General features: G+C 35.7%; 2 protein-coding genes across 3 annotated transcripts; both read left to right on the top strand.

Moving 5' to 3' along the window:
- The first annotated feature begins 8,212 nt into the window (after window positions 1–8,212).
- Window positions 8,213–11,758, top strand: LOC131164988 (uncharacterized). Of its 2 annotated transcripts, none has more exons than XM_058122568.1 (2): window positions 8,213–8,474; window positions 10,683–11,758. In XM_058122568.1, the coding sequence occupies exon 2, from the start codon at window positions 10,716–10,718 to the stop codon at window positions 11,631–11,633; it is 918 nt and encodes a 305-aa protein (XP_057978551.1). In that variant the 5' UTR covers window positions 8,213–8,474; window positions 10,683–10,715; the 3' UTR covers window positions 11,634–11,758. The 2 variants fall into 2 exon arrangements, with proteins under 2 accessions (XP_057978551.1, XP_057978552.1); XM_058122569.1 differs by having other exon boundaries at window positions 8,215–8,474; window positions 10,694–11,758.
- Window positions 11,759–41,615: 29,857 nt separating this feature from the next.
- Window positions 41,616–56,818, top strand: LOC131164987 (vacuolar-processing enzyme). Its single transcript, XM_058122567.1, has 9 exons — window positions 41,616–41,927; window positions 54,191–54,355; window positions 54,493–54,649; window positions 54,968–55,053; window positions 55,139–55,338; window positions 55,560–55,608; window positions 55,740–55,949; window positions 56,057–56,263; window positions 56,376–56,818. Exons 1-9 carry the CDS (start codon window positions 41,721–41,723, stop codon window positions 56,556–56,558), a joined length of 1,464 nt encoding a protein of 487 aa, XP_057978550.1. The 5' UTR covers window positions 41,616–41,720; the 3' UTR covers window positions 56,559–56,818.
- Window positions 56,819–72,089: the final 15,271 nt, after the last annotated feature.

Genomic DNA, 72,089 nt, shown 5'->3' with positions numbered 1-72,089 from the left:
TTGTATATAAACACAGATATTTGGGAATGTAGCTAACTTTGGTGTTTGGATTTTATGGTTATGAAAATGTGATTTAAATTTACTGCTGCTTAGGTTTCCGCTGTATTTGACAATTGTCCCTGATACCCACGGGTTCGAGTTGACCATTTCATTTATTATGTTTCATTTTATATTAAAATAAGCAGGTTGTTACATGCATCAAATAAACGACAAGAAATAATCCAAGCTTCAAATATTCAAATAACGAACCAAAATGAAAATTCCATTAATCTAATGCAAGCATTCAACAAATAAAATAAACTCAAACAATAATACCTTAAACAAACATAAATTTAACCCAACATTAACTTTAAATTAAGGAAAGTAAACTTAGCAATAAGGTACTCAAAACACATATTAAATTGACACAAGATAAAAAAGAGAGAGAGAATAAAAAAATAAAAATAAATTAAACATACCAATGAAACGAACTTAGCGTTAACTTAACTGCAATTAAAATTAATCCACCAATGTTTTTAAACATGAATAAGTCCAATATTAACTCTAAGTAAGAATATTCACTGCAATAATCAACTGAAATTAAATATTTAAACATGTATTAAAATGACAAAATAAAACAAATAACAATAAACAACTAATTAATAAAAAAGACTAGGAAGAGAGAGAGAGAGAGTGAAATAATGGAGAGGCCATGAGGAGAGCTGGAGGCTTGGGTCTCCACAGCAAATTGTAGCTGTGCAACTCCCCAAATTCACTCCTAAAAGCCTCCCACACACCACCCCTTACTCTTGCAAAAACCCTAGCCTTTTTCTCCCTTTTCTCCTTTACTTTTCCTAGCTTTTTCTTTTCCTTTCCTACCCTCTTGCCACACTCTCCGCATGCCTTAAGAGACACACACGCACACACACACACACACACATGGGCTTCCATGGCCAGGTCACATCAAGACCTAACCCACTTTATTTTTATTTATTTATTTTGTTTTCTTGTTTCTTCTTTTTTTCTTTTTTTTTTTTATTTCCCAACGTACAAACCCAATTTTGACATTTCTACAGCCTGTAACTCTCAAAATTTCAAACACAAAAGTTGTAGAGCTCTTTCTTGGCGTTCCACAATATTTTGAATCGTCTCGATCAGAGTTCGAATGAGAAAGTTACACCCAGAATACGAAGTACAATCGGTTTTTAGCTTCTAATAATTGTCCTGCAATAAAAAATACCAAAAATTCATAAATTACTCAATAAAATCTAAATATTATAAATAGAACACAATGTTAAAATATTGAAAGTAATTAGGCATTTGATTAAAAATATAATCCTTAATACATAAATTAAAACACCTAATTACGCATCTTTGACGCGTAATCAATTAGCAAGAAATTTCTCTCAAAATATTTTCTGCATTTATTTCTCCTACTCTCACATATACAAGAAAATTTCATTCTCTTTCTCATATTCTTTTGCAAAATCATTTTACAAAGAGAGTATTAAATTCATCGTCTTCATTTGCAAATTTACTACAACTTGAAGATTGTTGAATATTCATTTGTGAGGGCATTGTAACCTTCATTTAAAAGCTTACACTCTCACTCATTCGTTTGTGTTTTGAAAATCATTTTTGAGAGTAAGCTTTGAGTTCTTCCTGTTGACTTTTTGAGTTCGATCCTTGTTTTGATAATGACAAATCGTATGAATCTTATTCGTGTGCTAAGTTTTTGAACAGATTTACTATGTCAGAAAGCACATATCGTTGAGGAAATATGGAGGTCATGAGGAACTTAAAGCGTATATGGCTTGGCCCATTCCATGAGGATTAAAGAGCAAAGGGATGAAGATACATAAAATTTTCAATTATATTGTTTTAGATATATGCATGTCTCACATGATTTGATGTGAACCTCTCATATGACCTTATATTGACCTTAGGCACTCTATATTTCAGGGAAAATCATTTTACATATGTGCAAAATTTATTTCAAGTGAAAAACTCCAAAACAAGTTTTAAAAAAAAATCCCTTTCATGTTTCTGCCGTCACATTGATGAGAAATTTTCTCAATCAATAAGTTCTCATTTTAAAATTTGTTCAACATGAAAATTGTGGGATTTTTCTTAACTTTCTTTTGATACCAATAACGTCCCATTTGGAGTTTTCTAGAAAACGTAATGCCCAAAATACTGAAAAGTGTCTGCAATAAAAAAATTCCCTTCATATTTCTTCTGTCTCATTGATGAGTGATTTTATCAATCAATTACTCCTTATCTTAAAACGTGTTCAACATAAACGTTGTGGTATTTTCTCTTATCTTTCTATTGATACCAAGGACGTCCAATTTGGAGCTACATAGTAAAACTTATGTTTGAAAAACTAAAGAGTGTCTGCGTAGAAAGCACTCCAACGACCGAAAAACGGTTAGTTTTCAAATTAAATCATATTTTAAAACCCCCAATGGCCATAAAATGGCTATATCTCCTATTTTCCTATAAATCCCATGCCCACAAGACTTAAAAACTACTTTTGAGCATATTGATTCACACTCTCTTACATTTGGTCATTTTTACATTCTTACTCTCATTCTCTCAAAATCAAAGAAGCTTGTCTACTCTCTTCTCCTCTTCATTGTTGAAAAATTATTTTGAGAGAGAGTATTCACTCTCATCAACTCTCTTCATTTGCAAAACATTCATTGCTCTTGAGGGTCGTTGAAGAGGCATTCATTTGAGCATTTTTTTTTTATTATTTTGCAAAAGTTATTTTTGAGAACAAAAACCCTAACTTCTCCTTTATTCATTTTTGCAAATCATCTTTGGAGAAAACTTTTATTGGGTTTTGAATCTTTGAAGCTTTCATATACATATTTATACTCAAATATTATTTACTCTCTTTTTGCAAGAAAAATCTTATTGAGAAATTCCCTAAACTCTATTGAGCTTTAAATCAAATCTTGTGATAGTGTTTAAGGTTTTCACTTGTACAACTAGTTTTAAAGAAGCATTTATTGTACTCAAATTTATTACGTCATTTGTATTTTCGGTTCAGATTGTGAACCATGGAGAGGTAGTTATGCTTTGTGTGGAAGCAACAGATTGTAAAGGGAAGTTTTGCCCTGTGAAGAAGTGGATTGTAATGGGAAGCTTTGCCCAATTTTAAGGAGCGGAATAGTACTAGAATCCTTAAACGATTTGTCTTAAGGCGAGGACGTAGGCTGAGTTGGCCGAACCTCGTAAAAACCTGAGTTTGCTTCTCTTTCCTTTATCTTTATTTATTTCTACTTGTGTTTGTTTATAGTTATTTCATATTTGTTTATTTTGAATGCCTTAAATATTTATTGCACTTGAGATTGATTGTGTAATATTGATTGTTTGAGAAATAAATAGCTTAAATTTGTTAGGTTGTGTAATACTAAAATTTTTATATCTCCAAGCTTGTGTTTGTGTGGTTGTGTTTTCAAAATTAGGGATTAAGAGACCTAGTTCTTTAAAATACCTAATTCACCTAAAATCACACTTCTTATATTATTTTATTGTTAAATATTTTTTTTTGGGTACCAAAAGTAGTCATTTGAATGTTTATTGTAGGTGTGCTTGAGCTCTTCATCCTCTAAGGACAAATGGTACATCGACAGCGGCTGCTCAAGGCATACGACAGGCGATAAGGCCAAGTTTGCGTCTGTCACACCAAAGGATGAAGGATTCATGACCTTCGGGGACAATGCAAAAGACAAGATCATTGGAGTGGGTAAGGTCGGTAAAGAACCCTCTCTAGTCATACATAATACATTACTAGTAGATGATTCAAAGTATAATCTGTTGAGCATAAGTTAGTTATGTGATAGAGGGTATAGGGTGTCCTTTGAACATGATAAATGCACTATAGAGAATATATCTAAGACCAAAATACTCTTTTCTGTTGACCGAAATGAAAACACATATACTACTAATTTTGATAACTTAGTCTCTCAACATGTAAAATGCTTTTTTGCTTTAAATGAGACTAGTTGGCTTTGACATAGGAGATTAGGACACGCTAGCATGAATTTATTGTCAAAAGTTAACAGTGAATTAGTAAAAAACTTACCAAAGACACAATTTGTGAAAGATAAAATATGTTATGCATGTCAATTGGGTAAGCAAACCAAATCTAGCTTTAAGAAGAAGAAAATTATCTCCACCACTAGGTTATTTCAGATGCTTCACTTATATTTATTTGGTCGAACTCAAGTTCAGAGTCTAGGAGGTATGTAGTATGCCTTTGTTATAGTTGATGATTATTCTAAATTCACATGGGTACTATTTCTTTCACATAAAAATGAAGCATGTGAACAATTTACCAGACTATTTAGAAAAATTCAGAATGAAAAAGGGTATAAAGTAACACATATCTAAAGTGATAGGGGTAGAGAATTTAAAAACAAGGATATGGAAGACTTCTGTGATTCTCATGGTATATATCATAATTTTTCTACACCTAGGACTCCAAAAAAGAATGGTGTAGTTGAAATAAAGAATAAGTCTTTATAGGAAATGACTAGAATGATGCTTAATGAACATAAATTACCTAAATATTTTGGGGTTGAAGCAGTGAGCGTTGCTTGCTACGTAATGAACAGAGTTTTGATCAGGCCCACTCTCAACAAAACCCCTTATGAATTGTGAAATTGCCATAGACCTAATATTTCCTACTTCCTCGTTTTTGGGTGTAAATGTTTTGTTCTTAGAGATAAAGATCACCTTAGAAAGTTTGATGCAAAATCTGATGAGAGAACCTTTCTAGGTTATTCGGTAGATAGTAAAGCCTACAGAGTGTTTAATAAAAGAACATTGATTGTTATAGAGTCCATCTATGTAGTGTTTGATGAGTCCAATCCCTTCTCTAAAAAGATTGATGAGGATGACATTGAATTAAGAAAGGGATTACAAAAATTATCCATTGAAAATAATGTTGAAAAGAGTACAAATATTAAAGAATTAGCTACTGAGGATAATCAAGTAGAGAGTGAGGTACATGAACTACCTAGAGAGTCGAAATTTGTGAAGAGTCACGCCAAAGATCAAATCATAGGTGAACCATCGCGAGGTGTAGCTACCTAATGATCCCTTAGAAACTTGTGTAGCCACTTTGCATTCTTTTTTTAGGAGGAGCCTAAGAATGTGAATAAGGCAATTTAAAAGGATTTTGTTGAATTTATGCATTGGACTAATCAAATGCAAGCCTTACTACTTTAATATCTAATTAAAATCAAACACAAAATACACAAAAATATATACAAGCATGCAACCAAAGAGATAATGAGAGAGGAATTTCAGTTTTTTGTTTGATATGACTGAATCTACAAAGAGATTGCCTACATATCCTCGAAAAAGGAATCAAACCATCTGTAGTTCAAAAAAACATTTTCAAAACAACTTTGAAAAAATCCATTTAAGTGATCTTTTGTAAAATCATCATTCCAAAAAAAAAAAAAAAAAAACTTGAAAAACTTGGTATATCTTGAAATCTTTATTAGACAACATGTTATTCTTTATTAAGAAATAGATTTTTTGATGACTTCTCTATAAAATAGAGATTGAAAGCAAGTTTGTACATTTTAAAAAACCATCTTTTCCACCCTTAAACCGCTTCATAGCTGGTCATCTTGAAATGATTTTTACTTTATAAAATGCAAGGTGAACTACAAACCTGACTTGAAATCTCAAAAGTTGCATCATAGGTGTATGACCCCAAGGTTTTGAGAAAGCTTAAAAAAACCTTTGAATACTTTGAAGAAACATGGATAAAACATGTTTAAAATTCATGGAAACTTGACTTTTATGAAAAACAAAAATCTTGAAAACCCTTGCAAATCCAGTATAAGATCGACCAAATGCACTCAAGCGAGTGTAGAAATCCAAAACAAGGCCAAATCTTGGAGAAAAGTACAGGAAAGGTGAAAAATTGCACCTCTTGGGATTTGGTGATGGATTGCCTACTAAAAAGTTTGGAATCTGGCAATCAACTACCTATTGAAAAGTTTAGAGGGCCAGTCGATGATCTGTAGCCCCAACGGCTACAATTTCAAAATTGTGAAGGCTAGTCAACTGTTTGCATAGGCCGGTCGACTGCTTACACTGTAATTATGTAATTCTGTGTTAATTTTGGCACTTTTCTTATGCATGATTGTAACATCTTAAAGAAAAATGAACGCACTACAACATGACATAAAATAGCAATGTGGAATATGGAGAAAATGAAGTAGATTGCATAAAAATTCTAAAACATGCTTCTAGGGAACATGCATGTCATACTTATAAAAAATGGACAAATCACATAGAAGAAAGGATTTATGGAAAAATCACATAGAAGAAAGGATTAGAGATTGACCTTAGAATGTTCTCTCACTTTGTATGTCAAGTAAGGGTCTCTCTTTTGCAGATCACTCCCCAAACATCCATTGCAAACTTGAAGGAATCACATTTTTCTTCTATCTTCTTTAAAACAAAACACTTTTTTTGAACTCCTTTCTTCACAAAAATCCTCACATTACCCTCACTTGGATGTGACCTAATCTCTCTCTGAGAGGGTCCTTTTATAAACCTCTTATGGAGTGGAGGGAAACTCATTTTGAATTTGAATTTTGACAAAAATCCTCATCTTACCCTCATCTAAATGTGCCCTAACTCTTCCCAAAAGAGTCTTTTTACAAACCTCTTGTGGGATGGAGGTAAACCCCTTTTGAATTTGAAATTTGAAATTTTAATTTCAAAAGTTAACCACAAATAACTACTAATAATTAAGTGTTATTGTTAGCAATTGGCATGTGACATCAAAGGGGAATGTGACATGCCTAAAACCTCCAGCCAATCAGGCTTTTACAATTTAAAAATTCAAATATGAGGTAAACTGGTTGACCTTCTATAGAGGTCCGTGGATCGCTTGTAGGATAGTGCTAATGGCTAGTTGGAGGGAAGGCCAATCGATTGCCCCAAACTTAATTTCTTCTTCATTTCTTATTTGCTTCAATATTTCATTTACTCAAAAGGACCTTTGTTTTGAGAGGTAAAAAATTATTATCAACAAAGTGTACAGAGATGTGATAAATGATTTCATAGCATAATATCTAGTTATATAAAGAAATTGCATTAACTTCTTTGATAAGTTAATATGTATTGTCAAGTTAAGAAATATTACATTTTAACGAATTGTATTGTAATTGACATGCCAATTGTAGTTTGTGTGCATGAACTAAGTATCAAATCTAAGAAACACTCAAACTCCAAACATGGTTTTAATTAGCAATAATAGGCAGCATAACGCAGCAGTAATGAGTGTCATGAGTGTAACGATTGAATTTTTCCAAGTTCGCACTATCTCATATACATTGGTATATTTACATGTGTTACACGTGGATATCCAGTGTGTAACCCAAAAAAAAAAAAAAAAAAAAAGAGTTAATGGTGCATTTTGGATACTTATGTTCAATTTATTAACATTGTTTAATAAGAATAATAAATTTTACATTTGTTTTAAACTATATTAACATACTTTTTCATTAATCATATGTTTGATAAATTAATTAATAAAATTAAATTCATTATACAATCCAATAACTTATTAAACACATAAGGCATACAAATAATACAACCAATTAAACAAATTTTATAATTTTATTTGTTAAAGCAGTAAAAATCTAATAATTTTCGACTAAAAAGTTATGTTATATAACTATAACTTAAGCTTTAAAACTATAATATATGATTATAAAATTTATTATTAAATAAATAAAGTACTAATGATTTGAATAAGAAAAAAAATCAGAAAAGAAAAAAGAAGCTGAAATTGAAAAATAAAAAAATTATTTATATGTTGAAATAAATTAAAGCGGACAATACGTTACTAAAATTAGACCCAGGACTGTTATATTTTAATATTAGAGTCAAATGATGTTATTGGATATTACGAGATTTAGATATAAGAGAATATTATAATCCTACATAAAGAGAGAGTGCTACCATTACATCAAATATTCATAAAGACAATCTTCAACTTATAAGAATAATTTAAATAAGGGGATATGCTTTTTGTGTAATAAATTTATTAAATTAGTGAATAAAAGTGAGCAATACATTATCAGGGTTGGGCTTAAAATACGAGGAATTAATTTTTTCCCCACAAATTTAACGGGATACAATGACGTTGGGGAAATCCAAAAAAAGGCCAAAAAATGGTTGCGTAATAGTCGCGACCAATACAAAGGAGCTGTCTTGTTTGCGCCTTACGCCGCTTCATACAAAACCCCAAAAATGGCAGATAAAGCGGAGAAGTGATGAGCAACTCCTGCTCCTTCATCGAAGGATTCGAACTCTGGCACTAGCGATCCCGTCTTCCCAGTCTTTGAACCTGTGTCACTGCCTCCTAGCCTTCTTCGCCGGGCATCTCAGCCATCATCGACAGCGATCTTGGCTTCTGTCGAAGGGTCGAGGGCTCTTCTTTGCTCAACGTTAGTCCCTTCCTCTCCTCCATCTTCTTACCCGTTTTTAAATTACACTAGTTCGGAGCTATTGAAGTGCCCGAGCACAAAATTGAAGTTTCAGTGTTGAATGGTTCAATTCAAGATTGAGGTTAATGTTTCATCAATTTAAAAAGGGGGGCTGCCCAAACGCAAAATATGCATCTTCGCAGTTTACTTGCAGTCAGTCCCATCCTTCCCCACTTGCCCCCTGCCTATTTTTTGTATGTATATATATATGTATAAATTGATGGATTATGATATTGATATATAGGTACCAATATTTTTGTTTGAATATCAAATTATCAGTATTAATATTGTTATTATGTAATGGAACTATGAAATTTGGAATGCTGTCACTGCTTTCTTGCTTAGTTCTACAATTCTACTTGCTTAATCTAGTTAATTTGATAAATGGATCATAATATGCCTATTACCTTTTTTTTTTTTTTTTCATTTAAAATAAAAAGCATGCCTATATATATATATATATATATGTAATATTAATTAACTAAGGTATCCCGGCTGTGTTATATCCATGTTTTTACAAAATCATCATATGTCGTATCTGTGCGCCTGGTGTTGTTGTTGGTGCTTCCTAGGTCTACGAGGTTTCATTGTAGAGTTATTAGAATGTGTGAGCGAATTTTTTTTGCAGCTAGCAAGGGAGTTGCGTTAATTTCTTTGAACAGTTCATTTATATTGGTTTGCTTCTGTCTCATTTTATTGGATCCAAGCTGGGGCTTTAAATGGTTTTTTTATGTTTTTCCTTGCATTAGACAATAAATCTATGATATTTTATTAGGTTGAGGTTAGAAGTTTAATTGTATGTTAACTTGAAAGTGTTGGGCTTGACGGTTCAAATTATATTTTGATTCAGTTGAATTCCCACCTTGTTTCTCCTTTCTTTGAGGGGACCTCATTTTACTTCTATCTTTTCCCTTGAGAGTGTTTTTTTGGATGCAGCAGAGATAGAGACTAGTGAGTCAGAGTGAGTAGCTGGGGTTCAATTGACTGATGAAATTTCAATGGGATTATGTAGAAAAATTGATGAATAGTGAAGGAATTTTACAGGATGGCCTATTCATCAAAGTTACCCCCTATTGAATTTACTGTTGTTCTGAAGTTTGGTGAAGTTATTATTAGTTTTATATGGGAGTGTCTTAAACTCTGTACGAGAGCATCTAAATCACTTAAGGTAATTAATTTCACACACTTGGAGTGTTCACTCGTGGCAATTACCCTGACTTAATGACAATTGACTATTGTTGGGGCCACTTACAGTTATGTTTTAGCCCAGATGGGCAGGCTCATTAGGGAAGCCTTTAACTGCAAAGGTTACTGGTTCAGGTTTGGCTTGCTCTATTGCACGCTTGTTAAGTGGCTGCTGTCTCAAGCATAAAAGTAAGATACTGCCATTCTGTACTGTGTTCACTGACTCAGAAGCATTGCCTTGTGCGAGGAGGTTATATGTCCAGTTTTTTCTGGATGAGGCTGACAATTATGTTAAATTTTTCTCGAAAACAGTCACTCTTGTGGTTGTAGTGTTTCTGTAATATGGCTTTCACTAGAAATCAATCAGGCACCTGTGTTCTAGCCAAGATAAATGCTAGCAGTCACTTTAGTGATTGTTTTTAAAAAGATCATGTTATTACATCTGGCTGATGCCAAGGAAACTTAATGTTATGACACTCATATTGACGAATTCTTGTTGATTCATTGCTTAGAATCTGAAGGGTTATGATATTATAACTGCCCAATATCTGCATTCTATTGGTCTATTCTTGTCAGATCTTGCTTGATGATATCTAGAGAATCCATCCACCACCCCCTCCCCCATGGCGGCGCGCCAATACAAACTTTTTTCTTTTAATAAGATCATGCTTTAAAATGGTTGGGAGTTTCTGACTTGTTTGTGAATACATGTTTTTGCATTCTTCCATTGCATCTAGGTCTCTCTATGCATATATGTAGTTCTGTCTTTTATCAGGAAATGAAAACAATGTCACAATATCTAAGCTAACAAATCCAGACGAATTTCTAAGTGACTTTCTCAAGTGCATTCATGCAGGTCTTTCCCCTTCAATTTTATCCTTGAATATGTTACCTATGGGAGTGCACATGATTCTATTAAATGAGGCTTTGGCTGTTAGTTTTCATTGTATTCCTTTTCACATTTTGTACTTCCATATTGTTTAGAGTTTTTGCAGGAGAAACCACGGCAGGGATTTAATGAATGGTGCTTTCTCATCAAGTAGCATACGTGCCGCCTTCTCCTACTGTGTACAGCAAGTACGAAATTATGATTACCATCACTACCTTTGCCTCATCGAATTGCCCCCTAACATGCGGAAGGCTGCATTTGCACTTCGTGCTTTCAATGTTGAAACAGCCAGAGCTATGGATGTTGCTTCTGATCCTAGGATTGGTCTTATGCGCCTGCTCTGGTGGCAAGAAGCTATAGACAAAATTTTTGCTAACAAGTTAATTGAGCATCCAGCAGCGCAGGCCCTGGCATCAGTTATATCTGAACATAAAATTAGCAAGGGCTGGCTGAAACGATCCGTTGAAGCTCGAATTAATGATGCAAAAAGAGAGGTCGGTGACATCCCAGAAAAGATTGAAGAGTTGGAGCAATATGCAGAAGACACTGTATCTACAATCCTGTACATGACACTTCAAGCAGGTGGTATCAGGTCTACTGCAGCTGATCATGCTGCATCGCATATTGGAAAGGCAAGTGGCCTTCTCGTGCTTCTTAGATCACTGCCATACCATGCCTCACGCAATCGTCATTTTGCCTACATACCATCTACGGTGGCAGCCAATCATGGTTTGCTGGTTAAGCAGGGAGGTCAATCAGAGATCCAAATTGAGTCTCACTCTCGCCAGAACCTATGTGATTCTGTTTATGAGATGGCATCAGTAGCTTGTGTCCATCTGCAGAAAGCTCGGGACTTGGCTGGTACGGTGCCTGCTGAGGCTCTTCCAGTGCTGCTGCCAGCAGTGCCTGCTGAGGTTCTCTTAGATTCTTTGAAGAAGGTACAGTTTGATGTGTTTGATCCAAGGTTGGCACAAGGAGTTCTAGGTATTCCTCCTCTGTGGTTTCAATTGAAACTGAAGTGGTACTCATGGCGAAGGAAATACTGAAAAAATTTATTTTTATTCATTTATTTATTCTTGACTGACATGTATTGCCAAAATATTGTGTAGTTTGTGAATTGCAAATCATACTAGAGAATGAAAAACGCAGTTCTTTGATTTGATGATAAAAAGCTGCAGGGTAAACATGGGGAATTCTGAGAAACACAGGTTTCAGAGCCTCTGTTGGTACACTTAAAAAATAAGTACTTATAATTAGTTTGGCTTAATGAGTAATTGTGGTAAGAATAAGTAGTGTTTGGATTTTAAAAGAAAAAATTATATCGAAAGTGATTATTTATTTTGCCACTTAATAAGACAATAAGTAGAAGTCAAGATTTTGACTTGTAACTTTCTTAAAATATAAACATTTTTTCCCAGCTTAATCACTTAATTTTTCCATCTCTCCTGACATTTTTGGTTTCTCTCTTGAATCCTCGAAACTTCTCAATCCCACCCATGGCACATAGCGTCCATCATTGAATTGATCAACTCTCCTACCTTCCAGCCATTACAAATCCAGTTCACCATTCATGAGCATCATATATAATCTAGCCTTATCTTGATCTGCATATCTGATCTCTACTAGAAGCTTGGATAAATTTGATTCCTACTTGATCTACATCTCTGAATTCTCAAATAGTAAGTGAATCAATTCGATTTTTTTCTAATTCAATCTGTTCTAAATTATACTTGTTCTGAATTTGATCTCAAGTGTCTCTCTTAGGTCTGATTCAATTTTGAGATCAATACTCCTATTTGTTCTTTGAAGCTTCTAATCTCAGGTATGATTCATTTTGAATTTCTTCCAAACTAATGCTTATTTAAGATATGTTTTGAATTAGTAGTGCAGTGTGTATGAGTTGAAGTTTGTGTAGTTCTTGTTGCACATATGGTGTTTGTCAAAATGCCAAAATTTTTATAAGGTTTTGGTCTATAGATTATGATGCAAATATACCTTTGTTTACTAGTAGGTGTCATACCTTTCAATTTACTAGACTTGTGCAATTTGTATTTGTTTGGAGACAAATTGTGTTATGAGCACCTGATTGTTTTATACACAATTAGTTGTTGGATGCTATAGAATTTTAAATGAGTGAAATGGGTCAGATCATTAGTTTCAGAGTAACACTATTATAATAGGAAGACAATTTTTAAATAATCAGTTTACTCTGTAGCACAAAAAAATATTGATTTTAAGAATAGAATTTGTCATGAGATTTCGCCATTTTGGTGAAATGCATGATGTGTTTGCAAAGCATTAAAATGTGAAAATCTGTGAAACTTTTTGTCTTGTTTTGTTTTGTTTTCCAGTTGTTTGAGTTTGGGTGATTGGTTTCCATGTGAAAAGCTGAAGGCCTTAGTTCTGTGAGGCCCAATAAATGAAAACAAATGGAATAGGATTCTCATGGATGAGAAGGCCAGGGAAATTGCAATCCTGATATATGTGAGAATAAACAATATGAGTTCATCTTCACAAAATTCCAACTGCTGGACAGGAATCTAGGCCAGAATTTTGATTCTATTTTGGCCATAGTTTCTGTAAACTAGATACCAGTCATTTGATCTCCTAAGATAGAAAAGATTGTTGGCAGATAAGAATTCAGTATGGTGGATAAGAAGTAGATAAATATGCAAACTATGAAGTAAATCTATTTGGTTCTTATTGTTAGGTATCATGTTTCACAAATCACTATGTTAAGTGGCATAAAAATGTAAAATGACTACCTTATCTAATTAATAAATTTATCCAGGTAATGGATTTTTGGTGGTAGTGTGTCGTGCTTTGGAGCGGTTTTGTTGGTTCTCTTATGCACTTGAACTTCAGTTTTGATCGGCTTCACAGATTGCTCTTTGTTCTTGATAGTAATAGGCTAGTTTTACATCTTGGAGTGTGAATTTCGAATTTTAAATTTGGATTTGAGTGGATTTGAACAAAACTTAATATAGTTTCGTATTACATTTTGTCCAAATCAACATAAATCTAAATTCAAGGTCCTTCCATACATAGGATAAGAGCATTAAATAATTTAGATAAGATAAAGCTCATTCCATTAAACCATAGAGTTCCTTTTTCTATACAAAGTAAATTTGCAATTACAAGACTGCTGAACGTTATTTGCTCTCCTAACTTTTTATTTCTTTCTTTCAACCATATACCCAGTGTTCAAAAATATTTCTGGTTTATCCATTCCACACTTCTACACCAGCAAGCTTAAGGAAAAAGTTGTTTTCAAGGATGTGTATACACACACACACACACACACACCTCCCCGCTTTGCGAGGGTAAGGGGAGGGTCGTCACAGTGTATGCAGCCTTAAAAATAGGAAGATTGTTTCCTTGAACTCAAATCCATGATCAAACTGGTCACAAAGGAGCAATCTAACTGTTGATCCAAGGCTTGCTCGCCTTCACAAACACACACACACACACACACACACACACAGATATATAGCAGTCTGTGTACTAATAATGCAGGTCAGATCAAGATGAATACATGTGTAATATAATTTAGTACACACATGTATTCATCTTGGTATGACCTGCATTGTTAGATATTCTGACTGATATATTACAAGCCTACTGTAAAACTGTGTTACATACCATTAAAATCATAAAAAAGCAGATAACTACCAAAACAAATCTATACTTAAAACTGTGTTACAATCTCATACATGACTACACTTCTTGGTAAACAAACCACAAAAAATCAGAAAAAAAAAAAAAAAAAAAGATATCCTGAAAAATACAGAAATGAATCTGGAATTCTAAAAACAGAAACTTGTTTCGAACAAACCTGAATCAGAGATCCTCACCAGACTCACTAATTTTACTGTTATTACCCATCAATTATAATTTTAATTATAATTTCATGGCTTGCTTCGTTTGGGAAACATCTATTTCTTGGAATAAAAAGAAATATTGTGAAACTTTTGAGAATATAGATAATAACTATTTCTTGTATGTTGTTTATTATTTCGTTAAACATGTAATAAGAAAGGAAAGCATTTATATGGTGAAGTTCAGGAATAATTATTTCTTATTAATTTCTTATTATGTACTCAAAAAGTTTCACATTGTTATTTATTTATAATATCAATATAATTTTTTTATAAAACTAATTGTAACAAATTTATAATAATTAATTTATTGTCTCCCGAACCTATTATTATGATGACAGTTTGCCATTGATTTGCTATACATTTATATGTTTGTAGAGGTCTTGGATTTAAATTTGTATTGAATTTGAATAAAATGTAATATAAAATCGTATTTAAATTTATCTAAATTCAGCAAAATTCAAATCCAAAACCTAAAATTCACACGGTCAAACATAGGATTATTAGGTTTTCCTTCTAATCATGCATTTTGATCTTTACAACTGAGAAAGCAACGCTTTATATCCAACAAGAACCCAATCTATTCACTCTTTTTGAGTCTGGCTTAAATATATATATAAAATTAAGTTCTTTTTAATGGGAATTTTTGGACCTACTAGGAAAACTCATCTCCAAGACAGCAGTACTAATCAAAAGTTCAGAAATTTCATTATTAAAACTGCATTTTACAGTAAGGAGTTTGAGATTTTTTTTAAAAAATACACCGATTTAATATAATATATAATTATATTGATTATTAAATTATGTCTACTCTGACATAATTTTAAATTCAAGATTCAAATTTCTTTCTTTGAAAGTGAAAATTTCTCTGTGAAAGCAATTCATGTACTTCAATGGGGTTGGACAGTGTCCCAATCATCAAATTTTGCTGCCTGATACGATCACTATAAGCGTACCAATTCTCTATGTTTTCTAAGGCACAGCTAGCCCATGGACATATATTCCTATACCTAGGCTTCATTTGTTCCCCCGTTGCATGCAATTGGTACGTTCAATGGTTTTTGAAGCATTCAAGGGCACTTTTCAAGAGGTGCCCATAATTCATTTTCGAAGATTCTTTGCATGTAAAGGGAGCCACTTAATTGGAGGAGGAAACTATAACTAGAGAGCAAATTGCCACTAATGGTGACTATTGGGGGTGGCAAAATGGTTTGATGGGTTGGAAACGAGTTTGGATTTGAGTTGTCCTATTTATTAATAGGTAAATAATATATAAATTCAAGTCTATCTATCTAATGAACAAGTTATAAATGAGTACGAGTGTTACACTCGTTTAAAAATATAAATTTTTTAATATTATATCAAAATTTACTTAATACATCTTTCAAAAAAATAGTACTTATCTAGTCATTTATTTTATTTATTAATATCTTAACAAAAAATTAAAAAAAAAAAAAATGTACATCTCTTTAATTTTTTTTATAAAAGAAAATACATGATTTAAATTTTAAAAAAAACATCAATATAAATATAATCTATATTACTTGTGTTGCGTATCATTTTTTACTCTTCAAATTTTCAACAAATCTAGTTATATAACTTGTAATTATAAAATATTATTTATTTAAAAGTACAAAATCAAAAATAAAAATTATAAAATATGTATTTTAATTGAAACAGGTGACCTGACGGGTACTCGACCCAAACCTGTCTAACTTGTTTGTTAAACGGGTTGGGTTGAGGTTGACTCGTTTATAACTATGTTAACTCATTTCAAACACAAACCCAATCTAAATTAGCGGGTAATGGATCATCTGTTGGGTCTTGGTTTGTTTTGCAACCCCTAGTAACTATGCAAGAGTATAGAGTGTCCACTCAAATTGTCAAGAAAGGATAGAACAAATTGGTATCTTCTTCATCTTCTTCTCCTTTGTGTGTGTGTGTGTGGGTGTGGGTGGGATGGGGCCTAGTGGGAGGAAGTGTAAAAGAGAAGCGCCACATACCGAGTTGAGAGTATCCACTATTTGGGAAATGTACGATGTTTTCCACATTACTCTATAGTCAACTTCCTACACATTATGAGATTGCATCATGTTGGCTTTTCTAGGTTTCATGCTGTTTTGATAATGACAAACGAAAACATTTAATTGTACAACTAAGTATGTACACATGTGTTAAAGTATTAAACACAATAACAGATGCAAATTGGAAAGACATGAAACATACAAGACAATGTTATTTGGCTATGAACATGGAGCTTATAAAGACCAAACTTGAAGACTATGGTTATGATTATGGAGCTCATGAAGTCCAAGCTTGATAAATTAAAAGAATTTATTTCATGTATATTGCAAATAGGACCTATGTGAGTACACTATCATTGATTATGTGAAGGAACTCATAGGTGACCTTAGTTGGACCATAGGCATTCTATATTTCATTGAAAATCATTTTATAAATATGCAAATATTATTTCAAAGTGTTAAAAAATCATTTTTGAAATGAAAAACCCCAAAACAAGATTCTCCAAATCCCTTTCTTTTTTCTGCGGCCGTTTTGATGTGTGATTTTCTCTATATATTTCTTCCTATCGTCAAAAATTTTCAACAAAAAAGTTGTGGGATCTTTTCTTAACTTTTTATTGATACGTAGATTGCCCTTTTTGGAGTTCTATAGCAAAAGTTATGCTCCAAAATTTTCCAGAAAATCGGGCAATCGAACTAGGTAATTCTGGTGATTAAACTAGGCAATTTGGGTGATCGAGTTACTACTGACTTGCACAAATTCTATCTCTAGGCCATTCGGGAGATCGAGTCTCAATTCGGTTGACCGAATCTTGCGGCAAAAAGCCGTAACGGCTAGAAAAGGGTTAGTTTCCAAAATGATTACTTATTTTCAAAACCCGATGACCATAAAATGGCTAGTAGACCATCTTGCCTATAAATATAATGACTCTAACTTGTTTTTAAAGACAAGAGAAAAGAGAGATATATATATTTATCAAACTAATCCAAGCTTTTGATATTTGTTGAAAATATTTTTCAAGCACTTTGCAATTTCTTTGTTTATCTTTCAAGTGCTCACCATCTAGTTACTCCTTGAGTTTCATTCATAGTCTTTTGAGAGTATATTGGTGTGGTATTCTTATTGTACTTATTTGCTCAATTAAGGAGCTCTCTTTGTACATTATCTTCATTGATTCTACTTGTAAAGACTTCTTTGCCTATTGAAGGAGAGAGACATCTCCGCCTATTAAATGAGAGAGGCGACTCTGACTGGTGAAGGATAGAGATGACTCCACCTATTGAAGGAGAGAGGCAACTCCGCCTAAGTAAAGGAGAGAGGCATCTTTTAGTGAAGGAGAGAGGTCACTCCGTCTATTGAAGGATGGATTGTAAATGCTTCTCCACCTATTGGAAGACGGAGGTTTTGTACACCTATTGAAGGAGTGCATAGTGGAATCCTCAAGTGGGTTGCTTGAGGTAAGGACATTGGCAAGGATTGCCAAACTTTGTAAAAATATGAGTTTTATTCTCTTTCCTAATCTCTTTAAATTAAGCACACTTATATTTATTTATATTTGTTGTGGTTGTTAGTTGCATTTGCTCATTTAGATCACATGCCTAAGTTGTGGTTAAAATTGTTAAAACATTATATTAAAATTTAAAATACCTAATTCACCCCCCTCTTGAGACTACATCTTTTCTAACAAATGGTATCAGAGCTTGGTTACAATAAGTTTAATCATTTTTTGTATAAAAATCATATGCAACATATTGGTGTATCCCCGTTTTGTAAGGGACAAATCTCTAAAAGGCCTCCAATGTTTTGTGGTGTAAATTACACCTCCTAGAAACAAAGAATGAGCATTTTTATCCAAACAATGGATTAGAGAGCTTGGAGAGTAATTGTTCAAGGGAATTTTGTGCCAATGAAAATTATTAATAATAGTGAAATTACCAAACTAGAAAATGAAATGGATGATAATGAAATTAAATTAATAAAATTCAATTTTAGTGTCATGAATATTTGATACTGTACTTTAGATACTAATGAATTTAATAGAATCATGACACGTCAAAGTGTTAAGGAAATTTGGGCAGAACTATAATTATGACATTAAATAAACATTCATATACATGCTGAAATTAAAGTGCAGGAATTTAAATAAGAGAGAGAGAGAGAGAGAGAGAGAGAGAGAGAGAGAGAGAGAGAGAGAGAGAGAGAGATAGATAGATAGATAGATAGATTTGTTAACGAGGTTCGACCAAACTGCCTATGTAGTAACCCGAGAAATTTTTCAACATCTCGTCGACAAACATAGGGGTTTCGTTGACGAGGGTTCTTGAGTGTCTCGTTGACAAATGCACGTCTCATCGACGAGAGGATACCGAGAGAGGGTTTTTGGAAGTCTAAAATTCGTCGACGAGGGTGCACGTTCGTCGAGGAATTTTCTTTAGGACTCGTCGACGAGGTGACATGTTTCGTCGATGAATCCGGAGTTATAAATAGTGAAAACCCGAATTTTTCAGCAGAAAACTGGCGCAAAAACTTCCTCTCTCTCTCTCTCTCTAAAACGTCTCCCACTCCTTCTCTCTTTGATTTCGGGTCCATTACTTGCCGGATTGAAGATCTGAGGCCACCACAACGCTTCTGACGAAGTTCTCTACAAGTCTGTTGGAGCTGATTGTCTGTGGAGTTGGTTTGGAATTCATCCCAAATTTAGGGTAAGGTGTTTATTTAGAATACACTTTCCCTACAGTTATAGGAAGTGTTATATGCAGGAAAATACTGATGTTTTGTTTTGGAGGATATAGTTTTCAGGGTGTTGAGTGGAGAACCCTGTGGATATAGGACTATAGTTCAGTGAAGGCTTTTTAGAAACTAGGTAAGGGAAATATGTTATGCTAGGAGATTTGATTATATTAATGGAAATTTTACAAATGTGCACGTATACCAGTTATTATGTAGTTTTTACGGAATATGCATTTTTAAAGTATGTGTGGCCTAAGTAGAAAATTATTTAATGTATAATTCTATACAGTTTTTCTCAGTATATGAAGTTATATAGATCATACAGATATGGTCAGATATTCACAAATGTTATATAGATATGAAATTAGGATAGCTGCCCAAGAGGGGAGGTGAATTGGAATTTTGAAGATTAATTCAATTTTAATTATTTGTTTAATATCAACAATCACAATAAGTAAATATAAAACAATTTAATCACAACTAATCAAGATAATCAAGAATTCTATTTTTGTCTCAATAGCCCTGTAATGAATTGTAAATCAAGTTGAATTTATGTAAGCCCTATATTTATTTCAAACTCACAAGTCTTCTTTATGTTTAGCTTTTAAACAAACTTTCAATTTAATAAGTTTAGGTTGATCAACCAACGTAGTCCCTTTCGGTTTCCGCAATCAATGCTGATCAAACCAAAAACAAATTATCCTCCGGTCTATTTAACAACTAAACACTCAGAATTAACAATTTAAAACATACGCGCATGTTATAAGTCTTTGCAGAAAAAGTAAAGACTAAGGAAGAAGAGAAACACAAGATTTTACGAGGTTCGGCTTATACCCAGCCTACGTCCTTGCCTTTGGCAAACCACCAAAGGATTCACTAGTTTAGTTCCGTTGACAGGTGGAACAATATCGATTATAAACACTCCTTCCGTTAGGCTAGAGCCCGCCTCTCCAAACGATATTCCCTCGTTTGGTCCAACGATTCTACAACCTTGAATCGTCTATGAATAAGAATCAAGATAAAGAAATTTTGTGTACAAGAAAATACTCTCACAGTAGAGTAGGTTGGTACAACATTCAACACAATAATACTTCAAAGTAATTTAGATATAAAAGAATTTGAAACTCAATACTTAATATGAATCACCAAATATCTTCCAAAATATGAAAGATTCTGACTTTGAAAGTTTTACTTTGGAGTTTGAATCATTAGCAATTTAGTAGTTGAACACAAGAAAGTTTGAGAGCCTTTGAGAACTTGATTGCTTGAAAATTGCTTTGGTGTCTCAAACCTTAGAAGATTGGGGCTATTTATAGATGTTTAGAAGCAATTCCTTACCCCTAAAGTTTCCTTAAAATAGTTTCCAAGTTTTTTAAAATAATAGTGTTCAAAAACTTTGTTTTAAAAATCTTCTCGTTGAGAGTTTTTAAGCTAACGTTCGAGTGACAATTTCCTGTCATAGAACAAACTCACAACATAGAACATTGGCAGTCGCTTGACATGCTCACTCAGGCGCCTGACATGTTCAGGAAGTCGCCTGTCTTGCTACTGTCTCTTTGAAAAAACCTTTACTTAATTTGGCAGTCGCCCACCATATCATGACAGTCGCCTGGCCCTTGTTTAATTCAAAAGTTTTTCTTTTTCAAAAACCCTTTCTTTGTATTGATTAAAAAAAATTATTCTTTAGAGTATAGAAATATATTTCTGAATATTTTGAGAGCTTTAAATCAATTTATATTTGAAATTAACTTGAAGTACTTACATTTAGAACATCAAAAAAAAAAAAAAAAAAATCCTTTGATCTTCAATCATGTTCTTCCATCATCTTTGAGTTTTCAATCTTCTCTTTGAACTTTCATCAGTATATCTTTAATCCTTATGCTCTTTAAAATCTCTTTGTAATCCTTAAGCTTTCTCATGCTCTTGAGCTTTGTCACTTCCTTTAAGCTTTGCCTTATTCCTAAAAATATTTCACTTGAACCACATTAAACACATCATGATTTGTTGTCATCAAAGTAAGAATTGTAAGCCTTATTAGGCCAATAATCTCTCCCTTTTTGATGATGACAAATCGAGAGCAAAAATAATAAGAAGTAATACTCATGGCTCCCCCTATCAATAAGCATGATATATTTTTATAATCTATGCATATAAGTAATGATCCATCCATTCCATCCATTCATAAATAACAAGATATGATCCATATAAGTACAACAAGGCATAACATATAAGTACAACAAGGTACAACATATTTTTGCACTTACTTCTCTTAAACATCTCCCCCTTTGCACATCAATAAGAAAGGAGAAGAATATTACAAAAATAGAGAAGTGCTGCAATACAAAGTACTACATAAAGAACATACTATTCGATAAAGCTTTAATACATAAAAGTGATAAATAACTCATAGATGAAAACATATCAATTAGAAGCTTCCATAGATCCACTTTCATCATCTCCTTCTTCTTGTTCACCCGATTCATCATCACTTGATGTAGCAGAGCTAATATTCATTGGAGATTTGCCTCTAGAGGAACTGGCCAACTGTTGTTCAATCTTATCAACTCACTTATCAATACTTAAACAATGAGTTTCTATAGTAGAAACCTTCTCTTGCAGAGTACCAAGTCTAGATTTCATTCCATCATTGAAAGTCATATAATGATTAAAAAATGGAACGAACCATGAAGGAGTTTCTGGATCAAGTTGAACTGAAGATGCTGGTATGGAAGATGGAGGTGGTGGTGCAAATGATACATGACGATGTCCCTTATGAATCCATCCTTGAGGAGAGTTCTTATATCCCATATGTTTAAGAATAGTATCAGAAAAAATATCGTAATTGGTTTTGCTAGTGAAGTTAAATGATGGTGTAAGAATATTAAAATGAGTAAAAACCATATTTAACATCCCAGCATATGGTAGAACAATACGAGAGGCATCAACTTTCATAATAATCCACTAGATAATTAGGCTTGGAAGATCTATCTTTTTCCCTTTGAGAATACACCACATTACAAAACAATCTAGGAATGAAATATGATCATGAGAACCAGAACGTGGTAAGATGTTGTTTGTAATGAGTTTGTGCAGAATTAGAGCTTTCAGATTAAGCTATTTGTAAAGAGGTGGATGTCCAAAATTAATAGGAGTTTCAGTCATGACTAGAGGCAAAAAATCTTGTGGAGTAAAACCCTGGGACAAAATCCATTGTTTCTCAACAATGTGAACCTCAAAATCTTTTGGCTTGATTCGAAGAATTTTTCCCAAAGATATGGGAGTTAGATGAATATTTTGTCCAAGAAGATTGGTTTTGATCCCATTATCACATCGTTCCATATTTGATATGTAATAAACCTATCCCATCCAATATCCTTAAAGAGTTCCATGATTTTAGGAAAATCCATATTGAAGAACGTTACATCAAGAACTTTACCTAAAATAGGTTTAGCTGAAGCAATCTGATTCTAATAAAGTTGCTTAGCATGTGGAGTCACTAACCATTTCTCCACCTCATCATTATTGATTCTTTTTGAAGACAAAGATTCCTTAATACGAACTGATTTGGATCGTGGCATATTTGTATGGAGGAGAAGAACAGAGAAACCCTAGGTTAGGTTCGTGATTTGGTGAGTAGGAAGGATTAGAACCTTTGTTTCAAGCTGATTTGAACGAGATACTTGCATGGAAAAAATAGAGAAGAGAAACTTCATAAAGAAAAAATGAATGAGTAGGCGCCTGATGGAAGTTAAAATGACTTAAGAAGGGTTTTAAACCCTACCCATCGTGAGGCAGTCGCCTGCCAAGAAGAACAGAGTCTAGTTGACTTCTCGATTATGTAACATGCCCAATTTTCTTCTTATAAATATAAATCGCTCTTCAGATAGAGGTTTTGTAAATATATATTCTAATTGGTCATTTAAATTTACAAATTCTAGCATTATATCTTCGTTTTGCACATGATCTCTCAAGAAATGATGTCTTATGTCAATGTGTTTTGTTTTTGAGTGACTTACTAGATTTTTTGAAATATTAATGACACTTGTGTTGTCACATTTTATGAGAATAGTTTGATATTGTATTTTGAAATCTTTTAGTTGCTGTTTCATATACAATGTTTGGGCACAACAACTTCCTGCAGCTATGTATTCTGCTTCTGCTATGGATAATGCTACAGAATTTTGTTTCTCTAAAGACCATGAAACTAAAGAGTGTCCTAGAAAATGACACGTTCCGCTTGTGTTTTTTCTATCTATTTTACATCCAGCAAAGTCTGCATTTGAATAACTAATCATTTCAAATTCAGTTTCCTTTGGATACCATAAACCTAGTTCAAGTGTGCCTACTAGATATCTAAGGATTCTTTTAACCGCTGTTTGGTGTGATTCCTTAGGAGCTGATTGAAACCTAGCACACATACATACACTAAATATAATATCCGATCTACTTGCTGTTAAATAAAGTAAGCTTCATATCATTCTTCGGTAATGCTTAGTATCTACTTGTTTTCCTTTTTCATCTTTGTCAAGACTAGTTGAAGTGCTCATAGGAGTTCCTATAGGTTTACTTTCTTCTATATCAAACTTTTTTAACATATATTTAATATATTTGGTTTGATTTATGAAAGTTCCATTTTTTGGCTTATTTGATTTGTAAACCTAGAAAGTAATTTAATTCTCCCATCATACTTATCTCAAACTCTTCTTGCATGGATTTAGAAAATTCATTACATAAATCCTCATTGGTTGTCCCAAAAATAATATCATCAACATAAATTTGTACTATAAGCATGTCTTTGTTTTTGGTTTTTATAAACAGTGTACTATTTATCTTTTCTCTAGAGAAATTATTTTGGATTAGGAATTTGCTTAGTCTTTCATACCAAACTCTAGGAGCTTGCTTTAATCCATATAGAACTTTAGTTAACTTAAATACACAATCTGAATTTTTTGAATTTTCAAAACTTGGAGGTTGTTTTACATATACTTCTTCATTGATATATCCATTTAAGAAAGCACTTTTTACATCCATTTGATATAATTTGAAATCCCTATAGGCTACATAAGCTAAGAGCATCCTAATTGCTTCCATTCTTGTTACGGGGGCAAAAGTTTCATCGTAATCAATACCTTCTTCTTGATTATATCCTTGAGCTACTAGCCTAACTTTATTTCTTACGACAACTCCATTTTCATCCTTTTTTATTTATGAACACCCATTGAGTTCCTATGATTGATTTATCTTTAGTTTTCTGTATAAGTTCCCATACTTGACTTCTTTCAAATTGATTTAGTTCCTCTTGCATAGCTATAATCCAAGAGTCATCTTTTAAAGCTTCATCAATATTTTTGGGTTCTTCTTGAGATAAAAAGACATAATGATTACAAATATTTTTCAAAGAAGCTCGAGTGGTTATACCTTTTGAAGTTTCTCCACGTATTTGTTCTTTTGGATGAATTTTAGAATATTTCCATTCTCTAGGTAGTTCTAGACTTTCTACAATGTTTTCATTTGAGGTCTCTTTAATATTTTCTTCCTTTATTTTAAGATCTTTTTCTTTTTGTGGAACATCTTCCTTTTCATCATTCTGAATTTTATTTTCATAAATATTGGATTCATCAAATGTTATGTGTATTGATTCATTGATAGTAAGAGTTCAACTATTATAGACCCTATAGACTTTGCTATTTGTAGAGTAGCCTAAAAAGATACCTTCATCAGATTTTGCATCAAACTTTCCTAAATCATCTTTAGTGTTAAGAATGAAGCATTTGCACCCAAAAACATGAAAGTAAGAAATATTAGGTTTTCTTCCTTTCCATAATTCATATGGTGTTTTATCTATACTTGATCTTATAGATACCCTATTTATAATATAGCATGCTGTGTTTACAACTTTAGCCCAAACGTATTTAGGTAAATTATTCTCATTAAGCATAGTTCTTGCCATTTCTTGTAGAGTTCTATTTTTTCTTTCTACAACTCCATTTTGTTGTGGAGTTCCAGGTGTTGAAAAATTATGAGATATTCCATGTTCATTACAAAATTTATCGACTTCCTTGTTCTTAAACTCTTTTCCTTGGTCACTTATAAAACTTGTTACATTATAGCCCTTCTCATTTTGTAATTTCTTACATAAGAAAATTAACATATTACAAGCTTCATCTTTATTAAATAGAAATAATACCCAAGTAAATCTTGAATAATCATCCACTATTACAAAAGCATATTGTTTTCCTTCCAGGCTTAAGGTTCTAGTTTGACCAAATAGATCTAGATGTAAAGGTTGTAGGGGTCTTTTAGTAGATATATACTTTTTCTTTTTAAAGCTGGTTTTAACTTACTTTCCTTTTTGGCATGCGTCACATATCTTGTCTTTTATGAATTCGGTATTTGGTAATCCCTTAACAAGATTTTTCTTTGATAATTTGGATAATAAGTCCATGCTAGCATGTCCTAACTTCCTATGCCATGGCCAACTTATATCATTCATGATTGCCAAACAAGTTACGTTTTGATTTGTTAGATTTTCAAGATTTATACAATAAACATTATTTATTCTAAGAGCTATAAATAAAATTTTATTTTCTTTGGGATTTCGAATAACACATTTTTCTTTCTTAAAGATTATTTCAAACCCTTTGTCACTCAATTGGTTTATGCTTAAAAGATTGTGTTTTAAACCTTCTACCAATAATATATTATCAATAGTAATAGAAGGTTCTTTACCTATTCTCCCGATACCAATGATCTTACCTTTGGCATTGTCGCCGAATGTGACATATCCTCTATCCTTTTGTTTTAATGATGTAAACTTGGTTCTATTGCCGGTTATGTTTCTTGAACATTCACTGTCCAAGTACCACTTGTCCGTTGATGATGTTGTCCTAAAACATACCTACAATGGAGGATTCATTTGGTTAGTTTTAGGAATCCAAATCCTTTTAACTTTCTTTATTTTGTTGTTAGATCCATTTTTGACTTTCCATTCTCCTTGTATTTTCACATACTTCCTTTTTAGTGGGCAATCAAACATTACATGACCTTTGGTCTTGCACATATGGCAAGTAGTATGTTCATGTTTGTTGTGTGAGGAAGTGCTAGCATAGTGCTTGGCTTCCTTAACAAAATATCTCATGTATAATTTCTTATTCTTTTTGTTTGGTTTACCATTGTAACCTATTCCTTCTTTATTCCCATGTAGCCTTTGTTGTCCGATCATTTTTTCAAAATTATCTTTCCCTTTAGTAAAATTATATATAATTTGTTCTTTATCTTTTACTAATTTCTTTAGTTCATTTATTTCTTCATCTTTTTTATTCAAGTTTTCTTTATGAGTTTGGGCTAATTCTTGAGTTATTTTACTTACTTCTTCCTTTAATTTCTTCATACAAGAATCTTTTTCTTCTTCAATAGTTTTAAATGATTAAAGTTGCTTCATAATTTCTTTAGTTTGATCTTTCAAGGTTATATTTCTTTTGGAAATTTTTATAAATCTTTTATGTAAAGAAAATAATTTAGCTTGTAATTCTTTGTATGAGGGCATACTATCACATGACTCATCATAAGGGTCATTGCTAGATTCAGTAGAAGAGTAGTAGTAATTTACCTCTTCATCATTTGCCATGAAGCATACGTTTGCCATCTCTTGTCCATTTGATTTGTTTTCAGTTTCGCTGGAGCTTGAGTCATCCCAAGTAGCCTTCATAGCTTCCTTCTTTTTCTTCTTGTCTTTCTTGAGCAAAGGGCAGTCCGGTTTGATATGTCCTGGTTTCTTACAATGATAGCATATAGGAGATTCATTTTTACTTTTATTTTCTTTTCTACTTGATTCTACCTTTTTAGTTTTTCTTTTGTTGAACTTCTTAGGAAATCTTTTATTCCTTCTATAAAACTTTCCTAGCCTCTTAGTGATGAATGCTAATTCATCTTGATCTAAGTCACTTGATTCACTTTCTTCTTTGCTTGAGCTGTGGCTTGATGCTTTTAATGCAATAGATTTCTTATGCTTTGGTTCAAGATTTCTTTCTTTTAGAGCCATTTCATAAGTAAGAAGTGATCCTATGAGTTCATCTAAGGAGGTGGTCTTAAGGTTTTTTCCTTCGATAATTGCTGTAGCCTTAGGTTCCCATATTGAGGGAAGACCTCTCAAAATTTTCCTAATCATTTAGTAGGTGGTATACGTTTTTCCTAAGGCACTTAAGGAGTCAATTATGTGAGTGAATCTTGTGTACATACTTGATATGGATTCATTTGAATTCATTTTGAATGTTCATATTCGCTAGTTAACATGTCTATTCTATTGTCCCTAAAATCTATAGTTCCTTCATATGTGACTTGTAATTTGTCCCATATTTCTTTAGTTGTTTTACAAGCCATTACCCTATTAAATTTGTTAGCTTCTAAAGCACAATATAAAACGTTTATAGCACTTGAGTTTATTTGAAACATCTTATAATTTGAATCAATCATATCCTTTTTCTCTTTTGGAATATGTTTTCCCTCTATTATTTTGGTGGGAATAAGGTCTCCATCCACAACTACTTCCCATGCTTTCCAATCCATGTGTTGGAGGTAGATTTGCATTCTCTTTTTCCAAAAGGTGTAGTTGTGTCCATAAAAGATTGGTGGACGAGTTGAGGATTGGCCCTCTCCAAAAGGAGCTACTCCTATGTTAGCCATTTATATTTTTTTTATAACTTCTTGTTAAGAATTTGCTATAACTAGGCTCTGATACCAATTGAAATTAGGATAGCTTCCCGAGAGAGGGTGGGGGTGAATTGGAATTTTTAAGATTAATTCAATTTTAATCATTTTTTTTTTAATATCAACAACCACAATAAGTAAATATAAAACAATTTAATCACAACTAATCAAGATAATCAAGAATTCTATCTTTGTCTCAATAGCCCTGTAATGAATTGTAAATCAAGCTAAATTTATGTAAGCCTTGTGTTTATTCCAAACTCACAAGTCTTCTTTATGTTTAACTTTTAAACAAACTTTCAGATTAATAAGTTAGGTTGATCAACCAACGTAGTTCCTTTCAGTTTCCGTAATTGATGCTGATCAAACCAAAAAGAAATTATCCTCCAGTCTATTTAACAACTAAACACTCAGAATTAACAATTTAAAACATACAAGCAAGTTATAAGTCTTTGCTGAAAAAGTAAAGAGTAAGGAAGAAGAGAAACACAAGATTTTACGAGGTTCGGCTTATACCCAGCCTACGTCCTCGCCTTTGGCAAATCAACAAAGGATTCACTAGTTTAGTTTCGTTGACGGGTGGAATAATACCAATTACAAACACTCCTTCCGTTAGGCTAGAGCCCTCCTCTCCAAACGATATTCCCTCGTTTGGTCCAATGATTCTACAACCTTGAATCGTCTATGAATAAGAATCAAGATAAAGAGATTTTGTGTACAAGAAAATACTCTCACAGCAGAGTAGGTTAGTACAACATTCAGCAAAATAATACTTCAAAGTAATTTAGATATAAAAGAATTTGAAGCTCAATACATGATATGAATCACCAAATATCTTCCAAAATATGAAAGATTCTGACTTTGAAAGCTTTACTTTGGAGTTTGAATCAGTAGCAATTCAGTAGTTGAACACAAGAAAGTTTGAGAGCCTTTGAGAACTTGATTGCTTAAAAATTGCTTGGGTGTCTCAAACCTTTGAAGATTAGGGCTATTTATAGATGTTTAGAAGCAATTCCTTACCCCCAAAGTTTCCTTAAGTTTTCAAGTTTTTTAAAATAATAATGTCCAAAAACTTTGTTTAAAAAATCTTCCCGTTGAGAGTTTTTAAGCCAACGTTCGAGTGGCAGTCGCTTGACACAACTTGGCAGTCGCCTGACATGCTCACTCAGGCGCCTGACATGTTTAGGCAGTCGCTTGTCTTGCTACTATCTCTTTGAAAAAACCTTTACTTAATTTGGCAGTCGCCTGCCATATCATGACAGTTGCCTGACCCTTCTATAATTCAAAAGTTTTTCTTTTTCAAAAACCCTTTCTTTGTATTGATTAAAAAAAATTATTCTTTAGAGTGTAGAAATATATTTCTGAATATTTTGAGAGCTTTAAATCAATTTATATTTGAAATTAACTTGAAGTACTTGCATTTAGAACATCCAGAAAAAAAAAAAAAAATGATCCTTTGATCTTCAATCATGTTCTTCCATCATCTTTGAGTTTTCAATCTTCTTTTTGAGGTTTCATCGATATATCTTTAATCCTTTTGCTCTTTAAGATCTCTTTGTAATCCATAAGCTTTCTCATGCTCTTGAGCTTTGTCACTTTCTTTAAGCTTTGCCTTATTCCTGAAAATCTTTCTCTTGAACCACATTAAACACATCATGATTTGTTGTCATCAAAATAAGAATTTTAAGCCTTATTAGGCCAACAAGACAGATATACGTACATATACAGTTTTATTCAGATAATTTCACAGATATATATATATATATATATATATATATATGTATACAGATGTATATTCAGATAAGTATGTATAGTATTTACAGAATGCCATGTTTTCCTAAATGCCATAACACTTAGAGTATATAGACAGAGTATACAGACATATTATATAGACAGATTATACAGTATAACATCAAGATGCTACAGTTATTCAGATATATAGTATTTACAGTACATAATTATAGTGTTATGATTATTTTGGAAACATAATAAAAATAGTAAAAGAGTATATATGTAAATATATAGTATCAGATCCCTGTGAAAAAATTATAGACAGATACAGATACAGAATATAAAGCACGGTACTGTTGCTAATACAGATTGCAACGATATATCTTAGATAGTGTGTGGGTTCTGTCAATTGTGCTTGGAGAGGATGCAACTCCCCAGTTCGCTGGGTTAAGGGGGCTAGTTTGACAAGGTAGCAGCCAGTCCCGCGCCAAGGAGAGTATGTAGTTTGGTTGGACTAAGGTATAGTAGACTATAGTGACTTATCTGGAAGGCTGACCAGATTAAGTCCCGGCAACGGGCCGCACAACCCTGTCATGAGGGGTTAAATCATGACATTCAGAGTTCCAGGGATAAAAGCACTGTTAAGTATATGTATACAGTTTTACAGTATTTGATGAATATAATATGATATTAGCCATATGAAAAGTAGAAAGACACAGATGATATAGTTATGTTTTAAACTGAGGAAAAATGTAAGAATACTTTACAGATTTATCATTTTGTTACAGCTTAGATGTTATATTAAAGTATATGTAACTTAGTCGCCACACACTAGTAATAGCATATTTCCACTTACTGAGCGTCGACTCACCCTATTATTCTAACATTTTTCAGGTGAGCTAGTTAGGTGAGCAGATCAGGCTCAGGGATAGAGATTTCTTGATTACCCTGGTTGTAGGGTGAGTTGTGACAGAGTTTTGTATTTTTGGGGTAGATGATACTGGAAGGAATGTTTTATGACTATAGTCTGTATGTACTAAGTTCTGGTATTGTACAGTAAATATGGTTGTCTTACTTATGTTTTCGCTACATAGGTATGACTATATATAATGATGTAAATGTTGATGACGTTACATTTTGGTATCAGAGCATAGGTTGCTAGGTTCTGTAGACTTTAGAGTGCAGCAGGAAACAATACTGGAATATAGGAAAAAGAATTTGAGGTTTTGTTCTGTGATCCGAATACAGGATTTCGTGGTGGTTTCTGTGTTTTTTCTGGGGTGATGATTTCAAGAAAACCATAGTAAGCTATCAACAAGTCGTGTGTTTGGGTTGCAGGATTAGATTTTGGGATTAGGATCAAGAGGGATGGTTAATAAAAGATTTGAAGTTTTAGTTGAATAAGTTAGGCCTGTATGGGGAATAAGATTATGAAACGGTGTTATACATATTTGCAGGATGGACTCAGGAGGCAGTAGTGCTCACGCCAGTGGTGATGATGGAGCGGGTCCTTCTGGCTCAGGAGGTGGAGATTCAGACGCTGTGCTACGGAGTGTGGCTCAGCAAGTTATGACTGAAATAGTGCGGAGCTCTAGGGAGCAAGGAGGTCCATCTCCAGTTTAGGGATGCACCATAGAGAAATTCATGAAGATGAATTCGCAGCCTTTTTTGGAGAAGCTGATCTTGTAGTTGCAGAGAATTGGATATAGGAAGTGGAGAAAATCTTGATAGTACTTCATTGTACGGACGAGCAGAGAGTGTTGTATGCTACATATAAGCTGGTAGGGGAGGCTAAGAGATGGTGGACAACTACCAGGCTATTGGAGGAGCAGAGAGCGATTCTAGTGCCGATGACCTGGGCCCGATTTAGGGATGTGTTCTTTGATAGATATTATCCTGCTTCAGTTAGAGATGCTCTAGTACAGGAGTTTATGAGTTTGTCCCAGGGATCATAGACTGTCCAGCAGTACGCTGCGAGATTTATCGAGTTGTCGCGTTTCTACCCTTATATTGTTCCAGATGAAGTGAAGAAGACCAGAATGTTCGAGAGAAATCTGAGGCGAGATATTTTCAGGCAAGTAGTAATTATTGAGGATCTAGGATTTTGCAGAATTAGTTGATAGGACTATTATAGCAGAGGAGAGTCTACTGAGAGAGACTGAGATTCAGAGTCAGAAGAAGAGGACCACACCCTCGAGTTTTCAAGCGGGTCCTAGCCGAGGCCCTTGGAGAGCAGGTAGATCTGGTAGCGGCCAAAGACAGGTGGTAGAGTATAATGGATTTTCGGGTGGACAGCTTCCTGCCATTTTTCCTAGATGCGGATGGAGACACTCGTGTGTGTGTCGGTTGGGGGAAAATGCTTGTTATCATTGCAGGAGGCCTGGCCATATGGCTTGATCGTGTAAGATGCCGTCGAATTATGCACCGGCTCCTAGGCCATTTCGAGGTGGATATCAGGCATCCCGCGGAGGCAAACAGAGGAATACTGCACCGGTGAAGGTCTATGCGTTGACGTCGGGTGACAATATGACTGCAAGAGACGTGGTCACAGGTACCCTTACTGCTTTACCATATAAAATTGTTGTTTTGTTTGATACAGGTGTCACTCACTCCTTTATATCAGCGGGGTATGTAAAAATGACTGGAGTAGAGACCCAGCCATTTGATGTAGAATTATCTGTGGGTACGCCGTTGGGATCGGTGGTAAAATGCAGGAAGATGTTTCAGAGTTTTCCAGTAAGTATTCAGGAGAGAGTATTGTTAGCTGATCTTGTGGTCTTAGATATGTAGGGGTTTGATGTGATACTGGATATGGATCGACTAGCTATTATCACGCTAGCAAAGATTGCCATAAAAAAGAAGTAATTTTTAGACCCCCAGATGAACAAGAGTATAGATTTGTGGGGTCACGTGTACGTGCCACGCCATGGTTGGTGTCGACCATTTAGGCGAGGAGACTGCTGCAGGGTGGTTGCTAAGGGTATGTCGCATACATAAAAGAATTGCCAAAAGAAGAGTTGAAACAAGCTGACATACTAGTAGTGAGGGATTTCCCAGATGTCTTCCCAAAAGAATTGCTTGGTTTGCCACCTAACCATAAGATTAAGTTTACTATAGATCTGTTGCCGAGGTCTGCACCGATATCTAAAATACCATATCGTATGGCTCCGGTTGAACTGAGAGAATTGAAAGATCAGTTATAGGAGTCGCTGGATAAAGGGTTTATCAGGCTCAGTGTGTCGCCTTAGAGAGCGCCAGTTTTGTTCGTGAAAAAGAAAGATGGAATCATGAGATTGTGCATCGATTATAGAGAGATAAACAAACTGACAGTCAAGAATAAATATCCTCTCCCTAGGATCGACGATTTATTTGATCTACTCCAGGGGACCCGGGTTTATTCTAAAATTGTCTTACAATCGGGTTACCATCAGGTGAAGGTTAGAGCAGAAGATATATCGAAGATTGCATTCTGTACTAGATATGGGCATTACGAGTTTTTAGTGATGTCATTTGGATTGACTAATGCACCAGCGGTATTCATGGATTTAATGAATCGAGTGTTTCATCCATATTTGGACCCGTTTGTAGTTGTTTTTATTGATGATATACTGGTCTACTCGAGAAGTCTTGAGGAGCACGAGCATCATTTGAGGCTAGTACTACAAACATTGAGAGAGAGAAAATTATATCCAAAATTCAAGAAATGTGAGTTTTGGTTAAGGCATATTACTTTTTTTGGCCATGTGATATCTGAGATGGGTATATTAATTGATCCAAGTAAAATAGAAGCAATATTGAATTGGGAAAGGCCGGGAAGTGTTCAGGAAGTTAGAAGTTTTCTGGGATTGGCAGGCTATTACCGGTGCTTCGTAGATGACTTCTCTAGGCTATCAGGTCTATTAACACGGCTTACGAGGAAAAATATAAAGTTTGATTGGACCGATGACTACGAGCAAAGTTTTCAAGAATTAAAGCAACGGTTAGTTTCAGCTCCGATATTAGCTGTTCTATCAGGGGAGGATGGCTTTGTAATATACAATGATGCCTCTTTGAAGGATCTTGGATGCGTGTTGATACAGCACGACATGGTTATTGCGTATGCGTCTAGACAACTTAAAGAATATGAGAGAAATTATCCAATCCATGATTTAGAGTTAGCTGTAGTGGTGTATGCTCACAAGATCTAGAGGCATTACCTATATGGTGGAAAGTAAAAGATTTTCACATATCACAGGAGTCTAGAATATTTTTTTTCATCCAGAAAGAGTTGAATATGAGGTAAAGAAGGTGGTTAGAGCTTATTAAAGATTATGACTATACAATTAGTTACCACCCAGGGAAGGCAAATGTAGTGGTTGATACTCTGAGCAGGAAATCAGGAGGACTCGTAGTGGCAGCTATAGAGATTCAGCACTCAATTCTAATTGATTTAGAGTGGCTCAACATAGAATTGATAGAGGAGAGTCCTTAGGTAGTCATTGCTAGACTAGTAGTTCAACCTATGCTATACGAGAGGGTTAAAGCAGCTCAGGTTGATAATGCAGAGTTGGCAGAGGTAATGGCAAAAGTACGAGATGATCAGGGTAAGGAATTTAGTTTCTTTGATGATGGAGCTCTGAGGTTCCGCACTAGGTTGTGTGTGCCTGCAAATGACGAAATTAAAAGAATGATTCTAGAAGAAGCTCACAGGTCACTGCATACAGTTTATCCTGACAGTATTAAAATATACAGGGATCTGCGAGAATATTTCTGGTGGAGTGGAATGAAGAGGGAGATAGCTGAGTTTGTATAGCGGTGCTTGACTTGTCAGCAGGTTAAAGATGAGCACCAGAGACCAACAGGGCAGTTACAACCGTTGTTCATTCCAGAGTGGAAATGAGATATCATATTTCGATGGATTTCGTTATGGGGTTACTGTCAGTGCGTTAGAGATTGAATACAATTTGGGTGGTTGTTGATCGTCTGATGAAGACCACTTATTTCATCCCTATTAAAGTTGGTTATTCCATGGACAAATTGGCGGAAATATATGTTCAGGAGATAGTTTGCGTTCATGGCGTACCAATATCCATAGTCTCGGGCCAAGATTCTTGGTTTACTTCACGATTCTAGAAAAGTTTTTAGGAGGTTATGGGTACACAATTAGCATTTAGCACTACTTTCCATCCTCAGACAGATGGTCAGACTGAGAGAACAATTCAGACCCTAGAAGATATGTTTCGTGCTTGTGTGCTTGATTTTGGAGGTAGATGGACTCAGTTTATGCTACTAGTTGAATTTGCTCATAACAACAGCTATTAAGCTAATATCGGTATGACACCCTACGAGGCATTATATGGTAGGATATGTCGTTTTCCTCTTTTTTGGGATGACGTAGGCGAGAGGCGAGTTTTGGGTCCAGAGATTGTTCAGCAGGCGTATGATAAGGTTCGACTAATTAAAAAAAGAATCAGTACCGCTCAGAGTCGGCAGAAAAGTTATACAGACACTCGCCGCCGGGAGTTAGAGTTTGATGTGGGAGAACGAGTTTTCTTGAAAGTAGCTCCTCTAAGAGGAATTATGAGATTTAGGAAGAAGGACAAGTTCAGCCCTAGGTATATTGGTCCTTTTGAGATACTAGATAGGGTAGGGCCAGTTGCCTATAGGCTAACTTTGCCGCCAGCTCTAGTTAGGATTCATGACGTGTTTCATGTTGCTATGTTAAGGAAATAAGTCCCAGACCCATTCCACATCATCAGCTATGTAGAGATAAAACTTAAAGAATCATTAGCTTATGAAGAAGTACCGGTATAGATCTTGGATAGAAAGACACAGACACTACGCACAAAAGAAATTTCGTTAGTAAAGGTTTTGTGGAAAAATCACGCTATAGAGGAAGTTTCTTGGGAACTCGAGAAGCAGATTAGTTAGAGATACCCGGAGTTATTCCAAGGGGTTAGTGATAGCAAGTAAAGTATAAGTAATTAGATGAAGTTTCTTTTGCAGGTACATGTATTGAATTAGTTAGTAGGTAGTTTTTATTAGTTTTATATGTGTAGTCTCCCATAACATAAATGTAACCACGCTATTCCTCCGCCATAAGTGAGGGTAAGTAATAAAATAAGTAGACCATTTTCCTTTATGGGATGATAGATGTTAATACAGATAGTAAATTTCGAGGACGAAATTTTATAAGGAGGGGAGAATGTAGTAACCCGAGGAATTTTTTAACATCTCATCGACAAACACAGGGGTTTCGTTGACGAGGGTTCTTGAGTGTCTCATCGACGAAGGCACGTCTCGTCGATAAGAGGATACCGAGAAAGGGTTTTTGGAAGTCTAAAATTCATCGACGAGGGTGCAGGTTCGTCGACGAACTTTCTTTAGGACTCGTCGACGAGGTGACGTGTCTCGTTGATGAATCCGAGGTTATAAATAGTGAAAACCCAGGTTTTTCAGCAGAAAACTGGCGCAAAAACTTCCTCTCTCTCTCTCTCTAAAACGTCTCCCACTCCTTCTCTCTTCGATTCTGGGTCCGTTGCTCGCCGGATTGAAGATCTGAGGCCACCACGACGCTTCTAACGAAGTTCTCTGTAAGTTTGCTGGAGTTGATCATCGGTGGAGTTGGTTTGGAATTCATCCCAAATTTAGGGTAAGGTGTTTATTTAGAATATGCTTTCCCTACAGTTATAGAAAATGTTATATGCAGGAAAATACTAATGTTTTGTTCTGGGGGATATCGTTTTCAGGGTGTTGAGTGGAGAACCTTGTGGGTGTAGGGCTATAGTTCAGTGAGAGCTTTTCAGAAACTAGGTAAGGGAAATATGTTATGCTAGGAGATTTGATTATATTAACGAAAATTTTACAAATGTGCAACCAGTTATTATGTAGTTTTTATGGAATATGCATTTTTAAAGTATGTGTGGCCTAAGTAGAAAATTATTTAATGTAGAATTCTATACAGTTTTTCTTAGTATATGAAGTTATACAGATCATAAATATATAGCCAGATATTCACAAATGTTATACAGACAGATATACGTACATATACAGTTTTATTTAGATAATTTCACAGATATATATGTATATATGTATACAGATGTACATTCAGATCAGTATGTATAGTATTTACAGAATGTCATGTTTTCCTAAATGCCATAACACTCAGAATATATAGATGAATTATACAGACAGATTATATAGACATATTATATAGTATAACATCAAGATGCTATAGTTATTCAGATATACAGTATTTACAGTATAAAGTTATAGTGTTATGTTTATTTTGGAAATATGATGAAAACAGTAAAAGAGTATATATGTAAATATATAGTATCAGATCCCTGTGAAAAGATTACAGAAAGATACAGATACAGAATATAGAGTACAGTACCGTTGCTAATATAGATAGAGTGCAACCACATATCTTAAATAGTGTGTGGGTACCGTCAACTGTACTCGGAGAGGATGCAGCTCCCCAGTTCGTTGGATTGAGGGGGCCAGTTTGACGAGGTAGCAGCTAGTCCCGTGCCTAGAAGAGTATTCAGTTTGGTCGGACTAAGGTAGAGTAGAGTATAGTGACTTATCTGGAGGGCCGACCAGATTAAGTCCCACTTAAGGGCCACATAACCCTGTCATGAGGGATCAAATCATGACATACAAAGTTTCAGGGATAAAAGTACTGTTAAGTATATGTATACAGTTTTACAGTATTTGATGAATATAGTATGATATTAGCAGTATGAAAAGTAGAAAAACACAGATGATATAGTTACATTTTAAATTGTGGAAAAATGTAAGAATACTTTACAGATTTATCATTTTATTACAGCTTAGATGTTATATTAAAGTATATGTAACTTAGTTGCCACACATTAGTAATATCATATTTTCACTTACGGAGCGTCGACTCACCCTATTATTCTAACATTTTTTGGGTGAACCAGTTAGGCGAGCAGATCAGGCTCGCAGATAGAGATTTCTTGATTACCCTGGTTGTAGGGTGAGTTGTGACAGAGTTTTGTATTTTTGGGGTAGATGATACTGAAAGGATTGTTTTATGACTATAGTCTATATGTACTGAGTTATGGTATTATACAGTAAATATGGTTGTATGACTTATGTTTCCACTGCATAGGTATGACTATATATATAATGATGTAAATGTTGAGGACGTTACAACTTACGTCCCTGCCTTGGGCATACCCCCCAAGGATTCCACTATACCTATTCACTTAAACGGACGAAGAAAAAACCCTTTACATCATCTCCTTATGAGGCGAGGTTCTAGAATCATATTCAAAGCTAAATGCAATATACATATGAAATTCTTTAAGTCTTTAACCTTGATGTTCAAGGGTTCCATGATATTGACCAAGTAATACTATCTTTAGTGTTTCATGGCTTCCACTTTGCATCAATCATTGTATTTACTTAAAAAGTAATTCCTGTGAATCATACTTCAAGCACAATTAAGATGCCTTGTTTTGTCATTATTAAAACGGGGATAAGGATGAAAAAGCTAACAGACAGCATCAGGATGTTGTCAAGTGGATTCTCAAGTACTTTAGGGGTACAACCGGATATGAGATAATGTTTAGTGGATAATAGAGTGATCCGTCAGTGGTAGGGTACATGGATGTTAACTACGCATAAGATTTGGATGGCATGAGGTCTACCACAACGTACATATTTACCCTTGCGGGAGGACCTATTTGTTGGAGGTCTATGGTAAAGTCGCTGATGACTTTATCTACTACTGAGTCGGAGTACATGACAGTTATTGAGGCTACCAAGGAAGCGTTGTGGCTTACGGGATTGGTTAGAGATTGGGTGTCCAGCAAGGTGGAGTTCGGTTGTAGTGTGATAGTCAAAGTGTCATTTACTTGGCGAAGAATTGGGTGTACCATATGAGGACAATATACATTGATGTGCGGTATCACAGTCACAGAACTAATTGCTTCAAGAGAACTTCTACTTGAGAAGGTTCATATGCTTGAGAATTCAGCTGATATCCTAACGAAGACAGTCATAATGGACAAGTTTGAGCATTGTTTGGACTTGAACAAAGTCTCCAAGTGTTAGACGGGAGACGAATCCAATGTACTGCCCTGGGTGGAGCAACGATTATGCTTTCAGATTTCCTAAGTGGTGAATATTCACCAAGGTGGAGATTGTTGGGGATGTGACTCATATTCTGAGTGGAACACATGTATCGGGGAAGCTACATGAAGCAAAGAGCAAGAGCTAGAGCAAGAGAGAAGGCTGCAAGAATAGGGATAATCATAGAAAATTTAGGCTGTAACCTTTGACGGTTTCAAGTAAAATGTAGAAGTATATTTCTTTGCTCCAAACTGTTGATGGTTTCTGATGGCGAACTTCATGTAATTCAACTAAGAAACCAGTAGATTTGATAAATTAGAAGTTTTTCCTCCGGGGATTGCTACAAGGATGATTTAGATAGGATCTAAGGTTCCTGTACTCATAGGATACATATATAATCAATGTTTCGTAACCCTATTGTAAGCTTGACATTGTTCATAGTAAGAATCAGAGTTGCTGCTCCTGTGGATGTAGGCAAATTGCCGAATCACATAAATTTTGTGTCTTTTGATTGTTGTTTTCTCATTGCCGAGTGATTGCTTCTTTCCTATTGTTCATCATCGAGTGATTGCAATGCTTGTTTGTTGATTAATTTATGAGTGTGTGAGGCTTCCATTGCGCATCCGTGAACAACAGCACCCTAGCTCCAACTCCCCCCACCCCCCCCCCCCCTTTGGCCCAATGAAGACCAAAAAAAAAAAAAAGGGAAAGTAAGGAGCGCCTCGCATTCTCTTTGGGCTTGATTGGTTTTTTTTTTTTTTTTTTCTAGTTATAACTTATAAGCATCATCACATTAGAAGCAACTTTCCCAACTTGGTAGGGGCAATCCATTGACGCCAAAAATCATACCTAATCTTTGAGTCTACAAATCATGGCAATCACCTAAAATGAAGGAAAAGTAAAAGAGCTTGAGAGACCCTTAGTGGCCCGTGGGGCCTTCTCTAATGCTTAAGTCAATATTGCCGTAGATTGTGTAGATAATGTGGTTATTGGCATGTTATGCATAATGTTAGAGTATCGACTATTGTATGGACCTTAGATCTCTTATATTGACTTCCTCCAACAATTCAATGCCCCAATTGTGATCCTATTTTGAGGATTACACCTTCATAATGTGCGCCCCAGATTGATGGATAGGTTACTACATAATTATCGATACTTAATGACCCTTATGGGCTTTAGGGATGTCCTTTTGAATTTCTCTCTAAGTCATAGGAAAAGTATTGATTTTATCTCCATCAAGGTTTATAGTTTAAATAGGCAAATAGAAAAATTTAAAAGACAACAATCACAAATTTGTGCAGTAATTTATGATTCATAACAAATTATTAAAGATCACGTTAAATGAGTGAGTTATGTTGCAGAGGCACACAAGATATATGCTTCTATGGACAAGCCTTGATATGTAATGAGCCTCTGTTGAGCTTTCCTTTTGCATGCAACACATGTACGAGTCATTCCCAACAAAATTAATGGATAAAATAAAAAATAAAAAACCATGATAAAAAAGAAATAAATCAAATTAAATTAATTTGGTGTAATTTTCAAATAAATCAACCATAATTAGAACTAGCTAGCATCCTCACAAAGCAAACAAAGCTCGTCACAATAAGCAACTTTTAAATTTCATTAGGTATATCGTTGATGTATTTGTGCTCTTCTAATATTTTTATGCATATTTATTGTATATATTATGGGATAGTTGATGGTATCTTTAGAACATTGTACAAAGACACGTCTAGAAAAATAATGCTACTCTGTGTTTACTTTGAAATCAAATATTTGATTGGTCCATCCAAACATGTGCAATTATGTGAGGTAAATCTTAAGATAGAACTAAAATTTAATTACAAAATATGTTCAACTAATATTTTGTTGGAATGAATTCACATGAATTGACTTTCTTTCCCTATGTGAAAAATGTTTCGCATTTTGAGTCTTTACAGTCACAAGCTCATATGGTAAGAGGTGACCAAATGAAGTGGCATGGACCCCACTTTCTTAATCTAGTTACCTCTTGCCACATTGGCCTATGATGATCATAGGTCCATACCAATATTTACATTACTTTCCCTATTTGTTAACTTTGCATTACATTTAAAATTGACTAAATAAATACTAACAAACATGCGACTGAGTAGCATATTTAAATCACTCATTTTCACTTTAGACTACATTAAAAAAAAAAAAAAAAAAAACTATACAACTATTGCCTTACTCTCACTTCCACCCACTATTGGACTTCAAGCTTTTGGTTTATGGTAATTTAAAGGGACAAATAAATAATTGAAAATTAGATGATGATGGCAAGTTTGTTAAGTAATGTATAAGTTATTAATGAATTTAAATTATTAAATATTACGTTAAATTGTTAAATTTTTTAGACACGAGATTTATGCTTCTAACGAGATCCTTCAATAAATAACTTGTCACTAAATATAAAACAGTCCTTGTGCGTGCAAAAGCATGTGATGACCATTCTCAAAAATAGGATTCATAAATAAGAAGACAAAGATTTAAAATATAGTTAAACACTAAATCAATGAATCAAATGAAGTCATTTTCATGTGTTTTGATTATCAAATTTGAATCACAACTAGCTAGAATCCCACAAAGCAACCCAAAACTGCTTATATAAGCAGCTTGTTTCACTGAAGAACGAAAGTACTTTTACCTCAAAAGCCGTGCGCAAAGAAGGCAGAAAAGGAGCTTAATTTACGCAGACGAGGCCAAACAGTCCCAAGATTAATCGCCCACTTGCTCACGTTGCAGACGATTTGGGGCTCGCCTTTGCACGCGTCGGTCTCTTCTCGTGCATGGCTCCCAATCCCGACGTCACTCTCCCCCCTATATAAATCTTCTTCTTCTTCCTCCTCCGCCTCAGAGAACTTTCAGGTATATAGCGAGCTCGCCGGTTGGTTTAGTAAGGCAGCTCGCCGTCGGTGGTTGAGGTCCGCTGCAAGTTCTTCTTTTCTTAGGATGTCGATCATGAGGCTTCTAGCGGTTGTGATGATGATGCTGCTTTTGGTAGCGGCAAGATATGGCGGTGTAGCCGCCCGGTTGAACCCCTGGGAATCGATTATCCGGCTGCCGGAAGAGGAACAGGAGGAGGACGGCGAGAAACTGGGCACCAGATGGGCTGTGCTAGTGGCTGGGTCTTACGGTTTTGGGAATTACCGGCACCAGGTGAGATGCCAATTTTGAGCTGACCAGCTTTCTGCCTTAATTTATTGAATTTTATATTAGCAACACTTGCAGGCAACCGCAAGTGAGATAAACGTTTGGGTGTGATTCAAATTTCTAATGATGGAATTCCCATGTCGGTTTTCTCAGTCTAAATATTCATAATTCAAATAACATTATTGATGAGCTACAAATTTTATTTTGCAAGTTTTTTTTTGCTTTTTTTTTTTTCTTGTGTTTGCAAGAAAATTTTTATGCATTGATCGATGTATGTATGACACTGATGTTTTATTTTAAGTTCATCGTCATTGAAATGAAAATACAAAAGTGAGCCAAAGCATATCTTAAGCAGCCAATTAATGTATAAGACACCAAAACTAGAACTAGAATAGCATACATGTGCAAGTGCCATTTGATTATTGAATATAAATATTCATATATTTAGATTTAACTATTTGGCTCTACATGATTTTCCTATAAATTTAATTTTACATAGTATGATGAAAATTACCTTCTAAACGTGTCCTAATTCTTTAAAAACTTTCAATGTGAGACAAAAGTATTAATGAAGCCCTCTCTCTTACCCTTATATTATACATTAGAATCTAAACGGCTTCAACACTTTCTCATTGAGAGAATCTAGCTATGTGTGGATTTGATTCTAGATGTTCATCCCAAATGAAATCTATGCGATAGAGAGTCGTGATTATGGTTCAACTAAACACTTTCTAAAAATTGAATCGAAACCAAATTATTGTGAAATAAGGGCGGCCTCCCCTAATAATGCATAGCAGAATGAGCATTATATAAAGGATCACACATATATAATTGCAACAAACAAATTTTGGTAATAAACAGAAACATTCCACGACTATAACAATATAAAAAGAGTAAAGATAAGAGCAACGATATCAAGAATTACGTGGTTTGGCAAAGCCTACATCCATATGAGTAGTTGATAAGAGATTTTACTATGAAAATCAAAGTCTTACAATACAATAATCTTCTTTCCTTCTCTTACCCTCTCTTACTCTCTTTTACTTTTCAAAATATGCCTAGAAGAGCATATAAAACAAGCCCTCGGAGGTTTACCTCTGAATCCCCAAATGTCACAACATTCAAATTCAAAATTCAAATAACTTCTTGCAGCCCAGCCGCACTCGTCCATGAGTAAAGGGGATTCGTCGACGAGACAAAGAAGCCCACTCGTCGATGAGTCTTTTAACTCTGAGATTTTTTGACTTTCGATATCTACTCATCGACGAGCATAGGGCACTCGTCGTCGAGTCTTCTGCTGCCAACACAAGAAGACTTTTCTCACATGTTTTTCCTTCCTTTGTTTGTGATCCCACTAAGTATAAGAGCCACACAAAAATATAACATACACTAATATTGTTAATAGTTAACCAAACTGAAAAATTTTAGATTAAAAGTTAAAATTTTCATGGCAAGAATATATATAATATTTATAGTTAAGATATTGGTTTGGTTTGGTCAATTGCTAGTATTAGGATTGTTGAATCGAATTAACAACCCAAAAAGGTTTTTAGAATCAAATCAAACCGAAATAAAAACATATGATTAACCAGTTTTTCATTTTGGTTTGATGGCAACAGTTCGACATTAAACTCTTTCCATCAAATGCAATTTGAGCTGGTCCTTCAATACAATATTAGTAAATACCATAAATTTGTACAATACTTTTAAGAAAATTTAATTAGTGAAGGGAATTTCTTTGCATATGACCATCTCTCCAAACCGACTTCGTGACCTTACTATCTTTTTCTCCCAATTTATTTCTTAAATGCTCTCGTTGTCCGCTTTCCAATCTTCCATATTTTGTTTTTTTTCTTTTTTGTTGGCTGTTTCGTTTTATTCCCTATCATTCCTTGAGATTTTTTTTTGGCTTTCATGGGATTTTTGTAGTTGCATCTGTGGGCTCAGTACGTTCTCACTTTCTGTAATTTGTCAGCAAAAGTTCAATGCGGTCTTCCTATCTATCCTTGTTTGCTTTTATGCCTTTCGCAACTTTCTCCTAACTTTTGTTAGTGCTTTTTTAATCCCAAAAAATCCATAATTTAGTCCTATTTTAGTTGTATGGAAGTCTTACTTGTTTGTTTGTAGTGTGATGGTGGTGTTCAGATTGGGTTGTGTTCTCTTGTATTTTCTCTAATGTGAGAGGATGTTATTTCCTCATATTTTTCTATAATCATGTTTGGAGTTTCCAAGCATCTTGCTTGTGTTCTCCTTTGATAATGATATTTATTGAACATAGTGTATAGTTTTAGTCCCACATCGAAATGTTAAGATAACATCACTTTCTTGCATAGCTATATATACGTCCCAAAGTTGTAAGCTAAGTACACCAAGTGATATTCACTTCCTCTTATATATTTCTCTCTTTTTTACTTTCTTCTTAGTGTCAAAGAAAGGTTGGGTTCCTTGTTTAAGGTCCAGGTTCTCAATTGAGTCGTATGCTCTGCACTCGCCATGTATGTGGAGCTTGTGCATCAGTTAGTTTTATTGGTAGTAGGTTGAGTCGTATGCTCTGTATTTGCCACTTTTACTGGATCTTGTACATCAAAAAACTCAGTCTACTATTTTCCTGATACCTTCCGACAATTTGTTCAGAAACTTTCTAGTGGTTTTTTTGGTCAACTTTTTGGCATCCTTTTCGGTGACTTCGACAACTTTTCCTACCTTTTCCAGTGACTTTCTCGATGACTAGCGACTTTTCCAACTTTTCGGCGACACTAACAACTTTTTTGACAACTTTCCTGCAACTATTCATCCCTTTTTCGGCGAATTTCCAGCAGCTTTCCGGTGACTCCGTCAATTTTTCCGACGCCTTTCCCAGATACTCTGGTAACTTTTGCTGTGTCCTTTTTCGTCAACTTTTGGAGGCTTTTTTCTTACAACTCTTGCGTCTTCAAGAGCCTTTTTCTTGGCGGCTTTTCCAGCAACTTTCTTTGCTTTGCTACGTTGATACTTTTGCAGCCTATTTCTCTTCTTTACAAGGGCTACCAAGGATGGTGATATGCCTTCCAAGGACAGTACAACCACCTCTTCTTCTTTGAACCTTCCATGCCTTGACTTATCTCTGACTCAGACTTCTCCTATTCAAAAGGTCACCATCATTCTTTTGAATGGCACCAACTTTCATGCCTAGTCATAGTCCATTCTCTTATATCTTGGGAGTCATGGCAAGGCTAAGTGGTTGTTAGGATTGGAGTTTTGCCTTGCTAATACTGATCTGGCTTACCAATAGTGGTCCATTGACAACTGTGTCATCCTGGGTTGGATATTTGCTTCTATGGAAAAACCACCTCCACAGGATCTTCATGTTTCATGATACTGTTCATAGACTTTGATCTGCCTTGACCAAAATTTTTGCCCACACAATGTGTGAGGCTCGGATTTTTGAGCTTTATCGGGAGATCCACTAGGCGACTTAGGCTTCTTTGGGTTTAACTGTGATTGACTTCTTTAGCTATCTCCAATCTCGGTGGGAGGAGCTCGCTTAGTATGAGCCTTTTTTTGAGTTTCCTACCGAGGTGGTAGCTATTGAGGCAAAGCTCTAGGATCGTCGGCATACCTATTAGTTCTTAATGGATTTAAAGCATGAGTTTGAATCACTCCAGACTCAAATTTTGAACACATCCCCGGTGGCCTCTTTGTATGAGGCATTTTCGATGATTGATTTTGATGATCGGTGATGACGTCTACTCCCTAGATTTGTTTCTTCTAGTGTGCCCGAGCAGGTTGCCTTTATAGCCCCCATAGGTGCTAGGTTTGTTGACCGCAAGACTCGATTCTGCCAGCAATGCCAATGGAATAATCACGTCATTAAGCGTTGCTTCATTCTTCACTTAGAGTTGTAGGAGTGTTACTCCAAACAGGCCTCTCATGGTCATGGTCATGGTCATGGCAAAGCTCAGGGACCTTCAAACGTTAGAGTTATTGGAGAATCTCTTCCTCCACCTCCGGCTTCTCTTACTCCTCCACCTGCTTCTACTCCAAATTTCTCTCAACTCTAGGCTCAACTTACTCAACATGAGTCTCATATTAGCCTCCTTGCCTCTGCTACACCGACTACATCCTCCTCTACATCCACCTTTGCCGTCGGTAACCCTACTACCCTTTTAAGTCAGTTTGGCACGTCCGGTGGCACACCTGTTTGGATACAAGACTTAAAGGCGAACAATCATTTGACTGGTGAGGCATCTCTCATTACATACCCTGTCCCTTCATTGGTACTATCCGCATTGTTATTTGTACCTCTCGTTCCATTCATACCTGAGGCACCACCTGTTTATCCTCGACTCTATCATTATTCCCTGTTTATTATGTTTCACAATTTTCCTATAACTTTTTATCTATTAGTCGTATTACCAAATAATATAACTGTGCTGTGGTTTTCTTACCCAACTCTTGTTACTTGCAAGACCTGAGTTCGAGGAAGATTTTTGGCAGGGGCTTTGAAAAGGATGGGCTCTACTACTTTGGCGATCAGCCTTCTTGTCTTGCATCCTCTTCTGGCTTTTAGGCATCTGTTTGCCTTCTGATGTTTCCGCTGTTTTCTCTTTAAAAACCTTGGATTTGTGGCATGCCTACTTGGGACATTCAAATTTTAAATATTTTTGTTGGTTGTTTCCATAATTTAATAAAGCTTGCAAAAATTTTAATTTTCACTGTGCTACTTGTGAATTATCTAAGCATGTTCATTCATTTTATCCATCTCGTACGCACCATTCTTTTGCCTTTTTTGATATTGTTCATAGTGATGTATGGGGTCCTTCCCTTGTCCCCTCACTCACTTAACATCGATATTGTGTCACCTTTATTGACGATTACTCTCGTTGTACCTGGGTCTACCTCATGAAAAATAAATCTGAAGTTTTCACTCTTTTTTAGGCTTTCATGCGAATGATTAAGACTCAATACAATATCGTGGTTCATCTATTGAGGTTTGACAATGGTTGTAAGTACCTCAATAATGAGTTTTGTGTTAAGTTGTGTTAACAAGGTATTCTCCAACAGCTAACCTGTCCCTACACTCCTAAATAGAATGGCGTGCCTGAATGCAAAAATCACCACATCATGTCTATTGTCTATTTTCTTCTTCGGGGAATGCAAGTCCCTAAGTCTTATTGGCCTCACATCGTTCACTGGAGCCTATCTTTTTCAATCGTACCCAAGTCGTGCATTGCAGAATTCTACTCCACTTCATCTTCTGCATCCTGACAAGTCCCTTTTCTCCATTCTTCTTAGAGTGCTTATATGCACCTGCTTTGTTCATGACTTGAGTCCTTCTTAGACTAAGCTTGATGATAAGGCTATATAGTGCATTTTTCTAGGGTATTCCTCTATGTCTAAGGAATATCATTGTTATGATCATGTTGGTCGACACACATATCACTCTCTCGATGTCACGTTCCATGAGTCTACCCCCTTCTATACTGACTCCTATCCTTCCATATCTTCGCCAGTACCATCTCCACTTCCTCGACATGAGCCTATATTTCTCCCATCAGTACTAATGCCCTCTTCTCTAGTGTTGTCTTCATTTTCTGAACCTCTTGCCTCTGTCCCCATTGGGCAAGACCATATCTCTCTCATTCCATGAGTTTACACTAGCCGACCGCGCCCTTTGGAGTTTGTGCCAGCATCTTCACCGAGCTCAGGTATGTCTCTTATAGTCCCTGATCCCTCTACTCCCTCCTCATGGTATCCTTCTCAAACCTTTGGAGCTCCTCATAAACTTTCTTTAGCCTGTTCTACTAAACACCCTATCTCCTAGTATCTTTCTCATCAGGATATTTATTAGAGTTATCAAGCTTTTTTGGGATAGGTTGATGCTATTATCATACCTTTCTCGGTTAATGACGCCATCAAGGACCCCAAATGGGTTGTTGCTAGGCGTACTAAGATGGCAACTCTACATCAGTAGCATACTTGGGATCTTGCTCCCTTTCGTTCAGGTGCATACATAGTGGGCTGTAAATGGGTGTTCAAGGTTAAGCATCTTACAGATGATACTGTTGACAAGTATAAAGCCTGCTTGGTGGCTAAGGGTTTTATGTAGATTTCGGGTCAAGATTTTCGTGATACATTTGCTCCTGTGGCAAAGCTCACTACTGTCCACCTCCTGATCTCTTTGGCAGCTTCTTTCACTTGGCCTTTATATCAGCTTGATGTCAATAATTCCTTCTTGAATAGTGATCTTACTGATACTATTTACATGAATCCCCCTCTCGGTTTTTCTAATATGCCCTAGATCTCCTTATGGACACTAGTTTATTGGGACGTTGGCCTGCTTTGACGCCCCTGGATCTGAATATCTCCCTTTCTACATAGTTTGGTGATCTATTGAGAGACCCTTCAGTGTATCAGAGACTTGTTGGTTGCCTCATCTATTTGACCAACACTGCCTGATTTGGCCTATGCAGTGAGCTTAGTAAGTCAGTTCATGCATTCTCCTCGAACTTCACATCTTGATGTCGTCTATCACATCTTACGATATGTGAAGACCTCACCTAGACTGGGATTGTTCTATTCATCTGCAATACAACCAGGTCTTTTCGTGTTTACTGATGCTAACTATGCTAGGTCCAAGACTGACACATGATCTACCTCAGGTATTTATACTTTTGAGGGTGATCATCTTCTTTCTTGGAAGAGAAAAAAGCAGGTAGTGGTTTCACGTTTTTTGCTGAGGCTGAGTATCATGCTATGGCACAAGGTACTTGTGAGATCTTGTGGCTACGCTCTCTCCTATTTGAGATTAGTTTTCCTGTGACATACTCTTTTTTGTTGTTTTGTGACAACAAGTCTGCTATATCTCTCTCTTATGATTCAGTTCTGCATGAGAGGACCAAGCATATTGAGGTGGATATTTACTTCATCGGGTTAAAAGGTCTTTCTGGGATTATCGCTCCCCACTTTATCTCCTCCACAAGCCAGTTTACTAATGTTATCACCAATTCCGTTGGCCCAGGTTTATTACAGACTGCTATCTCCAAGTTTCGACTTGTTAGCATATTCGTTTCAGCTTTTGGGGGAGTATTGAACATAGTATATAGTTTTAGTCCCACATCGGAATGTTAGGATAACCTCTCTCTCTTGTATAGCTATACATACATCTCAAAGTTGTAAGCTAAGTACACCAAGTGATATTATCTTTCAAAAAAAATAAAAAATCTTTGCATATAAACTTATGCAAAAAAAAAAAAATGTATTTAACAATTATCTCCTATTTTTAAAAGTAGGATGCACATATGTTTAATTCTTGTCTAGTATTTTCAGAGGCATACAAAAGAAAAAGAGAGGCTCATAGCTACTATTGGGAGGGTGTATTTTGATGGGTGGAGAGGAGCACTCAGTCACTGGCTGTGACTGAAACTCAGTGAGGATAAATACCAAACAAGTATATTTCAATCTGAAAATAATACAGAGGAATTAAAATCTCTCTCACGGCTCACTGGCTAATCTCTCTCACACACCACATTGCTCACATTTACTCACACACAACTCAGCTATTTATAGTAATTATAGAAATCAAATAATCAACAATGGTGGGTGCAAATCTTCAATAGCGGTGGGCTGGTAGGTGGAGTAGGTTGCCTGCAAATCTCCAATGTCCACAACGGTGGGCTGCCGGTCTTCAATGGAGGTGGGCTGCCGGTCTTCAAGTTTAATCTTCAACATCCCCCCTTAAACTTGACTCTCCTAATTTTGTCATTCCGAGCATTGTCTTCAGTCTTGCAAAAATATCATGTCTGAGTGGTTTTGTGAAAATGTCAGCAATCTGATCATACGTTCTGCAAGATATCAATTTCATTTCTTTCTTCCTGTAACCCTTGGCGACATGTTTTGCTTTGTATCTCTGGACTTCTCTTTGAGTGTTCTTCTTGGTCTTGTAGACCCATTTTACACCAATAGTTTTGTGGCTCTTCGGGAGATTTGTCAACTCCCAAGTCTTGTTCTTCTTGATGGATTGTATCTTCTCATCCATCATTTTTCTCCATTTGTTTTCTTCGTTAGCTTTCTCAAAGCTAATTGGGTCGCTAGTTAGCAACAGGCAGTTTAGAGCAATATATTCTTCCATTGGTTCTGTATTTTCATACAGATCGGCTAGATTTCGAGCTCCTCTAGGTCTCATGTCTGAGATTTCACGCTCTATTGATGATGGAGCTTCATTTGTCTGTGGTGAACCATGTGGAGGTGTCTGCAACTCAGGAATTTGTGGCTCGATAGCCACTTCTCTTGTCTGTGTAGGTTCTTCTCCTTCAAGTGTCAATTCCGCATCTTTGGAACATTCAACCTGGTCCCATTTCCAGGATTCATTTTCTTCAAAGATGACATCCCGACTATGAAAGACTTTCTTGTTGATGGGATTGTAGAGTCGATATCCCATGGTGCTGTCACCGTATCCTACAAGGATACACTTCTCTCCTTTATCATCCAGCTTTGTCCTTCTTGCTTCTGGGATCTTGGCGTAGGCTATGGAGCCAAACACCCTCAGATGACTCACACTGGGCTTGTGAGTACTCCAGGCTTCATATGGTGTCTTTGTATCAAGACTCTTCGTCGGACACCTATTGAGCAGATAGATTGCACATAACACTGCTTCTGCCCAAAAACTCTTGGGCACATTTTTATCCTTTAACATGCTTCTAGCCATGTTAAGGATTGTGCGATTCTTCCTTTCGGCTACACCATTCAACTGGGGAGTGTATGATGGTGTGAACTGTTTCTGAATTCCTTGTTGTCTAAGGAATTCCAGGAAAGCTTCGTCTTTGTACTCTCCTCCTTGGTCTGACCGGAGTGACTTGATGCGGAAGCCACTCTGTTTCTCCACAAGAGTTTTGAACTCTTTGAACTTATCGAATACCTCTGACTTCCTTTTCAAGAAGTAGACCCAGGTCTTCCTGCTGTAGTCGTCGATAAAGGTGAGGAAGTATCGATTCTGTCCATTTGAAAATGGTCTTAGTGGACCACACACATCTGTGTGTATTAGTTGGAGCGGCATAGTTGATCTCCAGTCGGTTTGCTTTCCAAAGCTGTTTCTATGTTGCTTGCTCAAAATACAGCTTTCACATATCACATTTGGATGATGGATATTTGGTAAGCCTTTCACCATCTTCTTGCTTCCCAATTGTTTCAAACTTTCAAAGTTTAGATGCCCATACCTTAGATGCCATAGCCAGTCTTTGTCTTTGATGATAGCGCTCAAACACCTTGGCGTATCATGTTGGATGGCGAGCGGAAACATTCGATTCTTTGCCATTTGAACTCGAGTAACAAGCTTTCCTCGAGCATCTATTATCACCATCTGCTTATCACTGAGGCTAATTCGATAGCCTCTCTCCACGAGCTGTCCGAGGCTAAGTATATTAGTCTTCATGGCTGGCACATAGTAGACGTTGGAGATGTAAGCATGATCTCCAGACTTCTGTTTGATCAAAACATCTCCTCTCCCTTGGACTGCAATTTTAGAATTATCTCCGAAAGATATCTCCCCCTGAACTTTCTCATCAAGTTCAAAGAATAGGTTCTTTCTGCCAGTCATATGGTTGCTGGCTCCAGAATCAAGGTACCAAACGCTTTGGTCCTGAGGAGTTGCATTGTGTGCCATCAGCATCAACGACTCTCCATCTGCATGATCAGTTTCGGCAAGGTTGGCCTCCTCGCTAACCTTTTCTTGTTGTCGCCCCCAACATTCATTGCTATAGTGTCCATACTTGTGACAATTATAGCATTGAATGTTTCTTTTGTCTACATTCGAGCGATTATTATATCCTCCTCTTCTTCCTTGTCCTCTGCCTTGTGGGACATAGCTCTGTTGATTTCGTCCTCCTCTAGTGGGACCTCTTCTGCCTCTGCCACCTTCTCTGGAGTTAAAATTTCCAGAATTTCTTCCACGAGATCCTCGGTCTCGTCCTCTTCCTTGTTGTGACGTCCCCCCTTTGTCGTATCTATCTGTAGTGAGGGACAACTTCGTTTGGAGAGCTTGCTCCATTGCTTTATCATCACTTCTTCTATTGACTTTTTGCTCATGGGCTTGGAGTGAGCCCACAAGTTCTTCTACAGACATTGTTTCCAAGTCTTTTGTTTCTTCCAGGGTCACAGCTATATAATCATATTTTGGATCTAAAGATCGCAAAATTTTTTCACAAATTCTCTCGTCATTGAGAATTTCTCCATTTCTTCTTAATTGATTTGATACTACCATTACTCGTGTATAGTAGTCTGAAATGGATTCAGTAGACTTCATTTTGAGAGATTCGAACTCACCTCGCAATGTCTGAAGACGAATCTTTTTTACTTTATCTGCACCTTTGTGTGTTCGATGGAGAGAGTCCCAGACTTCTTTAGATGTCTTCGCGGAGGCAATGATTTCGAACGTGGCCTCATCAAGGCCTTGGTAGATTATGGATTTTGCCTTGCAATCTTTCTTTCGATCGACTCGCAAGGTCGTTCTTTGAGCTTCGGGCATAGCTGCTTCGGCTTCTTTTGATGGGCTTTCTCTGTACCCATCTTCAACGATATCCATGACATCCTGAGAACCTAGAAGGGCTCTCATTTGAATCGACCAGTTGTCATAATTCTCTCGGGTCAATTTTGGAATGACCGATTGGATAGTACCGTTAGCCATCGAATTCAATATATAAAAAATAGAGAAATGGGGGCTGATTTCGGTAAATCTAATGCCACCAATAAATTCAGAAGATTGAAAAACCTTAGGAACCGGTTTTGGTTTGCAAAGAACCGGTCTAAAAATCACCGAACCGGCTATAGGAAATTCTGGTGAATTTTTAAACTAACCGGTTCAACTTAACGGCCGCTTAACGGCGTTAACTGTTCCGTTACCCCACGTGGCGTCCTCTGCGCGTGCCGCGTGTCGCTGCTGGGAGCGGGTCGGATGCGGGTCAAGGCGCGGGTACGGATCCGGGTTGCTGGTCGCTGGGCCGGGTTGCGGGTCGCTGTCCGGGTCGGATCTCACCAATCGGGCGAAGAAGACGCGTGCAGGAGCGTGAGGCGCGTGTCACCGTCTGCCGGAGTCTTCGTCGGCGCGTGCAGCGCGTGGGTAGAGCGCTGTCTTCGTGGGAGGCGCGTGGGAGCGCGTGTAGACTCTCCCAGTGTCCGTTTGAGAGGTGGTTTTCACCGTTGGAATCGTCTTGAATCGAATTGCACAATGGCAGGCTCAATTTGATATTTGGAGCAACTTCAAAACTGAGAAGAAACTTGAATTTCTTCTCTGTTCACCTCTGTTTGGTGAATTCCGGCGTACCTGGACGCTCTGATACCACTGATGGGTGGAGAGGAGCACTCAGTCACTGGCTGTGACTGAAACTCAGTGAGGATAAATACCAAACAAGTATATTTCAATCTGAAAATAATACAGAGGAATTAAAATCTCTCTCACGGCTCACTGGCTAATCTCTCTCACACACCACATTGCTCACATTTACTCACACACAACTCAGCTATTTATAGTAATTATAGAAATCAAATAATCAACAATGGTGGGTGCAAATCTTCAATAGCGGTGGGCTGGTAGGTGGAGTAGGTTGCCTGCAAATCTCCAATGTCCACAACGGTGGGCTGCCGGTCTTCAATGGAGGTGGGCTGCCGGTCTTCAAGTTTAATCTTCAACATATTTCAGGCCTTGATTTCCTAAACATACGATTATCATAGCTTCTATTGGGAGGATGTAACTTTCTTTTCTTTTCTGCTCAAATCTTTTTTAAAATTCTGGAATCCTACTTGCACTGTGATGAGGAAATAATACTAGCTGCAAACTTTATCTAACCTAAGATATGTGTGTACTCATTGGCAATTGATTTCAGCCTGATTCTGCAGCGCGCGCTGTGCGCGCACGTGCCTGTACATTATACTCCTTATAACGTTGACTTTATTTCTTACAGGCTTTAAGCAATTGAATTTTCGTCATATCTAAAACATCATTTTCAACTACAAGTTAATTTCTATATGTTAATTCATGTATTGATGTTCTAATTACAAATAGTCTAAAAGTTTTCTTCCTACGAGAGAGTCCAATGTATGAGCATGGGATTTGTGCCTTGGTTTCATATCCTTGCAGCGAAATAGATTGACGAAAAAAGCAATTATGATAAGAGTTCACTCTGCTTATATGCAACATATATATATATATATATATATATATATATATATATATATATATATATATATATATAAGAGGGGAAAGTTGACAATGAAAGGTTATTTTGTTTGTAATGCAGGCAGATGTTTGCCATGCGTACCAACTGTTACGAAGAGGAGGATTGAAGGATGAGAACATAGTGGTGTTTATGTATGATGACATTGCCATGCACCCCCTTAATCCAAGGCGTGGTGTCATCATCAATCATCCACAAGGCAATAATGTCTATGCCGGGGTGCCCAAGGTAACTAAATCCCACAAATTAAAAAACATTAAAATACTAATTATTTCCATTGAATGTTGCACAGTTATAAGAAGTAGTACTTATTAGTTTGCTTGCATGCTGATGCATGATGCAATTTGATGAGATGATCATGGCAGGATTACACCGGGGAGCATGCCACTGTAGAGAATTTATATGCTGTGCTTCTTGGCAATAGAAGTGCTGTGAGAGGAGGAAGTGGGAAGGTTGTGGACAGCAAACCAAATGACAGGATTTTCCTATACTATTCTGATCATGGAGGCGCTGGCGTGCTCGGTGAGTTCCAAATACACTCTGTGGATGACTTGATCTTAACACGTAACGAAATTAAAGAAACATGGTGCATGGAACATATTTGGCCATTGGCCAAATAGTCCCCTTAGCCCAGCTTTACGAGGAATAAACCGGCCCTTTCATGTAAATAAAATCATTCTTAACTGATCATTTACTATATCACTTTTTTTTCTTGATAACCGAATAAAGTAACCAAACAAGAATAGCGAATTACTTAATATCTTTTTTTCCTTTTTTTTCTTACTTTCCAAGTTTCAACATAGCTGGATAGTCTAATGAATTTCCACTTGGTTTTTGTAGGGATGCCAAATCTGCCTAACGTTTATGCTAATGATTTCATTAATGTTTTGAAAAAGAAGCATATGAGCGGCGGCTACAAGGAGATGGTAATAATTTTTTTTTCTCCTACTTCAAAATTTTATATGAAATTTATAGAGATAATTGTTTCAAGATTTTGATGTTGGGATGTAGGTTTTGTACATAGAAGCGTGCGAGAGTGGGAGTATCTTTGAAGGGTTGATGCCTGAGAATCTAAACATTTATGTAACAACAGCATCAAATGCAGAGGAAAGCAGCTGGGGAACCTATTGTCCTGGCATGCGGCCACCGCCTCCGCCGGAGTACATGACATGCCTAGGCGATTTGTATAGTGTTGCGTGGATGGAAGACAGGTATGCTCTGTTGAACTTCTCGACTTCTTAAAGCATTAAACCTTAAATCTGTACTTAAGTGAACACTCAGGGTTGTTCCATCCATTTAGATGTTTTGGTTTACAAGTAGCTCCATCTTGCACTAATTGAATAAGCAGGTGGGAGTAATTACCCCCTTTGGACATAATATCCAAGGTAGCCGCTTTGACTAGCTAATATCAATGCCTTACCTTCTCTTGCAGTGAGAATCACAATCTAAAGAGGGAAACAGTAGAACAGCAGTACGAAAGAGTAAGGCTTAAGAATTTTATTATACGCGCTTCTCTGGGAATCATCTCAAACAGAAGCATTGAAATATTTGCAATCCATTGATTTTCACATTGATATTAAATGCGGGAAGCTTCTTCTTTTGTTTTGCATAGGTAAAAGAAAGGACTTCAGACTTCAACACTTACAATGCAGGATCTCATGTAATGGAATATGGGAACAAAAGCATCAAGGCAGAGAAGCTTTATCTGTATCAAGGTTTTGATCCTGACACCGTGAACTTCCCCCCAAACAAATTCCACTACGATACCGAAATGGAAGTTGTAAACCAGAGAGATGCGGATCTTCTCTTCTTGTGGCAGAGCGTGAGCTCTTTTCCTTTAGATTCATAATTGCTCGTGTCAAGTACCTCATTCAACTCTCCTCCTCTCCTGTCTAGTCTTATGCTTTGTTCTTGTTTTTGTGCCTATAGTACAAAATGTCTGAGGATGGATCGGAGAGGAAGACCGAAACACTCGAACAAATCAGACAAACAATGACGCACAGAATTCACTTGGATACTAGTATGAAACTGATTGGAGCAATGCTCATGGGTTCGGAAAAAGGCTCTTCTGCCCTCACCTCTGTTAGAGCCCCTGGCTTGTCCCTTGTTGATGACTGGGGATGCTTGAAAGCAATGGTTAATTATTACCTTCACGCACCAGTTGTATTATTATTATTATTTTGGTATGTTAATTATATCCCCAGGGATTAATTCTGGCATTAACAAATCATCTGGTTTTGAGTGGTAGGTTCGATTGTTTGAAACCCACTGTGGATCGCTAACTCAGTATGGCATGAAACACATGCGGGCGTTTGCCAACATCTGCAACAATAGAATCCCCGTGGCTGCAATGAAGGAAGCATGCATGGCTGCCTGTAGTGGCCGTGAATTGGCACAATGGAGTCCTTCAAACCGTGGTTATAGCGCTTGATTAATGCATAGCTTGTTACATGCATATATATAGCCTCCGTAGGGCTGTACACAGTACCTCAAGAAATGGTCTAAAGATCGATGTAGTACACCCGAATCAACACATGTTCCAATCTAGCTTTAAACGCTTCTTGTTATTATCAGAATCTTCCTTGGGATTAGATGGTAGTTTATAGTTGTGTTGAGCATGGTTTGTGTGGTGGTTGGTGGGTATTAGTACAAAAGAAAAAAGAAAAAAAATAGAAAAGGTAGTTGAATGAATTATGAAATGAGCTTTATATTTTTAGGGTTAATAAATTTTGTATATTACTTAAGAAGACAGGTTTGGATGCACGCAGGACCATCTTTAAGCCCAACATGCCTCTTAGGAGTGATTTAGGTAGTAAATTTAAAGATTTTTCTAATGAACATGTGAGGATTTGAGACTTTATGGTCTTCTATTTTGAAATAATATTTTAGTATTTAGGTAGAGAAGAGTAGGGCGGGTACTCTATTAGCACAGTCGCTCTGAATAGCCAAGGGCTTCGAAGAAGAAAGCAGAACAGTTCGTCACTGTATCGCCATGAGAGCTAAGTGGAAGAAGAAGCGCACGAGGAGGTTGAAGAGGAAGCGCCGATAGATGAGGCAGAGATCCAAGTAGCTGTCTTACCCAGGCTCTTCCAGCGCGATTCGTTAGTTTTTTCCCCTGTTTTTGGCGTGCGAAACATTTTGCTGGGTTGTTATGCTATTGTGTTAGTAGGTTCCAGTTAACTGTGAATGTGGCTGTGAGTGTTATTTTGATGAACTCTACATATGCATTAATGCCGAAAGGATTGGTTCAGTGGAAAACAAAAAAAAAAAAGGTTAATGAGTAAAAAGATGGTACTATTTTCAGTGTAGTGTTTAAAGATTTTTTTATGTTATTATTTAAAAAAAAGGTATTTTAGGTTTTGGGCTATATGCGTTTGCTTGGGATGTTGCATTATTGAGTTGGTATGGGAGGTCTACTTGGTTTCTTATGCCCATAGCGAAACTGGTGGATGCATGCAGTATGGAGGAGCTGGAAAGAGGATCTGGGTACGCCGCTGCACTTTTGATTCTAAATAATAAATGTGTGAATCTTGGAGTTGAGTGTATGGGGGGATCTACAGATAGGCGCGGTAACCATGCAAGAAGCATATGGTAGGGAGCTGAACCGAACATGATCTCCCTCCCTCCCTCGACCTTTGATAAAATAAAATAAAATAAGATAAAACTAAAAGTAAAAGGAAGAAAGATGCTTAGAATTTGGAAGTTGATCTTTACCTGGAGCATGATGCAACATCCCGAAAAAGGGTTCAAAATGACCAGAAATAATAATATTAAATTTGATGGAGTCGCAATTAATTACATGTTATTTATATAGGTGCAAATAAGATCACCTAATTACTACTCGTTGATTGGTCTTCTGGATTAAAATTAATCTTAAGTCGAGGAATCAGTAGTGTTAGTCTAATTTTACCAGAGTTGAGATCGAGAGCTCAGTTATGTGAGGGGAATGTATTAGCATCTCCTACACACCCATTTTACGAACAATACCTAATTAATAATAAATTATCCATAAATTAAATTTAATGATCTTTAACTCCTTTAAAATAAATAAACAAAAATTTAAAAGGAAAATGAAAACTATAGTGTGATTTAGAAATATTTAATAAGACCTCCATATGAGGGGATCTTATTAGATAAATTCCTCTCAAAACTAATATAGGTGAGATCTAAAATACCTCTTTACCCTTATTAAATCATTGTAATGCGTGTACACAAAAATCATCCAAATTTGAGCAAAAGGGGTCTTTAAAATATTCCCAAATTTTTCCAAAATTTTATAGAAATTTTCAAAAGTTTTCCAACATTTTTTTTTTAAAAATTTTCTAGCATTTTAAAAGATTTTTCCTCATTTTTTTAACATTTTTATTTTATATCTTTTTTTTTTGAGTTAAAATAACTCAAATATTTTTATTTATTTTTTGTGACTTTTAAAATATTTTTCCTTATTTTTCTGATTTTTTTAATTATTTTTCTTATTTTCAAAAAAATTGAAAATCAATTATAAATTAAAAATAAAATAAATGAATAAAAATCAATGGTTCGGAAAACCAGACTGGTTCAACCAGTCTGAACCTAGCTCGGCCGTTTGGGCTAAGTGGGTCATGTATCCGCCCCCAGTGGTGTCATGTGGTTCACTTAATTTATTATTATAATTTTTTAAATTCACTACTGACATCACTTGCCACGTGGCAAACTCTCTATTTTCCTTTCCTTTTTTGAATTTTCTGGCAGCAGGGTGACGTCAGCATGACGACATATATCGCGTGGTAGTTCCTAAGTGGCTCAAAGTGCTTGACACAGATTGATGACGTGGCAATAAATCTAGCCATCCAGAGAAAACATAGATTGGATGGTCAGGATTGCTCCACGTCGCCCTCAGAACAAATGGTTCTGGTTGTGCCACGTGACACCATTCATACAATGACACATGTCCCGCTAAGATCCATTATAAAAACCCATTTCTCTCTCTCTCTCTCTCTCTCTTCTTTTCTTCCGCCTTATTTCTCTCTCCTCCTTCTTCTCTATCCTCTCCTTCTTCCTTTATCCTTTCTTCCTTCTCACAATTTTTTCCTTCACTCCACATTTTCTCTTTCTCTACATTCCTCTTCTCTTACGGATCTTCTTTCTTACTGCTCTTTTTTCTTTCATTCTCTCGCACCTTTTCTTCTTCTCTTAGATCTCTCCTCTATGTTTCTTTTCTCTCTCTTCTATGTTATTTTGCAGGTATTGGAAGATATGAATGAACTATGATTGTAACTGTAACGACCCGAAGAATAATGGTATTTAAATAATAAAAGAAAGGGAAATGGAACCAAAAACAGAAGGAGGCAGTCGACTTCGTCAATGACGTTGCATTTTGGGAAGGATAAACCTGGGAAATTTTTCAGCTCTTCGTCGACGAATATAGGGGACTCGTCAACGAGGAAATACCGACAGGGGTTCTGGGGCAATTTGAATTTCGTTGACGAGGAGTGGGTTTCGTCATTATTGAAGGACTCGTCAATGAGATGACGTGGCTCGTCGACAAATCCAACCCTATAAATAGTGAAAAACTTGGATTTTTGATGGAAAATTAGCGCAGAAACCCTCCCTCTCTCATGCTTCGGTTCTTCCCCCTTCTTTCTTTGATTTTGAGCCAGATTTCCGCCGGTTCGACGATCTGAAGCCACCACGACGATCTTGAGAAAGTTCTTTACAAGTCTGTTGGAGTGGATCGTCGGTGGGGCTGAGTTGGAAACCATCCCAAATCCAGGCTAAGACTTTCTACTCAGTATTTGGTTATTTGACAGTTGTAGGAAGTGTTATACGCGTAGAAATACTGAATTTTAGTACTGGGAGGTTTCATTTCTAGGGTGTTGAGTTGGGAACCCTGCGGGTGCGGGACATATTTTCTTGGGGGTTTTTCAGGAATTAGGTAAGGGGATAAACTAAACTAGTTCTTTTTAAGAAAATGTATGTACATATAGCATTTGATTTCGGGAAAGTAAATATGTTCATATATATATATATATATATATATATGATTTATATTTGAGAAAACACTGTTGAAAATGATGGTATGTTGAATATATGAAAAATATGTTGGTGTGGCATGAGTATAAAATGTTATGAAATATTGTTTTCTGGAAATGTGATTATGATACGGATTTTTATAATGAAAAATCGGCGTATGGACCGAGATTTTTATATGTTTTGCCGGTGTACGGGCCGTGCTATGTGTATGATTTGCCAGCGTACGGGCTGTGCTATGTATATGTTTTGCCGGCGTACGGGCCGTGCTATGGATGTGATTTGCCAACGTACGGGCTGTGCTATGATATGATTTTTCGGTGTACCGGCTGAGTTATGGATGTGATTTGCCAGTGTATGGGTTGTGCTATGTTTTACTGGCGTACGAGCCGAACTATGATAAAATGTGTAATACCGACATACGGGCCGATGATTTTCATTGATATACGTATATATGCAAAATGATATGATTGATTTGATAATTAATGATATGAGATATCCATGCATCATAGTTTAAGTATATGTTATATGATATTAGAACCTGGTTGGCTTGGTTTAAACTAGCACTTGCACAGTACCATTGCTATGTGTCCATGGTCTTCGTGATCATGATATCTGTGTTAACGCCGTTGTACGGAGTGGTGTGAGATTGGATGATTGATGTGGTTTTTAAGAAGTGTGTAAGCGCCCCTGGTGTACGGACCAGGTCTGGCAGACTCATCATACTTATAGACTGTACTTTTGACTTTGCAGTGGTCGGCCAACCATTGTCAGGTCCCACTTTCGGGCCACACAACCCATTCATGTGGGGGTAATACATGACAACAGCCAGCTAACCTACCAGGAATGTTTTTTTTGTATTATATTATATGAGATGAAATATGTTTATGAAAATGCAGTATGTTCTGCCATGTTTTGATGATATATATGTTTTCCCATATTTGACAAAACAATTACTGAATATGTTTTGTATGGTATATGTATAACACGGAATAGTCATGTTGCCATACACTGGTATTAGTTTATTTCCTTTACTGAGAGGTGTCTCACCCTAAAATTTTATAAACTTTTCAGAAGCCCCTGATAGGAGAGCAGGTAAAGCCCCGCTGATCTAGTATAGTAGATCTGCCCTTCCGGAAGGGTAAGTATTTTGATAGGGTCGAGTGTATTTTGTGGAAATGGCCCTAAGACATTTTTTGGGTTGAGTGTTGTGTATATATGTATACAATGATTGTCGCAACTCTGGTATTGTGATGTATGATATAAAGATATATATATATATATATATATATATATATATATATATATATATATATATATATATATATATGATTGTATGTTCGTGCTGCTTAGACTTCTACTATATGTTCTGATATATCTCTGGTACCCACGGGTCCAGGTGGATTATGATCTGCTGAGCTGGATTTATGATTTTGATTTTATTGTAAAAAAATTGTGGAAATTAAGCAGGTCGTCACAGTAACCCTCAAACCTAGATCAAAAAAGACCAATAGAAAAGTCTACCCATTCCCCTTTTTATTTTTCTCCCTTATTTTTTATTTTCTTGGTAAATTTTCTCGTAGTTTCTCATTGTCCAAACAAGGTGATGAGGTTGAGTCAATTGACCCAAGTTAGGCTAGGTTGGATTAAAGGGTAGGATGAGTTAGGTTAGGCCCAGTTGGTCCTGATATGTGATTGGGTTGATTTGAGTGCTTAGTCCTAGTTTGTGGTTGGGCTAAAGGCTAATTGGGTATGAGACTTGGGTTTTGGGCTTGGGTTTCGGCTAATGGGTCATAGGATTTGGGCTTGAGCAAGCTTGGTTTGATTAGGCTTGACTTTTTTATTTAAGAATGAACCATGGGCCTAACCGTTCTGGCCCAATTGGGTTTAGGAACATTGGATTGAGTCACCTTAGGCCCATTTGGTTTTTGGGCTGAGAGCAAAGTCAAGAGTTGATGGACACAGGTCTAAATTGGACCAGGGTCTTGGTTCTTTGGATCCACGAGTCGAATATTTGTTAATGGGTAGGGTCAACAGGTCGAATCTTGATTAATTGGTTAGGTCAATGGGTCAATTTCATAACAAATTTTTACATTTTTAAATTGCTGGATTTGTATAATTTAAAATAAAAAATTGAGCATGAAAGCACAACAAAATATGGAAACAAAACAAAACCAACATATGGTTGATTCAAAAAGAAAATCTTTTTTTGAATACTCTAATTTATTATTAAGTAATTCTTTATATAAGAGTATTTATCCATATTCTCTTATGAACTCTCAATTCTTGATCAATCAATTAGAGCTTCTATTATTAAAATGGTATTGTTGCCCACAATTAAACTAGGTTGGTGGCACTGGGTTTCAACCAAGAAGAAGGTATCAAATTTAAAGAAACCTACGAACAAGTAGCTAAATTGGAAAACCATTCAAACTTTAGCCATTCGTAGGGTAATTGCTTTTGCATCCCATAAGGACTTTAAGTTTTATCAAATAGATGCTACTCGAGTTTTAAAAACCTTAACCCCTGCCCTGAAAAATAAATCATTTGGGCTTTCACTCTTTATCTCCTCAACTCCACCAAATCACTCGAACATTCAAATCTTAATGTGATGTTGCTAAATTTGAGGAAACTGGGCAAAGAAAACTAATGAGGCAGTTAAACTTAGAAACTCTAATATAGCAAGTCACCCAAAAACCAAGGATTATAAGAGTTAATTATTATTTGACTAACATGGAGACTGTTTAAATTGATTATATAAGAAAGTGTTTTAGGTTTCAAACTTTTTGTTAAATGCAAATAATGATAAGACTCCTTTTAATGATATGGAGAACTAAAAGCTAAAAAAAGTTAGGAAAAATGGAGATCTTATTTTCAGATAAAAAGGGAGAAAATTTTGAGAAAAATTCAAAATAGTTAGTTGAACTTAGATTTAAAAAAAAGAAGAAGGAGATCTTAAAAGCAAAACTGAAAGCTGGGTGAGCATAGAATAAAAATTGAAAATCTTATGCTTTGTGAGCATTGAACAAAAATGGAAATCTTATCCGTTGATAATATCAAAAGAAGGAAAATTCTAACCGCGAGATGGATTCATGACATTTGGTATCATAAATATTTTGAAATTTAAATTTATGTCATGAAGTTCAAAAGTTTAATCATACAAGAAATAGGTAAAATTCTTCTAAAGTCAAATATTATGTTTAGATGATGCCTTTTGCTGATGTCAAAAGGGGAGAATTATGAGTAAAATGATTATTGATGAAATTTGGGAGAAAATACTTTTGAATTCTAAGTCAAAAAGGGGAGAATTATGATTAATATAATTAAATTTGGGAGAATTATAATTATGAGCAAAATACCTTTTGAAATTAATATGGTTAAAATTGAGCTTAAATGACTACAATTTGAAATATTCAAAGTCTTAATTTCAATATGCCTAACATGCTTTATATTGCTTATTTTTATGTTTATGCATATTGTGAGGGGCTGCCTTGTCAAGGCCACCTCATTTTACTCTTTGCTTGTCCTCATCAAAAATAGGGAGATTGTTGACTTTTCTAGGTTTCATACTTTTTTGATAATAACAAACCAAAGCATCTAATTGTGTTACTAAGTGTGTTAACGGGAATTAATGTATTTAGCACAATAACGTATGCAAATTGGAAAGTCATGAAGCATACAAGACGACGTTATTTGGCTATAAACATGGAGTGTATAAAGACCAAGCTTGAAGGCTATGGCTATGATTATGGAGCTCATGAAGTCCAAGCTTGAAGAATTAGAAGAATTTATTTCATGTATTTTACAAATGGGACCTATGTGAGTACACTATCATTGATTATATGAAGAAACTCATAGGTGACCTTAGTTGGACCCTAAACACTCTATATTTCATTGAAAATTATTTTATAAATATGCAAATATTATTTCAAAGTGTTAAAATCATTTTTCGAATGAAAAACCTGAAAACAAGATTCTCCAAATTTCCTTCTCACTACAAAAAAAATTCGTTTTTAGTGACAAAAGTATTAGTGATGATTTCAATTTTGTCACTACTAATGTACGTATTAGTGACGATTTTAAAAATTGTCATTAATAAGGCACTTTTAGTGACGAAATTGAAACTGTCATTAATATTTACATCACTAAAACCCAATTTACCGCTCAAACTATTGTGGGAAACCACTTTTCACTTGGAAACTATCCTGGGAAAATATTAGCCACATTTTTTAAGGTATTAGTGATGAATTCAAAGCGTCACTAAAACACACTTATTAGTCATGATTAAATAACCGTTACTAATAGTATTATATTAGTTATGGTTCTATAAGCCGTCACAAATAATGCATGTTGACTATAAAAAAGTCAACAATATTAGTGACGGTTCTTAAAAACTGTCACTAATAATGCATTATTAGTGATGGTTTAGTAGAACCGTTACTAATATCCTATTATTAGTGACGAATTTGTTATACCGTGACTAATAGTGTTTTTATTTAAAACATATAAATTTTTTTATTTTATTATATTAGTGACGGTTTAGAGAAATCATCACTAATAGTATGCAATTAGTGATGGTTTATGGGAACCGTCACTAATATGCTAGTATTAGTAACCATTTGTGAAACCGTGACTAATAATGCGTTTTTTGACTGGGAAAAGTCAACTATAGTAGTGACGACTTATGAAAACCGTTACTTATAGCCTACTATATATTAGTGATGAATTTTTTAAACCGTCACTAAGAGTCTTGTATTAGTAATGGTGTATGAAACCGTCACTAATAATTAATAAAAATAGTTTAGCTTACAGATAATCCAAACCTAAAGGTAAGGCCTTCCCACAGAGACAAAGATAGCCAAGGAATCACCTCGCCGCACCAGACAAACATGTCAGCACCATTAGTGTTCTAGATCACCTAAGTGCGTGGCCAAGATGCATACACAACAAAACCAATGCTACCCAAAATCATGTGCATTCTGAATGAGCAATTTAAGAGACAGGCGATACGTGATTCAAACTAGGATGTAGTCAGGTATTCAAATAGATTCAAAAATTTATCTGGGTGTCATCCCCCAAAATCATTCTACTTTCCAAAGTAGCGCCGTAAGACCAAAGCTACTGGTTAGCGAGGCAAGAAAATACACACTCGGTCAGTACTAGGGGAGGTAAAGTTCTGAAATCTTGCAATTATCAATTTAAACCAAAGAAAAAACTGGAAATGATGTTGGATCAAGCTCCCAGAAGCCTCTCAAGCTGTCACCTTACTCTTTGGTCACCTGAAACGTAGGAAATTGATGTGAAAATCTAAGCAGCTCAGCCCCGGGGATTTCCATTACCACTGGTGATTCATCTCTTACTTAAGCCTTGAAAATTGAGTCGAAACCTAAGACATGCTCTAGTACAGATACTTTTCTCCAAAGATATTTTTCTTTGATGACTTCCACTATGTCATATTCACATTTTTTTTTTCAAGTTAGAACGTGTCATTTTAGCCTTCTAATGCTTGTATAATGCCCAAACTTCACCTTTTTTGGGAAGGATGGTATATTCACCCTTCTTATCAGTGGATTCCACTCTTACTTCATGGGAGAAGTGGACATATAAAAACAGTTGCTGATATCGTCCAGTAAGAAATTTGACACCACAAATGAGAATCTGGATGAATTGAAGATAAAATACAATGAGAAGAGCATGTCGATCCTAGGTTTAATGGGACCAAAGCCCTTACACATCATATTATATAACTTTTCCCCCGATTGGAAGTTCCACTTTCATTATCTACAGAATATATTTCTAGTTTCTTTGAGACAAACTCTGTAGTATTGTGCAAAGGCTTCACAGAAGCATTACTCATTTTTAATTTCTTGAATGAATCAGCACCTGAAGATCTTTTCTCACTCTTCCTAATAGAAGCAACCTCTTTCAAATCTAAAGGAAAGATCTATATGTCTGGACATGGATTGGGATTGTTCTTAACATAGTGGACGAAAAAAATGGAAGAGTTGTCATTGGTAGTGAATATTGGTGGAAAAAGATTCTCTAAATTTAAACATTTTCAAGTTCGTACCTCTTGGAATAACCGTGTATAGACGAGAGAAGGTATGGTGAAGTTATGCAATGATTGGACTGATTTTTTAAATATGCGATAGAGTTTGAGAGATCTTTTGAAGCTGTTCATCACGTACAGTAACAAGGAATGGGATGCATAAAAGAGAAACAATGCGCTTTCTTCAAATGTCAATGCATGGGTGAGTTGCTCGTGAATATTATTACAATTCAGAGCTTGTCCCAGGTTAATGGGACTAGAGCCCTTATACATCATATTATATAGCTTTTCCCCTAAGAAAGTTCCATTTTTTTCCATTCGAGGAAGATTTTTCCAACTTCTTTGAGACATACTTTGTAGTATTGTGCAAAGGCTTCATGGAAGCATTACTCATTTTTAGCTTCTTGAATGAATTAGGTCATGAAGATCTTTTCTCACTTTTCCTAATAGAAGCAACCACTTTCCAATCCAAAGGAAAGATCTATTTGTTTGGACATGGACTGAGATTATTGTTCTTAACATAGTGGACGAAAAAAATGGAAGAGCTATCATTGATAGTGAACCAAGCATATATACGAATTACCAGCAACAGTCTTAGAGGAGGAATTTGAGGTCAGTATCGGCTGCAGTTAAGCTACAATGAGATTCTATAGCAGCCATGCATGTCGGTGCATGCATGGGTGGGTTGCTCGTAAAGATGATTATAGTTCAGATGGGCTAGTATGAGACTATCTTCATAGCAATGGACATATAGGAACTTTTGCTGATATATATTGTCCAATAAGAAATACCTTCACTAATAGTTTATATTAGTAACGGTTTTCATCAACCGTCATTAATCATTTTGCTGAATTAAGTAACTCATCTATTAATTTTAATAATAAAATTAATTAAAGAAAAATTAGTAACTAAATGGTTATCAAAACACTCCAGAGTAGCTTTAATTTATATTAAAATTTGTAATTAATTATTAATTCAATTAACTGAATTAAAATTTATATTAACCGAACCGATAAAATTGGTAAAATCATGACTGATGAATCAAACCAACCCTACTTATTGAACGAATCGAATTGACCGAAATTGGTCACTTAGTTTGGTGAATTCGTGTTTCCTCGAATAATGCTCACACCTAATTAGTACAACATTTTTAATTTTAATTTTAAATGACATACTATTAGTGACGGTTTAAGAGAATCGTCACTAATAACAGACTATTACTAATGGTTTAGGAGAACTGTCACTAATAACGACTATTAGTGACAGTTTCAAGAGTTCTATTGATGGTTTTAAAACCATCACTAATAGTCTAGTTAAAATCCCCAAATCTCCAAGCCTCCCTCAATATTTTCCCTCCTATCTTTCCCTCCCTCATATCCCTCCCTCCTTTCCCTCCCTCGGTTGCTTGTTAAAGCTCGTTGAACCTCCTCCCACCGTCACTGCTCACCAGAGATGCTCCTTCTTCTGCGTACTCCGAGTTGTCCATGTGTGTGTGTGAGCGTACGGGGTGCATGGGTCTGAGTATGTGTGTGTGTCGGTGTGTGTGTTTGTGTGTGTGGGACGGACAATTCTTCTTCTTGTTATTCTTCTTCTTCTTCTTCTTCTTTTGCAAACCCTAGAATTCGTGTGTGCATCTGTGCGTGTGTGCGTGCGTGGTGCGTGGGTTTGAGTGTGTGCATGCGTGCATGTACCATGCACTGAGATTGTGTATTAATTGTTGCTGCAGATTCAATTGCTGGTTGTGTGTATCAATTTTATGTGATATGTTTAATTTAGTTCAATGATTCTGTTCAATGTTTTTGTAATTTGTTTTTGAAAATTGATAATATAGTTGAGTTAATATTTTATTAATAATCTTTATTGATGCCTGAATTAATAGTTTTGGTTTATTAATAATTGATTATATTTTGTTGTAATTAAAATTTGTAATTTGATTTTCAATTGTATAGTACACCACTCTGTCGGTGGAATTGTGTTTGAGAGTATGAATTTGTAGTTTTAGATTGTAATTGGTATAAGTTTTGGACAGAATTCAGCATAAGTTTGTATTGTATTTTATCCAAACCTGCACAAATCCATATTCCAAGCTTGTAAACAAAAGATAAAGGAATTTGATGTTTATGAAGTGACCTTCTGACTCCAATCTAGCAACAGGGTTTTGGGCCTTTGCCTAAAAAGGCTCAGTACTCCATTAGATTTTAAAAAGAATTATTAAAAATTTATCAAATTTGTAATTTGATTTTTAGCAATTAATAGTACTTGAATTACTATTTTATTAACTACCAATTGACATTAATTGCATAATTCAAGGTGCCCTCATGAACTTAAAATCTGACATCTTCTTCTTGTTCTTCTTGTCCTTCTTCTTCTATTGTTGAAGATGTTGATGTGGTGTGATTTTTACATTGTTGTTATGTAATTAATTTTCCATTTTCCTTTTAGTATACTGAAACCCTCTCTTTGTGATTACTGGTTTGTTCTTGGCTTGAATGAACCCTAATCTATAAAATTAGGGTTTAAAATAAGGAGTGAGTTAAAATGTTATCCTATTTTGAGTGTGCACTATTTATGATCTTTCAAGAATATTAGTGTGTAAGCATATTACACACCAAGGCCTTTTTTTTAAAAAATTGTGTTATATTCTCTGTTGAAGTGTAGTATTGTTGTACATGAGGAGAGTGAGGTTAAGGGATTTGAGTTTTCTACTTATAATTGTTGTTGAACAGTGGAATCAATGACTTGATATGATTTTGAGAACTTAGCGAATTGTTGAACCTAGCAATTTTGTGTGTTTTGCGAGGTTGACTATTTTTAATTCCTCATTTTTCTTTCTTTTGGTTGCTAGCGTTGTGAAATGCATGCTGCTTAGTTGACTAGGATGTTGCATGCCGGTTAATTGAACAAATTGAGAACTGCATTTCGTGTGTTCATTAAAGCTTAGACCCGTTCAAGAATGGTTACTCTACATTCATGTCTCATCGTACATGTGAGACAATTTAATTATTGAAATTTAATTTGATTATTAGTCATACTATGTAGACTAATAATAAATTGAACAAGTTAATTATTTATTTCATTTACGATTAGTGATTTTTGTATTTCAACAATTCTTGAATTGTCCAATGTGGACAATTTTGGAAGTTGTATTTATATTGTTGTCGCCGTTCACGTTTTGTTCATTGTCATTATAAATTTCGAGCACGTCTCTACTTGTGTTCTCTGGGTGCATAGTGGGGTGTCGTGACAATTTGTTAGTGATGAAAAACTAGCAGCTTGTTCACTTCCCCTATCTCGTGTACTTGGAAAGCCACGAGAAGATGCTGCCGAAATTTAGAATGACTATGACGAAACAATTTGAGCGATTGATTGCAATGCAAATGCAACATTCTTGAATGGGATAGGATCCATACCCTTTAGATAGAAGGTAGTTGATTTTAGGATTCAAGATGCATGCGTTATAAACATTTTGAGAATGTAATTAACACCATTTACTTGAACAAATTATAAGGTAATTCATGAACATGTATAAGAGTTGGATGATGGTTCGGGGTAGGTTTTTGGATGAATACGTGAAAGGGGTACATTATTTCATAGAGTTCATGCGTACTCGTGCAGACAAAGCTAGTAGAATAAGGTATCATTGCAATAAATACTAAAACATAACATTCAAATACATTGATGTGGTTCATAAACATTTATTAGACTTTGGAATGGAGAAAAAAAACACAACATTGGTGTTCCATGGTGAAGAATACACAGTTTAGAGCGATGATGATGAAAATGAAGCTAAGGGGGCAAATATAGTAGGTGGTAATACACGTTAGGAAGGGTTACTTGAAAGGTTAGGTGACTTGCAATGGGGGGCTGCAGTGGACAAGGACGATGTCAATGTGTCGCATACAGGTGATGAATATACTTCAGTAGGTACCATACCTTACGATCTTAGTACATTAAATCGACTCAGTAAACCATCTGCTAATCTCTTAAGGGATGCACGTGTGTCCCTATGTCCATACTATACAAAGTTCTTAAAATTGGAGTTCATGATAAAGTTGCTTCAGGAAAGGACAATGCATGGATTATCTCAGAGCGCATTCAACATGCATTTAAACCTCATTAAAGCAACACTGCCTAATGGTGAAACACTTTCGAAGCCCTTTTATGAGGCGAAGACATACATGTGTGAATTGGGTCTTGGTTACATTCCAATACATGCGTGTAGGTATGATTGTGCACTCTTTTATGGTGAACTTTAAAATGCGAATAAGTGCCTAGAATGTGGTGAACCAAGCTATAACACTAATCAGAAGAAGGGTATAAAGATCTCTCAAAAAGTTTTGTGATATTTTCCATTAATATCGTAGCTGCAACGATTGTACATGTGCAGAAAGACTGCTGCAGATATGAGATGACATAAAGATAAACATCTTCAAGAGGAAAACACCCTTAGCCATCCAGCAAACTCGAAAGCTTGGGCCAAGTTTAATAAAATGCATCTGTGGTTTGCTAGTGATCCTCACAACTTCAGACTTGGTCGTGCTTCAGATGAGTTCAATCCTTTCAGTAACATGAACAACCTGTATAGTATATGGTCAGTTATGATGATGCTATACAATATGCCACCATGGCGATGTATGAAAGAACCTTTCATTTATATATCTCTACTTATTCTCGGACCGAGGGCACCTAGTAATGATATTGATGTTTACCTGAGGCCGTTAATTGATGAGTTGAAAGAACTATGGAAAAAAAGAGTGGAGAGACTCAATATGGAAAATGGGACAATATTTCGAATGCAAGCTACACTGTTAAGGACAATTAATGATTTTCCCGCTTACGGTATCCTGTCAGGCTGGAGCACAAAAGGTTAGTTAGCATGCCTAGTGTGTAATAAGTATGTTGGGTCCTTACCCTTGAAGCATGGATGCAAGTTATGCTTTATGTGTCATCGCCATTTTCTATGACCTGGATATCCTTGGAGGACTCATGGTGTCAAAAGCTTTAATGGAAAACCTAAACGAAGGTTTTAGCCAAACTGACTAAGTGGGAAACAGATGTAGAGACCCAAACTCGAAACAAGCTGCGTTCATCGACGAAGGAGTCATGTTCGTCGACAAAGTCCTTTAGAGCCTCGTCGACAAAATTCAGAGCCTTGTCGATAAGGAAATACCGAGCAGGTCAAAGAAATATCTGGAACTTGGGCTTGGCGACGAAGGGATGGCTTCGTCGATGAGCTATGTGGTTGGACTTGGTCAAAGGCCTTATAAATATCCATTTTGGTTGCTTAGAAGCTAATTTTCTTCCAAAAGCTCTCTATCTCTCTCTCTCTCTCTCTTTCTCACCTACAGTTTTCTCTCCCTCTCTCTAAGATTTTTCGCTATCTGTTGTCCATTTCTAAAAACGGAAGTTCTTGCGGGGATCAGACGAAGAAGTTTTACAACTTTAGCAGATCAGATCGTTATTTTGAGTATTTTCGGGTTTCCCAAAAATCGAGGTAAGGATCTGATCTCAATTTTGATTAGATATTTGGATAGTAGCTAAAATTATAGTAAGGTTATGTTCTGTAGTTTTAGATTTCTAGGATCTCGGGTTGTCGGTTTGGATTGGTTTTGTGCGTAGTTGCATTTCGAGTTTAAGGTAAGGGGAAATTGATTACAACAACATTTTTTTTGGCAACATTTTTTTTGGAAAAAAAAAAAACCCGCTAAAAAGCTAGTGTATATTTATATGTATGATTTAATTACTTATTTGTTAAATTTTACCGAGTAGAAATGTCGGTTTACGATTTTACGATTTTTGGTAAAAACAAGGATTTTGGCGTATGATCTCCAAATCTTATGAAAATCACTTATTTGCATTTAAACTATAGTAGGAGATGCTTAAATCTTTTACCTTTCCATTTAA

The sequence above is a fragment of the Malania oleifera genome, chromosome 9, assembly GCF_029873635.1.
Source record: "Malania oleifera isolate guangnan ecotype guangnan chromosome 9, ASM2987363v1, whole genome shotgun sequence".
Taxonomy (NCBI): Eukaryota; Viridiplantae; Streptophyta; class Magnoliopsida; order Santalales; family Ximeniaceae; genus Malania; species Malania oleifera.
This window is presented reverse-complemented; position numbering and strand designations above follow the sequence as displayed.

What these genes read in the sequence shown, in the direction of transcription:
- LOC131164988 (XM_058122568.1), top strand. Translation starts at nt 10,716, where the DNA reads ATGAATGGTGCTTTCTCATCAAGTAGCATACGTGCCGCCTTCTCCTAC.
- LOC131164987 (XM_058122567.1), top strand. Translation starts at nt 41,721, where the DNA reads ATGTCGATCATGAGGCTTCTAGCGGTTGTGATGATGATGCTGCTTTTG. An exon ending in TTGGGAATTACCGGCACCAG is followed by an intron (nt 41,928 to 54,190) that starts GTGAGATGCCAA and finishes TTTGTAATGCAG; the next exon opens with GCAGATGTTTGCCATGCGTA. An exon ending in TTCTCTTCTTGTGGCAGAGC is followed by an intron (nt 55,950 to 56,056) that starts GTGAGCTCTTTT and finishes TTGTGCCTATAG; the next exon opens with TACAAAATGTCTGAGGATGG.